Raw genomic sequence first — 72,089 nt, forward strand, 5'->3', positions numbered from 1 at the left:
TAGTTATCGGTGCAACAGAGGCCAGGGAAAACTGCCAATTCTTTAAACCGATGATGTTTAAATCAGGAAAACATTGGGTAACACACCAATTTTTGCATTTTCCAAATTCACCTAGGGCATTGTTAGGAAGGGATTTATCAGAGAAATTCAAAGCAGAAATTAAGTTTGAGAAAGAGGAACTATCTATTAATGTGACTCCATCAAAACAGGAAGAAGCTGCAGTTAACTTCATTGATAATATATTACCTAGCATTCCAGGTGAAGTAGAAGATGCCGTAATTCCTATCATGTGGGTGAGTAGAATACCTGGACAATCAAAGGCAGAAGAAATGGTCAAGATTCAACTGAAGCAGAGTCAGGCTGGTAAGATTGAAACAATATCCTATTAAAATAGAAGCAAAAAGAGGGCTTAGAACCTCTAGTATTTCGTGTATTTGGATTACTAGTAGAGCGTGAATCAAAACATAACACCCTTATACTGCCAGTAAAGAAAGCTAACGGGAAAGATAAGCAGTGTGTGCAATATTTAAGAGCAATTAATAAAATAGACATACATCCTATAGTGACAAACCCACATACCTTGTTAATGACATTGTATGAGAAATTGAGATGGTTTACAATAATTGATTTAAAAGAGACTTTTTTTTGTATTCCCTTGAGTTGAGAAAGCCAGGAATTATTCGCCTTTGAGCGGGAAAACCCTGAGACTGGCTGCAAGACAGCTGACTTGTACAGCATTCCCATGGGGTTTTAAAAACAGCACTACTATTTTTGGAAATCAATTAACAAAGAATTAGAACAATGGAGAAAGCCTAATTCAAAAGGGACACTGTTACGGTACATTTGATGATAGACTAATAGCAACAGAAACCCAAGAAGTATATGTCCAGATGATAAGTGACCTGTTGAATTTCCTTGGACTGAGCAGCTACTGAGTCTCAGAAGGAAAGTGAAAAATACCCAAATAGACTGTCCTACGTCTAGGATTTGAAATTTATCAAGGACACCAAAGCCTGAGCCAAGACAGAAAAGAAGCTATCTGCAAGCTCCCTGAATCCAGGTCTCTGCACCAGCTGTGTGCCTTTCTGGGAATGGTCAGATGGTGTCGCCTGTAGATTTCTGATTACAGACTGTTAGTGAAACCACTGTATTAACAGCGGAAAACTGCAGAGAAGAACACTTTGCAATGGGATGATACAAGCAGAGCAGCATTCAAGCAGCTCAAGACTTCTTTAATGAGAGCCCCTCCCTTTGGAATTAGCTGACATGACTAAGACTTTTGAACTGTTGTGAGACAAGGAGTAGCCATTGGAGTTCTGACACAATTTTTAGGGACCAAACGGAGAGCTGTCACTTATTTTTTCAAATAACAGGACACTACTGGCCGTGGTACGTTTGAGAGCAGTGGCTGCAATTCTGGTGTTGATTGCTAAAGCCCAGGAACTGGGGCAGGCTGCAGGGGTGACCTCATTGCAGCTTTCCAGTCCCTGAAGGGAGCAAAGAAACAGGAGGGGAATCAACTTTTTAGAAGATTAGATAATGGCAGGACAAGGGGGAATTAATTGAAGTTGAAGGAGGGAAGGTTTAGATTAGATATTCAGAGGAAGTTCTTTCCAGAGAGAGTGGTGAGGGGCTGGAACTGGCTGCCCAGAGAGGTGGTGGATGCCCCGTCCCTGTGGGTGTTCAAGGCCAGGTTGGATGGGGCCCTGGGGAACCTTGTGTAGATCCAGGCCTGGAGGTTGGTGGCCCTGCCTGTGGCAGGGGGTTGGAACTCTATGATCCTTGGGGTCCCTTCCAACCCAGACCATTCTATGATTCTATGAATTGGCTTTGGGTCAGAAAATAACTGTATATGCTCCCCATTCAGTACTGGCAGCACTGGAACAAAGCAGGGGACATTGTCTATCTCTGAGCCAAATGCTGAAGTATCAGGTCGTCTTGCTAGAGCACGGTGATGCGAACCTAAGAACAACTGCCATTGTTAACCCAGCTAGATTTTCCTCCTCTTTGACTCTGCAAACCATTGATGAAGTCTATTCCAGCAGAAAAGATTTTAAAGAACCACCACTACTGGATGCAGACTGGGACTTATATACTGATGGAAGCAGTTTCATGCTGAATAGAATAAGGAAATCAGGATACACAATTGTTACAGCAGATACCATTACAGAGGCAAAGGCATTTCCTACCAGTGTTTCTGCACAAAAGGCTGAACTTACAGCCTTAACCAGAACGTTGGAGTTAAGTCAAGGAAAGAAAGTAAACGCAGGGACAGATTCAATGTATGCTTTTAGCATGATACATGCCCATGGGGCTCTTTGGAAAGAAAGAGGACCTCTGACCTCTCAAGGAAGCAAAATAAAACATGCAGGCCAAATTCTGAAATTACTGGAAGACATCCAGTTACCTACACAAGTGACAGTTATGCATTTTAAAGCCCATCAGAAACGGGATGACGATGATACTGTTTGGGGAAATCAATTGGCTAACAAAGCAGCAAAAGAAATGACTAAAACTGAAATTCTAGCTTTGATTCCTGAAAAGGTTCCAAAAATATTAGACCAAACGCTGCACTGTGAAGAAAGTGATAGAAAATTTATCAGTGATTTGGGACCAAAGGAATAAAAAGACAGCTGGGCAATAACCCTTCAGAGGTAAATAATACTCATCCCTAGTCTAATGAGAGGTAGCTGCAAAGGTAGATGCAAAGCCACTCAACAGGGAACAAAGTCTGGCCAAACATTTAGCGAAGACCTTAATTAGAACACACATGACAAAGACAGTAAAATCAGTAGTTGAGAACTATGAGATCTGTAAAAGAAATAATCCTAACATAGGCAAAAGTAATCTTAGGAGTAATAAAAACAGGAATGACCCCAGGGGAGTACTGGCAAATGAACTTTCCTGAATTACCAAGAATGGGGGGTTATAAATATCTCCTAGTCTTGGTGGACACATTTATTGGATATCCAGAGGCCCACCCCTGATGTACCAATATGGCTCATGAATATGGTGTATCAGCAGGTATGTCTTCAGATAAGGGTTCCCATTTTGTTGCAGAGGTAGGAGAATATTTTGGGGAATTAAGTGGGATCTTCATACCTTTTACAGACCTCAAGCCAGTGGAAGAAGTAGAACGTATAATTCAGACCCTTAAATTACAATGGAGTAAGATAGGTCAAAAAGCTCTTTTAACTTGGCTACAAGTTTACCTATCACCTTAGTTAAGACTATAACCAGGAAAGAATTATGTGAGGCCATATGAATTAATGTATGGGCAACCTTATCAAGTGCCTCTTATTCCTGGAGATTTATTTCTACAGAGAAGCCAAGACCTTGGACAACACCTTCTGGCTTTGGTCAAGACTCAAAGTGGATGCAGTTGTCCTGCATCGTTAAAGTGAACTAGATGTTCCAGCACATTTGTTTCAACCAGGACACTGGATATATGTCAAGATGTGGAAAGATGAACCACTAAGAGCCAAGCAGCAAAGACCCTTCCAGGTCTTACTGAGTGCTTACACTGCCTTGAAGGTGGCTGAAAAGGGCCTTGAATACACTGTTCTAGATTTCAAAGAGCTACATCCCCATGGACAGTAGAGCAAAAGCCACCACTTACTCCACAGTTTACTAAGCACCTGAGTTGAAAGTAAGTTATTGTAAAGCCTTATGCTATAACCGTGACAATTTTCGTAGCCACGAATCAACTAGGACTCATTGGGACCAAACTCTACATCTGATACTAGTCTAGTACTTCACACAAGTACTTAACAAAACCGAGTGTTGGATTTGTACTCACCTCCCAGAAAAAATGCTGAAGGGTGGCCTTTGATAGGAGTCCCAATTTCTTTTAAAACAAATTGAAGCAATCTGTGGATAAATCCAAAATACACAGACTTGAGCAATGCTAACCTGCGAGCTCTACAAGTGATAACCCAAGCATTTCAGATGCTAAGTGTATAACTACCAATAAAACTACCACCTCTGGCAATACCACCATAGGCCATCATCCAAATTTGTGACTGGGCAATGCAGCTCCAGAAGGGGGACAAAATGGATATTGGAATGTCCCAAAAGGCAGAGGGTGGTACTGGTTACATGGAAATAAAGCAGGAAAAGCCTTACCCACCCCCCAGGGTGGACAGGACCATGCACCTTAGGACAAGGTGGATAGGTGAAAACTTCCCAGAGACAGACTAAGAGAACCAATAATGCTATAGCTGATAGACCTTATGCATTCCATAGTTTTGCTAGATTATTCCTTTCTTGGCTGTGAGTGAATCAGAAAAGACTATCAATATATCAGCAATAATAGCGAATATAGAGAACCCAACTGCTGATGACAAGCTCTGCACATTGAAGTAACAAGCTGGTCCCAAGTAGCAATGCAGTATAGAATGACTCTGGATTTAGTGTTGGCCTCTCAAGGAGGCGTTTGTACCATAATAAATACGACTTGTTGTGTATGTGCAGACCAGAGTTGCAGGAATGCCACAGACTTAGCCAAAATCTGAGAGCAGACAAGAGACCTACATTGAGTTACTAGAGACAACATCTCTTGGGGTTTTGAAAAATTATGGCCTAAACTTACCTCACGGCTACCAAATTAGATGTGGTTAAAGAATCGGTTTATGATGATATTAATAATCTGTGCTAGGGTCCTAGCAAGCATTATGAGTCACTGTTCTAGTAGTTGTACTCAATTATGATGTAGGATTAGATATGGGAAATTGATACAGAGTGAGACTTACAGAATACTGAGTTATCCCATAAGTCTCAAAGGAAGGATTTGTAAGTTTGCTCTGAAATTGTTGCTGCCCCTGCTGCATTTGCATCTCAGCCAGCTGCTGAAGCACTGCAGAGCAACACCTGGACACAGTATCCCTCTCACCTCCATCCTTCCTGCAGCCTGAGTGGCAACCCAAACTTCCCTCATTTCTTCCTAGAGCTGAGAACTTTCTTATGGCAAGGGACAGTGGGACTACATTTTACTTCACCAAGTCAGCATTTTTCTGCAAAAATTTTCCCTTAAAAAGGTCCCAGCTATTACTACAATTGTATTAAACCATGCAATCCAGACAAAGACAACTACTTTCCCCTGTGCTCCAAGCAAAACTGACTTTCTTGTGGTAGGCTCTGATCACACCCATAGTTTGAATGCCTGCCTGCCAGTATCCCATTTCACATTCCCCATTGCATACCTGCTTCTGCGTGCTCATGTAGCATAGCCACTGCTTGGTCACTGTCCTGTGGCCTACCACCACTGCTTCACTTCTGGAAAACTATAGCAGCTGTCTTCAAAATTCAGCTGAAATCAACTAGACATACATCCAAAACACTGGGTTGAAAGCCATTTTGGGATCAGAGCTACTGAGTTTGAATTAGTAGCTGGATCTGCATTGAGAAGTTGCTTCAAATGACTCTCCTTTCACCTTAGGAGGGGAAAAAAAAAAGTCTCTGTCAAGAATCAAAAGTCAGGAGGCTATTTACAGGGTTTCCATTTCAACTGTTGCTTGTGAAAGATCAATTAAATGTTTTGGTACTTTTTTTTCCAGGGAGCAAGACTGAGGGTCTGATTGTATAAACAAAGAATTCATTAAGAGTAATTATTTTCACCTGTTCTGTAGAGTACTGTATAGGCTATCAATCTAAAATCCAGGGAAGGAAATGGCTAATCCAGTTAAAAACTTAACAGTCTAACTAAAATACAAGTTGTTATTATTATTAGTCCACTTAGACTTATGTTTAATAATCCAGTTAAAGTTTATATAGACAAACTTCCTAGAACGTACTCTTTTTGTTTGCTTGTTTCTCTGGTGTTATATTCACTCTCTCAGTGTCCATCTGGGTTCTGAAGGCAACAGCACCAGTCATCATGCTGAAACACCAGAGGGGTAGGGCAGCTTATCAGCAGCACCCCAAGTTCTTTACTGGGAAGAGTTCACTGCTGCTGGGGTCTCTGTGAATTCTGTTTTCTTAGCATAGACAGTTCTCTCCTACTCACCTACCAGCTGAAAATAACAATAGAGTCTACCCCAGCCCCAACTACCACAAAAGATAAAAAAAAATAATTCGTTAAATTTATTACATCTATGTTGTCAGATATTTATATAAATATTATTTTACAGAGCAAAGTTAAGATATCACAAGGTTGGAAAAGACCTTTGAGATCATAGAGTCCAACTGTACCCATCCTCTACTAAACCATATCCCTGAGCACCTCATCTACTCATCTTTTAAATACATCCAGGGTCAGTGATCCAACCCCCTCCCTGGGCAGCCTGTTCCAAGCCCTGACACCCCTTTCGGTGAAGAATTTTTTCCTAGCATCTAATCTGACACTGCCCTGGTGCAGCTTGAGGCCATTCCCTCTGTCTTATCACCCACAGCTTGGCTGAAGAGACCATCACCCACCTCTCTACAATCTCCCTTCAGGTAATTGATGTACCATCTTTGATGCTGTTTACTAGCTACGAAGTTACAAAGACAATCCTGAAAAACTATAGATGGATGAAGGAGTTTAACTACTCCCCACGCAAAGTATTTGGGCAACTTTTTGCCCAACAACCCTTTCTGTTTATTTCTTCGCAAAAACTGCATTACAGATGATGCTGTGAAACATCCCACAAGGTGTCACTAGAGATGCATCAGCCAAAATCCTCCGTCCCCCACATTATCCAGGCAGAAGCGTGCTTACGTGTGCAGCACTTGTGGCCTATTAATCAGCGAGGCAATAATCAGAACAGAATCAAAGAATTACAAGGTTGGAAAAGACCTTTGAGATCGAGTCCAACCGTTCCTGTCCTATGCTAAACCATATCCCTAAGTACCTCATCTACCCGTCATTTAAACACATCCAGGGTCAGTGACTCAACCCCCTTCCTGGGCAGCCTGTTCCAGGCCCTGACAACTCTTTCAGTGAAGAACTTTTTCCTAACATCTAATCTGAACCTGCCCTGGTACAGCTTTGTGCCATTTCCCCTTGTCCTGTCACCTGGCTGAAGAGACCACCACCCACCTCTCTACAACCTCGTGTCAGGTAATTGTAGGCAATTCTTCTCCAAGCTAAACATACCCAGCTCCCTCAGCCACTCCTCATAGGATTTGGCTTCCAGCCCCAAATGAATGAAACAAGTACATACACAACAATGGGAAATGTAAGTCAGTTTTAGGCATTGCTTTGAATGAATTGGCCCAAAAACTTTGCAGCAGCTTGTATGTTTTACTCAGTGGTAATCAGCTGAAGATACACTGCCTCCTTTTCAAAGTCCTGTTTAGAAGAACAAAATTAACCATCAGCTATACCTCAGTTCCACACTAATGGATGTTTTGTCTCATTTTATTTTACCATACAGTTTTATACCCGTCTTTTACCAATCACACCTACCCCTGAAAGCCATACAGCTGTTTCGTAAATATCTGTTATCACGAGATATGATGGCACAGTGCTATCCTCATTCACAGTTATCACCTTAAGGCCCTTTCTAATGGACACCATACGAAATAAAGTATGAATTCAAAACTAGTGTTGAATACAATAGAATTATTCCCCTTTCCATCTCCTCATGGATTTCCCTTTCTTGAAAAACAAAAACATCACATCAAGAAAAGGGTTAGTGAACGTTTGAAAAACACCTTTGGCACAGAGCTCTCCAGTAGAAATTACATTTCAGTACCTAACCTTTCCTAGTCAATAAGAAGTCAGTATGACTTACAGCCTTAGCAGGTGACACACTTACAGAGTAGCAGTGGTGTATCACTGACCTAGCACTCACCTGCTCCAAAACCACTCAAGTACACCAGCTGTAGTGACTATACTGCTTATTGCCCAGCAGCCAGTGCACTGTACTGAATTGCTGCAGAAATTAGTTGACTCACCCCTGTCCATGTCAGCTTCCAAAGAATGCCCCTTTTGACGCAAGCAGCCGAGTCCCACGTGCCCATGCTGCAGTCTAGAGGAGCAACCAAGGTCAATTCATTTTTAGCTTTTAGGGACTCTCCCTTATTTCTTTGACAGGATCCCTTAAACGGTCACTTCTCACTTATTTCATTCTTCATGAGAAACAGGAAGACTGAAACAATCCATCAAATCTTTGCAAAAAAAATAGCAGGTGATGTAACAGCTAATGAACCTTACTGTCCATACATAATCCAGCCTGGATAAAGAACCTCTTAAACAAGAATTAAACTACAAAAGGGGGTCATCACAAAACCGTACTGAACTGCATATCTAAAATAAGAATTAGGGCTGTGGAGATTATTTAATAAAAAGTATAGTGCACATCTCATATTGGGTCTATTTGCCCAGTATACCATTAATACAAAACGCGACTATGGTCTCAGGTAGAGTCAAAGTGCTTTATCTGATTGATTTGTACATTATAACCATGATAGTGGTATTAACAGCCTATAACATGTCCAAAACCAATCCCCCAAGAAGCAGTTTTGATTTCCTAGAATAAGCAACTAATTCTGCATGGATGAGTAAAAATAAAACTATTTAGCATAAGGCTTTATGTATTTTATGCAAAAGGTAGTTTCTCAATAGCTCGGAGCCATCTGTCAGACAGAAACTAGCCAGATACCAACAACTGCAGCACAGTTTCTAGGAACAAAAGCTCTGGGAGCATTTGTGATCTCGAAGATCTATCAAAACCCAGGAAGTAATAAGCTAGCTGTTGCAAAAGCAGTGAAAGAAAAATGGCATTGGTCATAATCATTGACTGGAATGAGAACTGCGACAACCTGAAATAGCATTGCTTTCCAAGAAGATCTGACCCAAATTTCTACCATGACAAACTAATAGGACTACAGTTTCCTTTAGTGTTGGCTGTGTTTTAGATCCTCTTTACAGCTGGATGAATTCATTAATAGCTTTCTTGATATTTTTCTCTCTACTCTCAAAACTGCATGTTTACTTTGGCAAGGAAAACATACATGCTAAGAAAAAGTAATATTTCATTTATGCTTCTTCAAAAAGAACCAAAACCAGAACAAACCAAAACACCAGTGTTCTTGTTTTGCATGGGATTATCAATTATTTCCACTCAAAACACCTGATTAGTATAAATTTAATGAGTTCTTTTGCTTCTTCAAATTACTTTCCAAACAAAACACTTTTGTGTCTGTGTCCTTCAGTGTTCTTCCTCCCTCATCAGCAGAGTGGTTTTATTCCACTTCAGACTTCATAAAGACACCCAAACTCCTTCCTGAGCACAATGCACATTATGACAGACTTCCCACTTTTTCCTCATGGTTTTCTTTACCTTGGATACCTCCATTTACACTCTTAACACATTCTAATTTGTTGATTTGCCCTACTGTTTGTGGAGCATCACCCTATATCACTGAGGCAAGACTTGTATTTTCACAGCTGATCTCAATAAGATGCTCAATGTATTTCTCCACACAAGGATATTTTTTGCATTTTTAAACTTCAATGCCAATGTTCACTACTTTCTGAGATTTTAGAGACTTCTTTTGTGCATAACATGCTTTAATTACCCTGTTCTGGCAGGGGGGTTGGACTAGATGATCTTTTGAGGTCCCTTCCACTCCTAACGTTCTGTGATTCTGTGGAGACTAATAAGAGCAGATCACTCTTTGAGACCCTTTATGTTTCTAAGTTCACTATTTCAGAACTAACATTTCATCTTAGTGCTAATAAATAACTGCTTGTTCCCCACCCCAGCCTCCATTTCCCCTGTGGCTTCCCCCCACTATATAAACAGATTCAGGAAGCAGGATGCCTACAGATATGGGCTTTTTAGTACCCTCCAGAGAGTCTGTAAATGAGTTCTCTGAAAGATTTCAAACAGCCTTGACCTCTTTTTTGGTTTTGATCCATTGACTAATTTATATTTCAAGTGCTCAGTTTGAGAAACAAGACAGATCAACCTATGTATGGTATTTATTTGGGAAAACTGCTTTCAAAAGCAAAGAGCTTGAGGTTCAGATGTTCTTCTCAGGAAGGAAAAATTAAAATATCTTAGGTAAGACACAAAAAAGCCAATAAACCCAGTTTCTATTGGATTGTTTATACCATTGATCCTTGGTCAGCTCTAACTCCCTAGCTCAGGTTTTTGTCCTTCCAGCATTTCTGGCCATGGCTAAGCCCAAAGGATCTCATTCTGCACATTCCCTCATTATGAAATAAGTACTGGAGGTGACTTAAAAATTAAAACTTATGTTCACACTTAAGAAAAGGTTCAGCATTCAAGAAGCTTCCAGGGTGAGACTCCATTTCACGAGAAGTTCCCTGGACGATCCTGGAGCTTAGCAACATCAAGTGTGCTTGCTGTGCTAACACTGAAAGAACAGTACAGAGGGCAGAGCAGAGTGGAGATACCTTGGCTAGCCTCTGTGATCTGTGGCGACCTGGTGTACTATGGTATCAATAAGCTGCATTGTTTCTGCTCTGAATGAGAACTGAAGCAGAACTGAGTTAGTGATTCACTATTTTCCTGTCAAAATCTTGGTTTTTATGTCAATTTTTGCTCAGTATATTATCATTACAATACAAAAACACCCCTCCATCCCAAAAGCTACCTGCCTCCAAGGTGCAACCACCCCTCACTGAGCATGGGCTCTGAATTTCTATTAGCCTATACCTTTAAAAACAAAGTGACGTAAATTTACACCAATCACAACAGAAGATATGCATGACCAGTCACTCCTGATAGGCAAACATAGTATAAAAGTAGCCCAAATAGAGAGGCATGTTAGGAAAGATACCATTGCAATGAGTCAAGGAGATGCCATCTCAAACCATTGCTGACTTCTGGGACCAGTTGACAGACTGAACCTCTCTTCTCTCAACACAGCGATGCCTTGGGTGAGACTTGAACATTTAGCTAACCTAAGAAACCTAGAAATCTCTGTAGAGAATTATTTATGTATGTTGCTATATTGCTCAAATAGTTTTGAGCAGACCCATTCCCTTCCCTGCCTTTCTGTAGGGAAAAATGTCATTTTAAAGATCCAAGAGTAGATTTAATGTTTAAACTGAAAAAATTGTAGACGTGTAAGCTCTCAACTTCAGCATCCTCCAAACCAAATCATGGCTATAGCAGCCTCATTAGGAGTATCACAGAAAATATCACAAAAACCCCAAAGATGAAAATAAGGCAGTCCTTTAAGAAATTCCTTGTCACACACAGCTCTCACTGGGAACAGAAATAGGAGACCCGGTCTTTCTTAGCACTATCAGAATGAGCTGTGTAACCAAGGAGTTTCAAAGCACCATTGCACAAAGGAGAAAGAAAACCATAGAATCATAGAATGGTCTGGGTTGGAAGGGACCCCAAGGATCACAGAGTTCCAACCCCCTGCCACAGGCAGGACCACCAATCTCCAGGCCTGGATCTACACAAGGTTGCCCAGGGCCCCATCCAACCCAACCAACACTTGGGGCATCCACCACCTATCTAGGCAGCCCATTCCAGCTCCTCACCAGTCTCTCTTTAAAGAGCTTGCCCCAGTACCTAATCTAAACCTTCCCACCAACATTTCTATCCATGTTTCTTCATAATATTGATTCCAGGGAGAGATAAGGTCTATCAAACCCTATCAAATACATGCTTTCAAAAGCCTGTAGCATAACAATTTTCTTATGAGTAAGGTGACTGAAGAGCAAGCTCAAGATGGCTTTTCATGTGCAGGAATGGTGCCATCTACAGCCTGAGCAAGGCCACAACACAACTGGACACAGTTGCAGTAGGCTGAGATTTTTCAGGTGTTTGCCACAAATCTGCTCTTTAAAATTCAAGTCTAAGGATGCTGCTTTAATATGATATATTTTTATACTTTATCCATGGAGGTGCTATGTATTTCCTAGCTATTTGCTCTCAGGATGCACAGTCTTTAAGGCCTCTCAGCTACAGACCAAACAAAGCAATAGCTAAGTCAGGTGCTTAACAGATGTGCCTACGGAACCCATATGTTAGAGGCAAGAAGTGAAAAGCAGAACGTGACATTTCTGTTGTCACACACACACAACACACTATACAGAGTGTATTTTACAGACTCCCAGAAGAAAGTTACTGGATCTTTTTATAAGACATAGTTCAGCTGTCATCTGTACAATCAAGATGGACATTCACACTTGTTATTTGAAGCAAAGAAAATCAATTCTCCCAGTGCAGCTGGCACATCATGAGAAGCCCTACTTCCTTCCAACTAGAAATAAAGTCAGAGATATAATATGTAAACAGAAATACATCAGTAAATACCATTAGAAATAGAATGGAAATAGAAATACAGAAAATCAAATTAGTTAATAACAATGCATCCTATATGCAAGTTACCAGTAAGAGAGCATTAATCGGCACACAGAAGCTTGAGCTGATGCAAGTAACATTTCCTTCACATACTCAGTGGGCCAGATGGAAAGGCAGAAAACATCTCTTGTTTATGCCAACAATGTCAAGTGACGCTGATCGATTTTACTACAGGGGCCTTCACAACTCTACCAGTGCTGCCTGGCTTGGCCCACATCACCTCTCCTCACTCCCCATCTCACCACCTTCGCTGTCATTACAGCTGCAGTGAGGCCTGACGCCAAGTATCTGCCTGACAGCAGCACACACTCCTCTTAGCGGATCTCCAGCTCCTTTAATGCAGGAATATTAAATAACTGCAAATGCCTCAATAAATGCAAATTTTCTTACCATATGCAAGCCAGCCACAATGAGTACAGTGGGCAAGGTCTTCCCAAAGGTGCAGACAGCCTGAAATAAGGACTGCAAATGCAGTTCATGCATCTTATAGTTGGCCTTGAAATACAAATTCTAAAACACAGGACAGTTTCACTTCGCCACCAAAATTCATCACTTAGTTATTCCAATCTGTATAAAAAAGATGGGGGAGGGTATGTCAGTCACAGGCAACAAGGAATTGCTTCAAGAGAGCTGGTGAAAAAAGAGCAAGGACCAAGTGAAAAAACACAGTGATGATGAGGCATGAAAAAGGAGTGAGGCAAAAGGCATAATTTAAATCTCGACTTCCCACTAAGCGAAGTTGATTGTTAGGGAAGAGTGATCTAGCAATAGATAACTGCAACGTTCAGTGACTCTGTGAAAGCACAAGGTTCCCCAGGACGTCACTGGAATATCAAAAGGCAGAGTATAGAAAGCACCCCTCATACAAATTGAGAACTATAATTCAGCCTCTTCTCTGAGCAAATCCAGAGTCCAGTTAGCAGTTTTCTCACCCTTCACAGCATAATCTGGACATTTATCTAACCACAGTTACACTTCTTCCACCATCTGTCTTGAAATCAAATCTGTTTCACAACAGAAAGCATACAAACTCCAACCTGAGCAATATCCTTCCCAGTATTCATACCCCTAGCCTTTCATCACACCTCTGTTGAACACTTTACTTCAGACAGGGATATATAAAATATATCCCAGGAAATAGTAGTCATGAAAAACTGTTTTATATTGGAGTTATTGTTATTCGTAAACTCTACTTTTTGCTCCAAAAACAGCAGGAATTTTGGTCCTGGTTTCATCCCCCCTCAGGGTCTTAGTTGCCTGTGTATTGGTAAACAGGGGCATAATTTTGCAATCTGTCTTTTTGTAACAAGATTAATCTTCAGGCCTATTTCTCACTCTCTCAAACCTGACCTCTGGAGGAAACATTTCTTTCTTTTGATAAGCATGGTAATGAGGATTTAAGACAGTAAGTTCTTGGAGATATGACCAAAATAAAAAATATTAGTAATATGAAGAACTTCACAGTAGTATGACAAAGACCAGCTTTGCCAAATGGACTAAAAGCTTCAGGTCCCAAATGAGCACAGCCTAAAAACGTAAATTAAGAGGAAAAGTTATGTTAAAGAAAAATTTTAAAAATCCATTGACTTTTTTTCTTTTACAAATAGACATATTTTTTCCTAAAATGGTTGTGGCTATTCACTATGTGTGAATAGTGAACACTATTCAGTTGCCATTGTAACATCATCAGCAAATATCTGCCTGCAAAAAGACTGGCTTGAAGAACATAAAACACACCCATTCAAACCTTTCCCCCTCCAGTGGGATGGATATGTAAAGTCAATGTGCTTCTGCTTTATTTATTTAGTCAAAAATTCATCCTTCAGTGCTGGAAAACACAGTTCAGTCTTCTAGAATTTTTGCTTGACTAAGTATTGAAGAAGAAAGTTAAACAGTGCACCTGTGATACTACTGGAAAACTATGTCTGATCCTGTAACAACTGTATGTACACACATTAGAATATCTATCAGCATGGCATAAATACAAATGTCAAGGACACCTGTTTCATTCAGAAGGGAAAATGAAAGGGATGCACAAATCAACTACAAGTACGCTGAAAAAGCCTGAAATCCTACTCAAGTGTTACCCAGACATTACCAAGAGAAAAGCAGACATCTTGCCTTAAATTTTAAATTATTTAAGACCTTCCTTGAGGGCAGGGGGAAAAGATGGTCAGAGCAAGAAATCGAATGCAATTTAAGCTGTAAGTTTAAGAGGTAGGAAAAATCATCTCAAATCTGAAAAAAAACCCTCAATTTTATAAAGAGGCCGGAAAAGACATATTTACACTCACACATTTTGAATTCTGTACAAGAAGAAAGTTAAGCATCCAAAGGCATTTGTATTCTGGCAAATAAAGCAAACAAAGATATAGCTGTCAGGAAAGACTAATATTAATTCCATGATGCACTGTTAAAGCCTCCACTGAAGCACGGCACACGATTTAATCACGAATGTTTGGAAAAGATTAGGGATACAGGAGAGAAGGATGATAAGCAAGTGAGCAGTAAACTTACCTGATAAGAGACTCCTGAGAAACTTTGGTGCGATTAGTTTATAAAAAATGAGTGCAGCCATTGGAAAGAGAAAACATGAATTGAAAGCTAAAATGAGATTTCAAGCAGAAACTTTAAAAAAAAAAAAAGATGTTTTCCTGCAAGAAGAGTGCTGATCTAAAAAAGTATTTCAATGTAATCAACTACTACGTCATTTTGGGATAGGGTCCCTTTCATAAACTGTCCATATTCTACAAACAGCAACCGAACCCAGTGAGCTACACAGCTTATGTATATTCCCAAGCAAACCTCTTAGAGGCACCATGTAAGATTGTATCAGAAAACAGGGATGTAGTATTTAAAATACAATTGCTTCATGCTATCTTTCATTTAAATTTAATTTCCACTGTTAGCTTTGCACAAAGAGAAATGCACATTAATTCACACCAGTAAAAAATTCCAAGATATTCCATTTTTCAAAGTCATGTAACAATTTCCTAATAACTGGGAAAAAAAAAAAAACATACCACCCCAACAAGAACTGCTTGAACAGTGGTAGTACAAACAGATTTATATATGTAAAAGAAAAACCATTAACAGAACTAGGTATGAAATTAAATCTACAGGAGGCTAACTTGGATTAAACCAAACAAAAAGAATAGGTAATCAAAGAAAATACGGTGAAGTCACAGTGCAGTGGGACCAATAAAAGGATATGTAGCTGCTGGGGTTTATTTTGGATGAGAAAAGTTGTGGTCAGAGTGTATAAGAAAAAGGTTAAGGCTTTCTGAGCGTGAAAATGGTTCTTGAAATCAAGACAGACTCAGTCTTCAGCAGTTTAATTACATGCTTCTCATTACAGGTGCTAAATAAAAGGACATTGAAAAAAAACCAAAACACAAACCCTCCCAAAAACCTGGTGATGCTCCATGAGACAAGACACCTTCTGTTAATGGAAGAAATGGATGAACTGACACTGTGCTGACATGTAAGTTGTACCTGAAAGTGGTAGAGTTATAGATCAGCAATTATACAGGAATGAGTATGCAAAGGCTGAAAAAGCATAGACATACAGATGAATGATTTCTTCCTTTTGAAAGAGTGAAAGGACTTGTAGATGCACCTGGAGTTTTTACCTTCTTATTTAAATATGGGCACCCTTGCAAATGAGAGCAAAAAAAGAATTTTTGCTTTTTTAGTGGGATCATTTCAAGTTGGGGTTTTCTCATTTTTTCACCAGCAAGTGACATAAATGGATGATGTTTGGGGCAAAGGTTTTAGGATTGTTTTTGCAAGGAATGAGAAATAAGAAGTTTCTGCTTTGAGGGCAAGAAAAGAAAAGGGGGGGTAAATGTACAGGAGAGCTTTTCATAAGAGGCTTGGTATTCCACAGGAAGCTGATCAGTCAAAAAAATTCAAGAAACATTTCTCAAATCAGCAGACATCTTTCAAGTCTTGATTTGAGCTTTAAACATGCTACAAAGCAGAGATGTAACTTCTACAAGTTTGTACCTCTACTAAATTTCTAGAAGCCTTTTTTGAATCTATATTTTTTATATAGATTCAAAAACAATGCTGGCTTGTAGGATGGCACTTTTGCAGCAAAACAGATGCTAGCCCAACTTGACATGCAGGACTGTTGGTCTTTATTTCTAGGAGTGAAAGGAACCAGGTTTTACTACTTTTGATTGACCTTGCTTTTGTTGTACTCCTTTAGGCAGCTGAAAAAAATTTGGGGGGGTAAATTCTCATAATAAAAGAGTATTTTACTCTGGAACACAGCAGACTGCAATGCTCTTAATTTATTTCTACAGATATTCCTACAACACAGTTACAGATGGGTTGCTGAATCCAAGGTGAGCACCTATTTCACCATTAGTTCTGCTCAGTCTGAAGAAACGGACCAAGCTTCACTCCAACTCCACCAAGTCAGGAGTGCCTTAAATACTAATTTAATACAGGGTGATTTTTTAAATTATTTTTTAATGCAAGCATTAAAAAATGCTTGGAGGTTGGACCTGATGATCTCTCGAGGTCCCTTCCAAACCCTACAATTCTGTGATTCTGTGATCATACAGGTGTTTTTTTTTTTTAAGACATTCATGCCCCTATAAAATGAGATCTGGGTAAGGCAACTCTAGTCACTACAAGCCAAAACTTGCTACCTTTGACAAGACAAAGCTAAACCCCAAATTCCCAGAACAGGAAATAATAACTATGCAAGCAGCAGTAATCATAAACTGGTAAGCTATGTCCTTGTTTCAACTGAGAAAAAGTTCAAGTTTTTCCATAAAATGAAGTAAGGGCAAGGGACCTGCACAGGAGATCTAGTTTTTGGGAATAAAATGGCAAGATGGATGTCACCAGATCCCAATGGATGTGGATACACAGAACAGCTATGTCTCCTCCAACTAACAAAAAGAAAACACAAGCAATCTCAGGACCTGTGAGTGCATTGGAGAATGCATATTCTAAATTATGGTCTGATTGTAAGCCCTCTCTACCAAGTGACCTGGAAGAAAGATTTTAAATGAGGCCCTGAGCAAACACTCCATGCAGTATCCCTTGGGCCAATACAGACAAGACCAGATGTGAATAAAAACATGCTCTACAGTACAGGCAGGGATTAGAATGGCCCTACCTGGAGTCTCCGGCAGAAAGCACCAGGGGAGGGTAGAGGCCGACCCTTTTAGTTTTGAAGTCAGGGATACAGAGTATCTGAGGCCCGCTATACACCAAATAAAAATAGAGATCTCAAAAGCATATGAAGGGGTTCAAGCTGCTTCAGAAGAGACTGGTACTGAAGCACAGCTCCTCCTGGCACCCCCAACTGCTGGTGCTGGGCTGAATGTTCAATGGGAGGTTCCTTTCCTCTCTATCCTCCATGTAGCATCAGTTGCATGATGTAAGCGGGTTGCCTTGACCACACAGAATGCTCAAATAGGAAGCCTCAGTCACCCAGGAATTCTGGAAGTGATCATAGACTGCCCAGAAGACAAAGATTTCAGAATATCACTAGAAGAGGAGGTGAATGTGATGAAAAAGCCCCACAATATAATAAACTGCCAGAAAATGAGATGCAATAAGCCCAACATCCTGTAAAATCATGGGAAGGCATTGGAGTTTATATGGTTACCTTCCTGATGTGCTTTCTTAGTATATCTCTGCTGGCTTGGCAATCATGAGACACAGAGCAAGGCTGCATCCATTATTCCTTGAAACAGGCTGATATTCGATATTTAATTGCTATCTTCTAACTCTCAAAAAAAGTCTTCACCTCATGTCTCAATTCGAATTTGTCTTATCTCCATGAATTGCCATTAATATTTTAAGAAACAACCCCCCAAAATGTAATTGTTTCATTACATGGCTTCACATACTCGCAGCTCAACAACTTGTTCAGCAAAGCTAAGCAAAGGACCTTCATCTGTGCTTCATAACCAAGCCTCAGACCGATGAATCCTGGGCAAGAGTTTGCACTTACACTTACATGTGCATTTTCAACAGCTCATCGCTGCTTTGCTCCTATCAACAGCCTTCAAGCATTTGCCCACCCTTCTCTCCAACATACCCCAGGGCATGCTCCCTACTAAATCCTCACCACCACCACCTCCTCAAAACCAGACAATTTTCCATGGGTATTCTACCAGACCTCACCAGCTTCAGCAAGAGACAGGTATTATTTTTCTTAACTGAGAACCAGCAACTTGCAGATTTTTACACAGATTCATTCTGCAAAGCCTAGCCAGTACTCCTCAAAACACTGACCATAACCTAAAGTCTTAAACAGCTAAGCAATCATCTTTGGAGGTTGTATTTTATTGAGAATTTGGCTGAGGATGTTCTGAGTAGACACTGCTGGTTTGAGATATGCCATCTTCCCTGCTACAAGTTGTTATATTTGCTTAGGGAACAATCAAAGCCTACTTGAAAATGGAATTAAACTATGAAAATTTAAGTGGACATCTGGTCTGCAACTAAATGCCCCCTCACTCAATACCACAAATGTGTTATGAAAACATTGTCAGTGCTACAGGGGAAGTGCAAGCTGTTTAGTTGTTCATCACCTTCAGCTTATTTAATGCCTGCATAGCAGTGTGTTAGCCCATACCAGCATCGAGTCTCCTCAACAAAAGCACAGTTCCCTGTCTATTAATGACAAAGTATTACAGCCCACTAGTTTAAAGCCATACCTACAAATTAATCCATCTCATGTCCTCTGAAATTAATACCAACACCCCCTAAAAAGAACCAAACGTGTTGCCAGGACAATATCTCTCAGTATTTTCCCCCTTCCCTCCTCTGGCAAGGATCAGAACTCTGTAGCAGAGGCACTGTAACAGACAGTTAACTAAGAGGGTTCACTCCCTTCTACTCACTGTTTTCCTTGTTTATATTGATTTCAGTTGAGCAAGACCACACATCTAACACTTTTTCCTGGTCCATTCAAATTTCCAGATCGTTTGTTCAGTTCAATGCATCTCTTCAGGCTCCTGTCTTCATCCGTGTGCCAGTTCCTGGCATCACCTCATCATAACTTTAAGGCTTAGCCCCTTAAAGAGAAACTTATTTTATTCTCACCTGTAATGTGAGCAAAGTCAAAGAAATAAGTAATTTGTGACTAAGATATTAGCAAGAAACTTTGAGGAAGTGTTTTTCCTCAAAGAGCACAACAGGTTAGAAAAATGCTCTCAGTTTGGGGAAACAAGCACGGTTTCACCACTGAAATCATTAGCCAGAAGTTTTTCTGATCATATTCACCATGCAATTCTGTTCAGATAAGGTGGAAATAAGCAGGCAATCTGGGAGAACAGCAAGGCTGTTCTGTCCTCAGCACGGCTACTTGTCACTGGCTTGAAGTGCTCTGTTATAACCACACACTCAGAAACACATATGAGCTGCTCCCTGAAGCAGGCTACTAGCCATGACTGACAGCTGACATAATTCAACAGAACAATTTGTTTTGTTAGTTGAATCAAAGCTGAAGATCTGACATATTAAAAAAAAAGCCAACCATAGACAAAACCTAGGTTCTTTTTAAGTCAATAAAGTGTTTTCTATTCTCTGCAGCTAAGGCTTCTCACAAGGTTACCTGGCTTTGAAAAAAATATTCTGTCAAAAATGCACAAATAACATAGTTATTATTAAGGACAGTGTGAGAACTGTCTTTAGCAGTTTGTTTTATATTTAATCAAAGTGTAGCCACAAATATCTATGCTGAAACATTTACCACTTCTCTCCTACCAAGAGACTGGAAGAGCTTCTTTCCCCTCTTGCAACTTATTCTGTAAAGTCCTTTAAATCGTCTCTCTCAGGCTTACAGTAACAGCTGGCACCTGTAACGGGACTAGAATTTAATCACTAAAAAAGCACATATAAGCTTACATAAATCTTTCAACAGAGACTCAAAGAATGATGTTTACAGCAGATGCTCCCAGTGCAAAACCATAGCAGCACCAAAAAAATTTTAATGAAGAAATTAATACAATGCTACAACAGTTATTCATCAACATTACGTTTTGAGACAACAGAAGAAACAGATAAGACAAAATAAAAACATAAAATACTTGAAAGGTTTTGTTAAAATCTGTCATTTAAGTTAGAAATGCAAATAAATAAAGAGCTTAAACATTTTTTTCAGTTACAGAATCTGTCAAAACACAGTTATCAGCAAGATAAACTTTACAGCAGCTGAGGAAAACTATAATACTAGACACTACTAGCCCCTATTCTCCAGGGTAGAAAACTTAATGAAAGACCCTTGTCTACAAAGATGAAAGACAAGCTAAGTAAGAAACAGTCTTCAGAGGAAGTCATAGTTGCAATTGCAGGGAAAAATCGTTGCTGTTGCTCACAATATTATCCAAAGTCAATGCACAGGGTCACATCTGCATGGCTGTCTAAAGCAGAACCCGACTTCGCTCGTGTTGTTTTACCCAGACATAGGTCGCCAAAATTGTTATTTTGCCTAATAAATACGTGTACGTAGATAGGAGTGCTCTTAATTCCTGGCTGCCAGAGCAAGTCGGGAATCATCACCTACCATTGTATGGGGGTATATCAGATACAATATAAATAATACGTACGTAAATAAAGAATATGTCACAAAGTGGCATCAGAATACTTATCCAGTGGAAATCCAATGGATTAGATGACTTCCAATTCAAGGAAGTTTCCTACAAGGATAATTTGGATTAAATTTACATTTACAATGATGTGTAAAGTAGCAATGTAAAAGAATCTTAAAATGTTCTGCCAAGGGAGCACCAAGGTCCCTTAGGTGAGGTAAGAAATGACAGAAGACAGCACCAACATTTCACAGGCCAGCCTAAGGATCCAACCTAATCTCAGCCAGACTGGCAAATTATGTATTTCAGAGCGTCTTTTATGAGATTAGATCACAGTGTACCATTTCAGGTCACTGCTTTCCCCCCCTCCCACTCCCACATTTGCAAGCATCCTTTTGCAATTTTTCAGTTTGACATGTAGAGAGCAAAAATATTTTGAATTTATGTGGATTTCAGCCCCAGAAAAATTCATGCATGTCTTCAGAGAAGTGTCTGGTCAAATAACAGTGATATTCAATTGAAAGTCTTCCATAAAGCCCCAACAGGCTCCGAGTCCCGCCCTTATATCCCTCCAGAAAATGGCAATACCATACTTTCAAGCCATAAGTCAAGCATGACTAAGCTAAACTCAGTGCTTACTCTATAGACCACACTGCCAGCACCTGCACACTCTCACGCAGCACTTCCTCAAATTCTACGTTTTTCAGCAGAACGATGCAGTTTACAGGGCAGTATACTGGCATTTAAATTTGTACCTGTAAAAACAGCACATTAATTATGCATGCATTGTGAACTTCTAATATGCTTCCTGTTAACAAAATCTGAACATGCATGCAACATTTAAATCTCTGAAGAGTCAAATTCCAGGTGGACCTTTCACATGCAATTTTATTTAAAAAAATAAACCAATCTCAGTCTGCATTTTTCCTGAACTCTGAACTGAAGCTCCTCTGTCCACAGAGCTGCAGACAGCAGGTCTTACATTAGACCCACATCAGATTTCAAAGTTGTCGAAAAATGTGCGCACCCTCTCCATAGTTCCTGTCTGCTGGCATTCAGCCAAGTATGGTCCAGCAGCGTGCCAGCACCCAGACACAGAATAAACAGAGCAAGCGATAGTTGTTCAGTTTACCTAATGCAGAGGGCAAACAAGCCCTAAATCAGCTTAGGAAGAAAAACATGGTGGTTGGTTTTGTTTTTTCTGGATATCACGCAGTAATATCATTTGCCAAAGTTTTACTTTCCATCCTTATGAAACATACACAACATTTTCTCAACCAATATTCCAAAATTTATTGTATGCCGCAAAATATTATTCCCCTCATCTCAGCATGCAAAGTAGAAAACTATTTTAAATGGCTTATTCAGACTTATATAAAGAGAATTTTTTTTCCATTCTCAAAATATTTATGATGTTACTGTCCATTTCCTAATGCAGAATTCACAGTAAACTCAGAGCTGAATAAGGCAAGGTGCCTTTTCAAATTCCTTTTGGAAGCTGGCTGATCACAGAACTTGACTTCAATGTTGCCATCACTGAATGCCTCCCTCCTGGCTTCGTCTGAGTCAGTAGGATCTCTGTGAGAAACACTTGCCTTTTGCCGCCTCATGTTAATCCCCGAGTTCCCCAGTTGCCTGGTTGGAGACACGTTTTCTTTGGCAATGCAGAAGCAGATGGCAGACAGAAAGTTTTTCTTGAAGTTTTCATTCATGAAGGCGTACACAATAGGGTTGCAAATAGAATTGAAGAATCCTATAATCTGAACAATTGCAAAGATCATTTTGACTGTCACATCATCATATTCCTTTTCAAAATTACCTGGAAAGAAAAAAAAAGGAAATATGCTTTAAGCACAGAATGGCCTAACTGCCTACACTTTAGTCTATTTATTTATATCCAGTCCGGCATTAGAAGCTCTTGGTTAAAATCAACAAAAAGACTTTGCTGGAGGTTCTTCACACTAGCAACAGGGTTTTGTCATCAAGGAAAGACCAAGATCTACCACGCAGCTCTGCTTTGTGTATATTTATAAATAAGGATTTGATTTTTTTGGTTCATACATTTGAAAAAGCAATGTATGAACCAAAAAAATTGCCCAATGATCATTGGGCAGAAATGATCACTGCAAGACAAGGCTTCCAGTCTGTTAAGTATAGGCCTTATATGAGTTGTTCTTCTGGAACTGCATTTCATGTCCCTATCAAGTGGGTAAGTACTTTAACACCAAACCCTGTCTTCTCATTGACCATACACAGCTTCCTTCTCTGTGCTGACAGATCAGATCAGCTCATGGAGGTAAAAATGCATCTTCTTGGTCACATCTCTCACTCTTCAGTCATTGAAATCAGAGAGGACTGAATTCCCTGAATTCAAATACTCAGTGCTCAAACTCTGGATAAACACTACAGAAGTTTACATGGCAAGTAAATAAAAGGCCTTGGCACATGAAATAATTCCTGAAATTGGCAATGTAAAGAGAGCAAAGAGTTTGAGTTTAACATGGGACAAAGAATTTTAATATTTACAGTTTCTGCGTTTCTGATTCTACTGAGGCATAAGTATCATTTAGTTCACCCAACTGCCCACCAGACTACTGACTGATCTGCTACAACCTTGCATGTGATAGAAGACAAAGAGCTGCTGCCTCTGGCAAGTAGAGTACAGCAACTACTGAAAACTTCTGTTCCTACGCACAGCCTGCTGCATGGTCCCACATGCTGTCCTAGGAGATGGGAGATGAACAGTGCAATCAGGCAAACAGCAAAAACCAAATATAACAGGCACTGAGGGCATTTCCAAGCTAACATCCAGTCCAGAACACTGGAAAAGTTCAATTGGATTCATTGGGTATTATCACTATGATGTCCACCCAGTATTTGTATTTCCAATGCGTCTTCCTCATTAAAACCAGGGCAACTGAAGGGATACATATTTCATAGCAGTTTAACTCGAAGCAGTATGAAAACTTAGGTGGATGCAAATATAAGTCATCCCACATTAAATTAAAATTAAATTTGGATCAAAAAGTTACCTGTTCAAGAGGTTTTATACTTGGAAATAACCTTTACCTTCCAGCCAGGTACTTCTGACCTTTAAGCAAATGAGTGTAGCATGACAGAAAATTATTCTGGAGATATGCTCATGATCCTAGTAGTCCAGACTTGCTTTTTTGAGTCCTGTAAAGCCTAGCAAACTTCCTTTTTCAGGACTGGATTACATGCTGTACAGGTTGAGGATTAACACTATCCTTTCTAAATGCCTCACATTCTAAAGGAGCTGGTAGAGAGTTTGGGCTCCCTCCCACTCACCCTGCTACACAATTCAGTAGGATTTACAGCAAGCCAAAGATTTATCTTTTTTAAAATTTATTCACACAGCAGGGAAGAAGAGACCTGGCTGACACACAAGTGTGTTTCAGATAAGGTATCTCCCAAACACTTGCTTTTTTCCAAACCTACTCATTTTCCATGAGCACCTGAGACATATGTCACTCAGACTTCAGAGGAATTCATCTAGTTGGTTACGTATCTACTACAGGACAGCATTCCATGATTTATCAGCACAACATTACCCTTTGCCTGCAGAAGGTATAGCTGAATGCTGCAGCAATACTAGCTTTTCACATCCTGTAGTTCCATTATCAAAAGAAAATCCAAAAACAGACTTTATTGTATTAACCCGTGGCAGATACTCACTGTATTCTATCATCATGTGAATCACATGGAAAGGTGCCCAACAGACTGCAAAGAGAAACACCACTGTCACCATCATAACAATTGCTCGCTTCTTCTTCCTGAAATTGCATCAAGACATTCCACACTGAATCACTAAGAATTGACCGGCAGATAGACGAGTCTCTTCAAGTTAGATCTGTAAATATGTCCTGATGGTTGCAGATGGAAATAAAAACCTTGGGAGAATGCTCAATTCCCTTTGAAACAAAAAAATGCAGCATCATTAAAATACAATATGTCAATTAACACCTTTCACTTCCCTCTTTTGAGAAAGGAATACACTTCCCAGCTGCAGCAAGCAATCACATTAGCATATCCTGCAAGGCATTTTCACTCTTGTTCATGTAGATGCAATTCCAATAGTAAGAGATGGAGGGACAACATATGAAATTGCATTGATAGCTAAAAGTACAAGAGTCCCTTTCTACATCTGAGAGCACTGACCTGCAGCACCTGATTACGCAGAGAATTTGACAGAGTAAAAGAAACTACGCCTGCAACGTTCAACATTTGCTGGTAGGTGAAGTGCTAGAAACACTCTGCCTTCATTGTGGTATCTCACAAACTCAAGGTATGCATGTATTTATTGTCATCATCAAATTGATATAGAGTTCATATGACTACCTTTATAGATCCTAGATGGATCTCGCACTTCACTGGTAAATTACAGGACATTCTCCCACTGTGTGAAATAAACCCAAAGTTTACATGTCACCTTAATTCCTGCAAGATTGCACCCTCCTTTGGTTTTGACTTCCAAGGGTCTGCTTCTTCAGGCACTTTGTTAGACAAATACCTAAGGCATCACTTATCTTCAAGCTGCTTGTCAGTATTCTCCTTACAGTCGATGCTCAAGGTCATATTCCTCAATGACCAAAAATGTTAAGACATTTCTAGCGCATCAGGCAACAGGTCATTTTGCCAAATGAAAGGAAAACACATGAGGCAATATTAAAGGTGGCTCATACTTAGTGCTAAATAGTTAAGTTAATGATTACTGATTTTCATAACTTTTTGGGTAGGGCACTGCCATCTGGACAGTCTCACACAAACACATCTGAGAACACTCAAAACTCCTTGGAAGCTATATCCAGTTAAGCTATATGTGCTAATATGTTTAACTTATAATAGGATCATAAAGCACCATTCAATCTCAGAATTACAAAACAAAGTTTCCATAGAACATACAGATATAACATAGGAGCGTTTTGCCCAAGTCATCTTCTAACTCATGGCCTACATCTTTAAAAAACAAGTATTTCCCAATGTATAAGAAGAGATTTATCGAAAGGACTTCAAGGGGTGGCTACAGTATACTTTGCAGAAAGCAATCTGTTTAAGTTACCTTACATTAGGTATCTTAAGCAATTAAAAATCTAGCTAACTTAAAATCTGCTCTATGCTTACAGACTTCCCAACAGATAAGGAAAGGCAGAATTATTTCCTTTTTTTTTTTGGCACAAATTTTCAAGAACTGTCAAAAGGAAAAAGCTTTCTAGAATCAAAGTTCCAACTGTATTTTTGAGGCTTTTTTGTATGTTTTGTACAAACCTTGATATTTTAGACATTTCACTTCCATGAATGGTTTGCAGAACTGAAGCATCTCCCACTCGCTTCTTAATCCAGAGTTCATAGCCAATTTTAGTGTACAAAAAAAGCATCAACATCAGTGGAAGGAGGAAGAGTATAACAAGAATAAACGTTGTATATATCTTCTGATAAATCGGACTGGCCCATTCTTCCAAGCAACAAACATACACTTTTTCATATAGAAAGTCATATTTAACCTGTAACAAGTGTAAAGAAAACGAATCACTTTTATTATATAAAAGCCAAGCAAATTCAAATATCCCTTGCCCTTAATATAACCACCAAAATTCAGAGAGACCTTTCAAAGTGACTAAATTCTTCCAACCACTTCACATCCAGTGTTGGGTTGATCCCAACGAAGAGAGTTCAGGAGATGCTCCGATTTACACTCCTCCTCAAAAAAAATTAAACTACAATGGGCACTACATTTTAAACTCTGTGGAGTTCTTCCAAATCTCAGGGAACACTGTATCATCCTGGAACACTAATCTAAGCCCTACATTGTTGTGTGGCAGTGCACCCATAAGGCAAAAGGGAGCCACAGTACAATTTACAGATACAATTACTGCTCTTCAGCATAACTGGGGAGGGTAGACACAACTAGTCCGTGCTGCTAGTTCTTCTTCCAGTGCATGCATGTTCTAATCCTTAACTTTTCTCATGCTGGTACATAAAACAAGTACTCCTCTTAACCCACTCTAATTTCTTGGGAGTTTATTCAACTTCATTGCTAAAGGTACAAAAAGATCCGTAAAGATCCATTTCACCTAACATACCTCAAGCCGTTGCACATGCCACATAGGTGATCCAACAATAACTGCCAGCAACCAGACTATGCCTGTAAACAAATACATGTTTTAACGCTTTCTACAACAAGCAGTGTAAGTTTTGGTATGAACAGTTTAACAGCATCATTAAAAAGTCAGGTAAAACCGACAATTTAAACAAAGAACAAATTCACATCATTAACAGCATGCTCTTTTGTTATCAGTTTTCTTTCTCTTAAACTACCTTCATCTATTGGTATTTGAGTCTGAAGGCAACTTAATTTGCATGAGTAGCATTATGTGTTACAATGGAATGACCATTTACAGCTGTGACCTTTAATACTGTTTTAGCAGTTTCACCTGGCCAAAGCCAGTTACTTAGTCTAGGCTAAGTAAATCTTCAACTTCAGATTTTAAGTTTATCACAAGGGTTTTGGCTAGTAATTACTATACATACAGGCACTATCCTTGAGCTTTTTTATAAATATTACCATACTTATTAACTCTACCTCTGATTCAATGGCATATCAGTGCCTTCTGTTCTGTCATGCCATCTACAGCAGCTATGCTGAAGAGTATTTCCCTATACACACAATAGCTGGAGATGCCTATAATCTTACCAAGCATCGTGAAAGCTCTTTTATTGGTGTACTGCCATTTCATTTTTAGTGGATGCACAATTCCCTGGTGTCTTTCCACAGCAATGCAGGTCATTGTAAGAATTTCAGTTACAATAGCAGTTGATTGAACAAACGGTACCATCTTGCAAGCAAAGGCACCTGCAATAGTCAGAAAGCAAGGTATGCAACTGTTGCATTTCATGAAAAATTTATTAGATTTCATTACTGCAGCGTTATTGTGCAAAAAGAACAGGCTAATATTCTTAGGTTTATTTGAACAGCTAAACTGGTAAGTCACCTCTTTAAACTACTCATCAAATGCAGCTTTCAATAGTCATTCCTCCATTGTACACACTACATCTGCAAAACCAAGACTTCTAAGGACATGCTTGCTCTGTATCAGTCTGAGACTTAGTCCTGTTTCACTTTTGACAAACCTGTTTGTCAAATTCCACAATCTACTTTCAAGAATGCCAAGCTACAGGGGTATTTATTATCTTGGCAGATTACTCTCCCTTTTTATGAAGGCATTGAACAGCTTTATTTTCTTTGTTTCTTTTTAAACCACTTATAGTTCAAAAATCGTTGAGCAACCTGGTCTAGTAGGGGTTGGAACTAGATGATCTTTGAGGTTCCTTCACCCTAAACCAGTCTATGAATCTTTGATTTAAAACAATTTCAGATCCTAAAGAGGAAAATTAGTCAAAGTGTAACATGCCCACTTAAGACAAGTGAATTTCAAGTCAGTATTACTTAAATCTCACTCCTTATAACAAGATTAACATTGCAGGAAAAACAGACTCAACACAGGACAAAATGCATCTTGTTTATTACCCAATCAAAACAGAGAAGGATAATGAGAAATAAAACCCAATATTAAAACACTTCCCCCATCCCCTCCCTTCTTCCCAGGCTCAACTTTATTCCCAATTCTGTCCCTCCTCCTCCCTGAGCAGCACAGGGGAAGATGGGGAAGAGGTGTTTCAGTCAGTTAAAGAGTTGTCTCCATCGCTCCTTCCTTCTTTAGGGGAGGATTCCTCGCACTCTTCCCCCTGCATGTGGTCCCACCCACAGCACAGTCCTCCACAAACATCTCCAACGTAAGTCCTTTCCCACAGGGCTTCAGCACTTCACAAACTGCCCCAGCATGGCTTCCATGGGGTGCAGACCTTCAGGAACAGACTGCTCCAGCACAGTCCCCCACAGGGTCACAATTACCTCCAGCCAACCTGCTCCAGGACAGCCCCTCTCTCCAGGGGCTGCAGATCCTGCCAGGATCTTGCTCCAACACAAGCTTCCCACAGGGTCACAGCATCCTTCAGGTGTCTCTACCTGCTGCAGCATGGGGTCCTCCGCAGGCTGTAGATGGGATCTCTGTTCCCCATCATCTTCCACGGGCTGCACAGGGACAACCTGCTTCACCATGGTCTTCTCCACGGGCTGCAGGGGAATCTCTCCTCTGGTGCCTGGAGTGCCTCCTCATCCCTCCACCCCATTTCTTCACTGACCTGGGTGTCTGCAGAGTTTCTTGCACCTTCTCACTCCTTTCTCTGGAGGCAAAAAACAGCTGCTTGCAATTTTTTTTTCCTTTCTTAAATATGTTATCACTGAGGTGCTACCACCATCGCTGACTGGCTCAGCCTTGGTCAGCAGAGTGTCTATCCTTGAGCCAGCTGGTATTGGCTCTGTCAGACCTGGAGGAAGCTAATAGCAGAATCCACCCTTGCAGCCCTCCACCACCACTACCAAAACCTTGCCACACAAACCCACAACCACCCCAAACTGTAATAAACAGAAGAAGCAAGTAGCTTGTGAGATGGAAGAAAGCATTAGAAATATTTGTCTTTCAAAGGTGAGAAACAGAATATGCACTCTTCCTCAAACCTATGATGAAAAGTGATATAAGAAATATAAGATCTATTTGCTTCAAATAAATCTGATACATCAATTAGAACATTCACTGCCTACAGGTAACTGCTGAAAACAAGACTATCCTCCTGCACTTCAGTTACACTGCAACTCCCATCCGACAACTTCACAGCAGTCAGTAAATTACAACCATATAACAAATTACATTAGAAAATAGTAATTAAGTTTCCGTAAAGAAAAAACTTAACATACATATACAATATCCTCTTACTTATCAAAAAACAGTCTCCTACCTTGTAAAAGAGTGCTTTCTAATTAAACAGACACCTCACCCTTTAATGATTAATTGGAAAGATACAACCCCTTTCTAGAAAAATACTTATCAAGTGCTAATTCCAGACAACATTAAGATTTATATAAGATGGTGTTTCTTAGCTGCTGGTTTAAATCATTAATTACTGAAGCCACCTTCAGTGTCAAGTGAAAGAATTTAAGAGAAGCTCTTAAATCATTCACTTTTTTTCCAAGTTGGCCATCTTGTTTTATTATTACTAATTTTTTAATCTTAAAGCCCTACAAGTCTTTACATCACCGAAAATGAACAAAATCATTATTTGCTTCTTCTTTCCTCAAAGGGTGCAATAAAAGCAGGCAAAATACACCATTCCAGCAGGAATTGGCAGCTAAAGCTCACCAGACACAGCAGCCTCCCAACGCTGCACTCCCCAGTCCCAGTCACCCACTCTCAGAAGATAAGCCAGTCTACATGGACTACCCTGCTTCCCTATATATTTCTGTTAATTGACTCCAATTAGATTTACCCTCAGGCTTCACAATGATAGATCACTGGTAAATACAATATACAGGATTAAAAAGTGAGGACGACTTCAAAACAGAAATTCGTCTTCTATTGCCTGCTTACATGCACCCTATCCTTGAGTTAACCAGATACTTTCAGACCAAAAAACATTCCCCTCGCCCTTAAATCAGAATTGGGACATGATAAAAATCCAGGATTAATGCAATAACTGACTTTTGATTGAAAACAAGGTTTCGTCTAATTTACACGAGAAGTCTGGCTAGATCCTCACTTAAACTGAAGTTTAAATTATTGAGGATGACTCCAAACTTTGCGCAGGCAACAGTTACCTGGAGTCATTAATGCAGATTAAAAGAGCCAAACTTTAGACAGTCCCTGGGGAAAATGGTGCTAGTTTCTGCTTCTCAATGCACAACAAACAGCTAGACTTAATCCAGGACCTCAAGAAACCTAGGACATGTTTTGTACTATGTGGCACAAAACACATGACACCTACATAATGCGTCCCCATGCAAAGATAAACACAGCCCCAGCACATTAAGCTTTCCGACAAGATCACAGGACTGAAGCCTTCTTTTGTAAAACCAAGTACTGGGAAAACATTGGTCTATTTGACAGATTATTGTTCAATTTTGCTTCAGTTCTTTTGCAATCTATGAAATAGTTTTAGGCATCCTGTATGCCTAATATGAATAAATCAGAATCCAATTAGTATTTTTCCAAGACTTTCTAAAGGCTATTTAAAAATACTTTTTCAGCATTCTCATTTTTTCCCTGCTCATTTTCAACACACATCCCCCCGCATGGAAATATGTGACGAATCACAGAATCATTAAGGTTGGAAAAGACCTCCAAGATCATCTAGTCCAATCGTCCCCCTACCACCTATATTACTAACTAAACCACATCCCTAAGTACCTCATCCAACTTTTCCTTCAACACCCCAAGGGACAGTGACTCCACCACCTCCCTGGGCAACCCATCCTAATGACTAACCACTCTGAGAAGAAATTTCTCCTAATTTCTAACCTGAACCTCCCCTGGCACAACTGGCATCCATTCCCTCTCATCCTATCACTACTTATCTGTGAGAAGAGGCTGATTCCCAAGATCACCACAACCTCCTTTCAAGGAGTTAGAGAGAGCAATAAGGTCTCCCTTGAACTTCCTCTTCTCCAGGCTAAACGGTCCCAGTTCCCTCAGCTGGTCCTCCTATGACTTGTGTCCCAGTCTCTTCACCAGCTTCATTGCCCTTTTCTGGACACGTCCCAGGGCCTCGATGTCTTTCTCACAGTGAGGAGCCCAAAACTGAACCCAGCACTAGAGGTGTAGCCTCACCAGAGCTGAGTACAGGAGGATGATCACGTCCTTGGTCCTGCTGACTACGTTATTCCTGATGTAAGCCAGGATGCCATTGGCATTCTTGGCCACCTGGGCACACTGCTGGCTCATGTTCGGGTGAGTGAGTGTCAACCAACACACGCAGATCCTTTTCCTCTGTACAGCTTTCCAGCCACCCTGCCCCAAGCCTGTAGCGCTGCCTGGGGTTGTTATGACCAAACTACAGGACCCGACACTTCGCTATGTTTAACTTCATCCCATTGATTCAACCTGTCCAGGTCCCTCTGGAGGGCCTTCCTACCCTCTGCCAGGTCAACGCTTCCCCCCAACTTGGTGAGTAGTTTACCTAACATCTTAAATACGTATCACAATGTTTAACTTTCTACAAGGTAAAAGCTTGCAGAAAACATTTCCAACAGATTGTTGGTGAAGACAGCACTGCAGCATTTAATACTGACAGTTTCCAACTGGGAAAGAAAATTACTTGCAGATGAATACTGTGAATGAAAACAACTAATTGTTTGTCCATTCCAAGAAGCCAAGAGGTTCCCAGAAATATTCCTTATGCACTTCTGAAACCTGCATAGATTATTCAAGCAATGCTTTGTTTTCCCCGATAACACATTCAGAAGGCTGCAAATTTTTCCCCCCTCATTATCAGATGTTGTGCTATGATTTAGCCACTTCATCACCCATTTAAAAGATCCATTTTTCTATTATTAGGGTAACAAAGGCAAAAATCCCAAAACCGTTACCCGGTAAAAGTTAAATTGCTCCTTCCTCTGTTAAAATGTTGCTGACAAAGCCTTTGCAATAAAATTTTATCACAGTTTGTAAACCAGTTCTCTCCAGCTCCCTTGATACAAGCAAGGTCAGTTTTCCTCTATTTTGTAACTTCCAACCAAAAAACAAGTCAGTCATCCTACAGATAATATCCTTAAAGGTCTCTCATACTTGTGCAATGCATTGTTTTGTATCAATTCTTGGGTATTTTGCATCCTTAGTATACTGTGTCTCACACGTTACCTGTAGAGGATAAAGAATATTAAACATACACCTGTCCAGAAAAAGGCACGAGTGTAGCACCTGATAACAGGCTTGTGGTAATTCAAGTCTGTTAATGGTCAGCTACAGCAACGGAGATAAAATGGTATGGCATGACCTCATGCAATCAGACCCTGCGGCTCAAATAGGCTCTTGTTTCTTTACTAATGCACAACAGAGTCCACACCATTCCCTCTGTCCTGCAATTCCAATGTGTGAACTGCAGACCTTGAGCTATCTGACCAAGTTATTCCACCCTGTCCACACTCCTTCCCCCTTTGCTGCAAGGCTCATGTCCAGTTTCTCTGCATAAACAGAAGCACCACAGACTTCAGGCAAACTTGGATCAGCAGCTTATTTCAAAATGCAGCAATGTGTGAGTAAAACCAAATAGGAACATCCAAAGACACAGGATTGCTGTGCAGCACAGCGCTGGTATTAGGACACAAACCACTACAATAAACTACTGTCTGCAACTGTGGTACAAACAAGTAGTAACGCAGTTGGGATTTTTTTGGCAGGGATATAGGTTAAAGATCCAGATCTCTTCTCAAGAAAGAGACTCTCTAGGCAGGGAGCAAGACAGGACATGGCAAACACATTCCTGATTCACTCAATGCAAGGCAGGGAATGCTGTGTATTTCTACCAAGAAAAAGGATGTAACCACTACCTCACATGAAACACTAACCAATCGATCCACACCTTAAAACCTGCTTTATTTCTTTGCTCAATTATTTCAACAGCCAATATTTCAAATCAATCATCACGTTCAATATTTACACTACTTAATAAGATGCACAAGTTGCAGTAAGAAATTCCCTGTGTTGAATGTGTGAGTGAACCATGTTTCCTTTTGCCAGCATATGCCAATAAGTTTACACATACATTAAAAAACCCTACACTTATTATTTCCTTTACAGAGACATTCACTGTATAACCCTTTCTGAAACCATCTTCATACAGAATTTTAAGCAAATTCCACAAAACACACAACAACAGGGCATGGACAATGCAGGGTAAGACAAGACTTTACCAATACACACAAAACTAGGAAAATCACCCTACTCTTACGGAAGCAGGACAGTCTCGAGACACAACCCCCCCTCACGCTGCAGGAAACAAATGAGGAGTGTTCTTGTGCCCCTGACCTGATGTAGAGCAAGTCTAGACAATTTAAATTGGAAAGTTAGGAGGGAAAAAAAAAAAAAAAAGCTTAAAACTGGAGATTCAAATAACTGGATGTCTCATGTCCAGCTTTACTGTCTAGTATTAACCCTAACAGCATGTCAGCAGTTGGAGAGCATTTAAAAACCCTTCGGTATCAAAGAATTTTCCAGAAGCAAGTTGAGATTCAAGTTTCTAATGTCTCGCTGCAGAACTTAGAGGTATCCGAGAAATCCAGACACAAAAGACATGGTGATTTCCATTGCCAAGATGTAGTTTCCATCCCTCAGGAAGGAATGCTTATGCATTCTCCTACAGGAAAGCTGTAAGTAATATTAACACACTGCTTGACCCAAGAAGTTTGCTAAAGAACAGAAAGCACCCCAAGTACTCCAGTAGGTATTAAATGCCACTTGGTTTTTAACCAAACCTTTAGAGAAAAGGAAAGCACCATATCAAGGAGCATCCACTATGACAACAATGTACAGAAGAACCATCCCTCTCCTGAGTGGCTGCTAGAGGCCACACAAAATAGGCGGGGGAACCTAAAATGCTGCCATGTTCAAGCCATGTCTTCAGATGACTCACTGTTCTCTGAACAACAGGAAAAGCCACCCTCCGACACCTGTCTTAAGAATACATATGCCAACTGATAAGATGTGAAATTCACAAGGAAGAGCCTGTACTGCTAGGTCTATTTTCACGTAATGTTTTTGACTTCATCTTTTGTCGGACTACTATATTATAAAACATTAAATGTTACTCTCCAGGCAGTTCTGCAATGATAACGTCATTACTCAGCTAACTAAGCAGTGCCAGAAAATAAAGTGTCTCTTGTAATATTTGGCCCAGAGAAAAAAAAAAAGCCCCAAAATTATTTTTAACAGCACTGCCATCAGTGTGCCATCAGACCACTACTGCTGCTATGATCATGAGAGCAAATCCTCAACTGCTTCAGTTCCCACCAAGACTAACTTTGCTGTATGCACCAATCCACCCCTTAGTCCAATTCCCATTTTATCTTCCTCTTACTCATAAATATGATCCCAGTCATCATTTATGCCAGAACCACAACTCTCATTCTATTGCACAGCACAGAGGAATGTCTTGCAGGACAGCCATTTCAGTTGTAAAATATAAATTCAGAAATAAAATAATATCATGTCACTGTTAAGAGTCTCACAGCTATATAGATAGAGACCAATTCACCCACTTATGGTGAAGATGGTGCTGCTCCCAGATGCTATGTAGAGCTAGCAGGTCTGTGTTAATGCTGCATAATCACCAGGCCAAGTGAGCCACACAGTAGTTTTCTTGAAATTGCAGTTGCTAAATTGTGGGTGAAGAGCACCCACTGGAAAAAGTCACACCAGTGCTTTAGTTTTTCCTGTCTCCATCGGGAGTGCTGATAAGTGTAATACCCTGAAATTAAGAAAACTCCAGTTTCTAAAGAATTCTGACAAACCCTGTCTATTAGAGGGTCCACTTTACCATCCATAATTTGAATTACTTTACCTCACATTCTCCTTGGAGTCCTAACACAAACTACACACACCTGGAACACTTTGAGGTGTGAGTTTCACCCTTTGCTTTAGTGAGACCGAAGTGGTAGGTAGTCCCTTCTGATATAATCCCATAACGTCTTAAAGTGTAACAGCTACTCTGAAACTGTAACTGTTACTATGTTTGTATGTTCTGCCTCTACAATCTATAAAACGTTTGCAGTTTTCCCCTCACTTCTCATTCTGCTGTGGGTTTCTGAAGGGGAAAAGAGAAAGAAACACAAACACACATATACAAGCATGGAAATAAAGAACCAGTTCCAAATGGAAATCAAGTACAAAACTTACTCAGTGTCTCAGTTCACATCAACTAGTACAGATGCTTGTTTTAGTTAAATCAAGATATAAAGTGACCAAATGCTCAGAAACCCAAAGATATTTCTAGCATCAAGCTTCTCAGGGTGCACCACTTTTTCCACTGGGAATATGTAACATAATTAAGTCACCTTTTTCTTAAAGGAATTGGTGCTTGCACTATTCTGAAATGTGTCATTAAGACAGATGAGAAGAAGCCTTTTCAGACTACAAAAACAAAAGGCAAAAGGAAAATTAAACTCACAAAGCTAGCAAGGAAAAGACCAACTGCAATCACCATGCTTCACAGTGTAAGCCTCCGGAATCAGACACCCTTGGGATACCATCAGTTTACATCTCATTTGTTTTTGTGAATTTTACTTTGCACACAGCCAACAGTGTAGGGTAACACCCATTAATTATGTTACTTATTATGTCCTCCCAGTACTGTGCTAGCTAAAGCTAGTTATCTTACCAGGACCATAAAGGCTGATAAAAAGCCAACAGAACCTATGAAGCTACTTCTACTGAAGGTGCTGTAGTACAGCAGAGAGGGTAGGAAAAAAAAAGTACAGTAAATGACACAGAACAGTAAACAGTATCTAGTTACTATCTGAAAGTATTTGTTGCAACCTTTTACATTCACTATTTCTAGATTTTTCTCAAGCACAGTCAGCAACAGAAGATAAATTAAAACATACTTTCCACATATAGTTCCACGTGCCCACACCATGATCTGCTGTAATTCAGCTCAGGCGGCAGCTTCACCCTACCCAACTTTTAGTTGATTCTGGTCAGACATACAGTCAAGCTGACAAACCAGGGCATCCCTTAGCAGTGAGAATCACAACTCTTTAGGAAAGCTACTCAATTCAGTCTTTTCCACTTTATGTGAGATCTCTTGATGCCACCAGTAACTTTCTGCTGTATTCTTCTTCAAGCAGGAGAACCTGAGTCAAAATGAAGGCATCGCAGTATAGCTCTCAATCTATTCCACTATTTTTATTTACACACCCTTATTAGTTTGGGGATTCACATCTGTACTGTCTTAGAACAGCAGTTACCTCCCCCAAAGACAGCTCATAAGAAAATAAAGCAGTTGTGCTTACTACCAGTAGCCCTGGAGTTTTGCATTCATCACTTCTCCCAAAAAGTTCCTGCTTTTCAGACAGAAGTAAAGCACTCTTCACTTTGAGTTACCCATCCTAATGCTTCTCAGATCTCCTCTCACCTGCCAATACCCATCCGTCATTCTAGTCTGTGGGATGTGCTGGAATTAAATCTCCCTGTTCCGAAGGTAACCTTTGCTGTCTCCTAACAATAGAAGCACAGGAAGCTTTGGAAATTGAAACATAACTATGTCAATTTACAAACATTCTTTCTGTTTATATTGAAATATCCTGAAAAATATTCCAACTTGTGGTTGTACAAGATGTTGTCTGCTACTAGCTGTAAAACCATCCTTTTTGTTGTCCCACTTAGGGCTGTCAAACACTGGTTTCAGACCAAGAAAAGGAAGATAAATACCACTTACAGCGTTGCTTCATCTTTGTCTTTTTGATACTTTGATACTTTGGAACTGGGATGCACAAAAAAAGGAAAAAAAATAGTAATTCTTTCTGGGCATCAGGGAGGCCTTGCCTGAAGGTCCTTCACATCAACAGGAGCACAGTAAAACTCCCAAGATATAAACATATCTTGAAAGTAATTCATCGTTTCAACATAAATCCTTCACGTTCTCTCTGTTCCCTATTTCTCCGAGGATGCATTTTTTTGCCTCACGAGAGGTTAAGGAGGTCTGACTCCGAGTCAGATGCTGTCTGAGTAGCTTAAACTGAATAAAGACCGAATGGTATCTCATTTGCCAGACAGATTTCATTAGTAAGAGGGGGAAAACAAAGTGCCGCAAGACTACCCTCATCAGTACCGCACAGCATGTAGTTTCTCTCACACACGCACACCACAGCTTTTAGGGAACACAAGCGTGAAAGCGCTTCAGGGTTTAACACAACCGGAGGGACCGCGGTAGCCGTTATTTACCGCGGGAAAGCAGCCGAGAGCGGGCTAAGGCTCCTTAACTACGCGCACGACGATAGCGCCCAGTCCCGCGGGGAAAAAAGCTCCGGACGCAACCAGCCGCCTCAATGAGTTTTACTGGGAGAGTTTAAGCCCCGCACGACAGCCAAAAGCTCCGCGGGGGTGCGCGGAAGTAACGCGGCCCGGCGGGAGGGCGACAGCCCCCTCACAGCGGGGCGGCCGTGCCCTTCCTCCTCAGCGGATAACCGGCCCAAACGGCCGCGGGACGCGTCGCACCCCTCGCCTCACAGACGGCGGGAAGGAGAAGGGTCCCTCACAGAGAAAGGGAGAGAGAAGGAGGGGTCTCAGCGGCGGCGCTGGCCACAAGCGCTGCCTCCTCCCGCCCTTCCCCTCTACACCTCGGCGTCCGCCCTCTCCCCACCTCCCTTCAGCGGCCACCGAGCCCGGCACGGCCCGGGACTGCCTGCGCCGGCACCCACCGCCGAACCAGTTGGAGGAGATGTTCTGCAGCATGGTGAAGGGAACGCAGAAGAAGGCGATGAGGAGGTCGCTGAGCGCCAGGGAGCAGATGAAGATGTTGGTGACGGTTCTCATGGCTTTGCTGCGGGTCACCACGTAGAGCACTAGGCAGTTACCGAAGAGCGCCAGAGCGAAGATGAGCACGCAGATGAGGACGAAGGCCACCTTGGTGCGCCCCGGCAGCTCCGGGATGTACACCAGCGGCTGCAGCCCGTAGAAGGTGATGAACTGTTCCCGAGTCACGTTGTTGTCCCGCAGGAGCTGCGCGAACTGCTCCGGAGTGATGTTCAGGGACCGCATGGCGCCGTACCCCTCACTCCCTTTCCCTCAGCGCCGCCGCCCGCGCCCTTCCATCGCCAGACCGGCGCCCCTCCGGAGCGCTGCCGGAGCGCGGGGCAGAGCAGCCGGCGCTGGACCGCACCTGGCGCTGGAAAGAGGGCGGAGACCCGGGAGCAGCCCGCGGGGGGGATGGGGCGATGGCTGCGCGGCCAGCCCCGCCCGGCGGCAAACTTCGAGGGGGCGGCACCGCCCGCCGGCAGCCGCACCCCGCGGAGGTCAGTCAGCGCGCCACGCGAATCCCACCGGCCGCTGAGGAGCCGTTAAGCCGGAGCTCTTTGGCCCCGAGCAGCGCCCGTCCCGGGAGCTTCCCGCCATCCCCGTCAGAACCCGCGGGGCAGCTAGTGACCGCCCCCGGCCGGTGTCTCTCCTCGGCTCGAAGCGCCCAAGGCGGAAGCTGAAGCTCCCAGAGAAGCCTTTTCTCACGTTTGGAACAGGCCGAGAGAGAAAGGAGGGAGGCGGCCGCCTGCGCGGGAGAACACCCGTCGCCTCTGCCCCAACGCCGCTCCCGCCCTCACCCCATAGCGAGCCAGCGCTCAGACAGAAAAGTAATGTTTCAGACTTTCGGCCACTGAGCTTGCAGACATCCCGGGAGGCTCCTGGAGACTCCTTTCCCAGGGAGATAGGTGTTCACCAGCACTGCAGCCGTGCCCGATGGAGATGTCTTGTCAGAATCCCACCCTACTCACCTAGTGCCTAGGCTGCCTAGGTAAGGTGATGCAGGCTGCTAGGGTGGGCTAGCGAACTGGCTGCAGCCGTAGGTGAGAAAACACTGCTGCAGATTGAATGTGAGTAGCCAAGGGGGTTAAGGTCTGAAGGAGAGGTCAAGTTGAAAACTGGCATCAATTTATCTTCCAACCGGTTTTAAATTGCCTAGTATCACATTCTCACTAGCGCAGGTATGCCCCCTTTGTATGATAATAGATTTGATAGCAACGACCTGGGTTTGCTCTCACATAATAAATTATCAAAAATTAATAAGGCAATAACAATACAGGAAGCGGTTCTGGCAGCACTCCCACCTCCCCACAGTGGTGGATGTTTCATCACCTGGGAGAATGCGGCAGAATTAGATCTTGTACAGAAATGGTCAGCCTTGCCCTGGGTATATGTTCTTAACCTGAACCAGGGAAGTATAAAGCATAATAAAGAAACTCTAGCAAAAGCTGTATACTTACTAGGTTTTACATTGCTGACTTGCCAAGGAAAATTGGAGAGGGAAGAGTTCATTGCTAAGTCATCCTCAGCAAAATGAATGTTCTTAACAAGAGCAAAGATATTTTGTGTCATCTTTGAAAGAAAATATTTGTGTTCACTGGAAATAAGCGGAGGCGCGTTCCCACGTTTGCGCTGCTATGTATGTATGCTAATCTGCACAAGTTAGTCCTCCAAATGCTGGGAATCCTCTTAAGACATAGCCCCATGGCAAAAAATAAAGATTCTCTGTATTATTCCAGTGTGAAAGGGCCTGTCACCCTTCCTTGGTGCAGTACTGCCCCGTGTTTTCCTCCTGACACTAATGTAATCAGGCTCCCTCTCTGGCAGGCTTTCTAAGCCTTGTTCTGGAAGGCAAATGCTCATCAGAATAGCTTAGTTGCTGGCACTCAGACAGTCCATTTTCACCTTCTCTTAGGCCTGCCTTGTTGACTAGAAAAGCTTTCTCTTTTACTCCTACATTACCTATGTTCCATAACATAGACAGGCTTCTTTTGGTTTTAATTTTCCCAGCACCTTCCCTTGGGCAATATACCAGCTGTAGCCTAAACCCACCTTCATGTACTCTGTTCATGCATCTTTTCCTATACCTCTTCTTTTCCCTCTTCCCCACCCCCTATACCCCCATCACCACCTTATGTTAAGAACAGAAACCTCATGTAGAAGCTCTTCTGTTAAACAAACCACATGCATTTCAGCAGATTTCATTCTTACTAGAGATAAAGAAGGGCCAAATGTGGAGAAGGCCACTTTTTGCCATGGTGGACTGCAGCGTTGTGTTACTCATCGCAAAAGCATCCAAGCGTATCAGAAACTTAACAAGCAGGAATAAACTCTCACCTAAATACTGCACATAATCAGGGTTTATGGTTAACATGGACATTTGTTTTTCATCTATCCTTCTTTTATTGCTATGATTGCTCATTACAAGTAATCAAACAGCATTAAAAATGAAACACATCTGAAGGGTTTATCTACGTAATATAAGCAAGTTCTGAAGCTGTAGGCTATGGGAGCGTGCCGTTACATCTGCTGCAGATTTATCTGCAGTTTGTATGCAAAGCAAGGCATGATGCAGGTAATTTTACAGGTAAGATTTGTCTTGAATATTTGCCCACATGGAGAAGGTAAATGTAGGATTTACAGAAACTTTTGTTCTCTGTAAGCATTATTGATTGTCTTGGCTGAAGCAGTAACCGCATGGACATCATACAAGTGATACAGCAAATCACTAGTAATCGTATTACCCTGCTCCTTGACCTGAATAAAATTATATTTGAAGTAAAAATAGTTGAGTTACAAAAGGTGACTTTCATCTGAAACCTGCTGAGATTATTGAAATGGCTTCTTTGCTTCCCTGGGCTAAAAATGACTAGTAGGTAGGGAAAAGTATTGCTTACTTTTCAGGGCAGGCAGCTATAGAGTTGTGCCTTATCCTGCATCCCGTGGCCACGGCCAGCTCCTGCTGCTTCCTGCAGCCCACAGAGCAAAGCAATATCTGGCTGTTCTGGCTCTGCCCACTGTCATTCAGCTCTTCAGTAACATCACCTGTCATGTAAATGTGTTTTCTCTACAACTGGAAAGAGATGGGGTGTGTGTGTAAAAGGGCCTTGGTTCTTAACTGAAGAGGTATCAAATGGGTTCCTTATCCCTTAATTCAGCTTCTTTCTTTGTAGATTTGAGTAACTTGACCTGCCAAAATATATATACTTACATACACCCCCCCTTGTATTCACCTGCATGACTCTTTCAGTTTTTAATGATGTTTTTCCATATCTTTTATACTCTACCTCCAACTCCACTTCTGTTTCCCTTCAAGTCTGGAGTTTTGATATTTACATCGCTGGGACACAGGTCATGCCATTACATAGTCTTTGTAATACCTAGCATCAATCCATGTTCTAAAGGTGAGAAGCTGTAGTATGCTGTAAAATAAAGACAGTTATTAGCCTGTGAACACCTTTACAGATAACAAGAAGTAACAGGAGACTTTTCTGTTCCTCCAATTACTATTTGTGAAACCGATGTGTTTACAAATATAATGCAGGGTTTGAAAAACCCCAAATATTCTGACAAATAATTGACTGTGCAGAAACAGGGCATTTTTCATTATTCTTAACTGAAAAAATTAAGCCTCCTACTAATTAAATGGCTAGAAATATTTCAGGTTTCTATCTAGAACCCCAAGGAAGCAACCTCACCACTTGAACACAGATCAAGTCTTGGGTTTGCCAGTAATTTTACTTTGTCTTCAAAGAAACTACATCTTATTTTGTCACAAACATACAGGCTGATGAGCATGAAAAGTGGTGAAATATGAGTTGTACCAGATTGCACTCTGTCAAAAACACTCATTCTTCATGCCACCATATGCTAATTTTTTTTTTTTTTGCCTAGATGATTCATCAGTATGACACTTCCTTCTCATTCAAAAAGGACAGTGAATTTTCTGCAGATTGAAAAGTACTGCCAGCCAGTTCATGCACAGGTGGTAACCTTTTGTCTTACAAAGCTACCAGAAGCTATAATTGCACTCTGTTTCCCTTAAAGAGCCAGCAACGAGATCTGGCTATACTGCTGTGGGAAAAAAAGCCAATAACAAAGCACATGTGTAAGTAGTTGTAAGTTTTGTAAACTGAGGGTGAAGTTTGTTAAAAACTGTGAACTGCAAACTGTTGTAGTTCTGTGTGGCTGGGTTCTGTTGGAGAAGGGGGGCTGCAGGGGTGGCTTCTGCAAGAAGCAGTCAGAAGCTCTCTGCAGGCCACACAGAGCAAACACCAGCCGGAGTCATTGCTGACCAAGGCCGAGCCCACCAGTGATGGTCACAGCACCTCTGGGAATCACGGTTAGGAGAAAACAAATGCAAGTAGTAGCTTTTTGCCCCCAGAGAAGGGAATGAGAAGATGTAAGGAACTGTACAAGCAGCAAGGCCAGGGAAGGGGGGGTGAGGTGGGGTTGAGAGAAAAATGGCACTGCAGCCTGTGAAGAAGACCATGGTGGAGCAGCTGTCCCGCTGCAGCCCATGGATGATGACGGGGAGCAGAAAGCCCACCTGCAGCCCATGGAGGACCCTAGGCTGGAGAGGGTGGAGACACCTGAAGGAGGCTGTGACCCTGTGGGAAGCCAGTGTTGGAGCAATCTCCTGGCAGAGAAACCCACAGTCTGTGGAGAGACTGATCCGCACCAGAGCAGGTTTGCTGGGGGACTTGTGACTCTGTGGGGGACCAGGCTGGAGCAGTCTGGGCCTAAAGGCCAGCACCCCATGGAAGGCAGCCACGCTGAAGCAGTTGGTGAGGAGCTGAAGCCCCAACAGAAAGGACTCACGTTGGAGAAGTTCATGGAGGACTGTGTCCCCTGGGTGGGACCCCATGGTGCAGCAGTGGAAGAGTGTGAGGAATGACCCCCACACACACTCTGGCCAAGAAGGAAAACAGCTTGTGAGGAACCAACCAAAACACTATTCCCCCAGTCTGTGCCACAATGTGGGGAAGAAGGGAGCAAAATCATGGCTAAAGTGAAGTCTGCTGAGAAGGGAGGGGTGGGGGGAGGTGCTTTAAGATCTGGCCGCACTGCTCATTAACTGACTCTGGTGTCACTGGCTGTGCAGGGCAGGGTCATCACTTAGAGAGTTTCTTTCCTTTATTCTGTGCTGAGTCTGTTCTGCTCGTGGCACTGATTGTGAAATGATCTCTCCCTGGCCTTATCTCTACTACTCAGCCTCTCAATATATTTCTCCTCTTTTCCACTGAAAAGGGGAGGGATAGAGCTGCTTTGGTGGGTGCCTGGCCTCCAGCCAAGGCCGAACCACCACACGCACATTTTGACCATTTGGTCTGGAAGGGACTGTAAATACCATCAAATTCCAACTCCCCTGCGATGGGCAGGGACCCTCCACTGTAACAGGTTACATTGTAGTTCTAAATCAAAAATTTTAAACCAAACTTTTTTTCCTTCCAAGTCTCTACTCATATTGTCTAAATCAGCCAAAAGAAATAGATGACAGAACTAGTAGCAGAAGGAGCCCCTTTCCTCCTCCTCCTTTGCTCCCTTGACATTTCCAAGCACTTTGAAAGAGATACTTCCTTTCAGAACCATGTCACAAGCTTTTAAACAGCTGCTGTGGCTAATGACTAGTAAACCTTATTAGCCTTCAATTCCTTGGTAGATATATGTTGGTGATGCACTTACCTCTAATCCATATTACTACCACAGCTTTTAGGATCACATCATTCCTTCAAAAGAATGGAACAGCTTGTCATCATTAGGTAATTTTAAGTTAAGTCAAAAATAAAGTGGCTATTAAAATTGCCAAGACAGCCTCTGAAACAATTTTAGTTAGACTGTTTGCTGTTTATTGAGAACATGTTTGGGGAGAGCATTGGAGGTAAATCCTCATCTTGAGCTTTATATGGCTTTTATACATTCAGCAAACAAACTGTAAAGTCTCATAGATAAGGGGAAACTAATTGCACTAGAATCTTAGTTGGTAACTAAGGATACAGCTCAAGGTTTGTCTTTACATTGTATAGCTGTTCCTGGCTGTTGTCTGATCTCCTTTGTGCATGTTTTACTTTCCATCATTTGTGATGACAGGCAGCTTCTACCAAACAATATTTATTAAAGAAAGCATCAATATCTAACAGAGTTGCACACGGTTGCAAAGTATTTTGGAGTAAACAGAAAATAAATTACATTAACCTAGTGTGTGGGCTAACTCCAAAATATTTGGTCACATACTGCATGACCCTGCTGATAAACACTGCTAGCTGGAAATCTTTATTCCTGTGGAGCCTTGCATCTCCATGGATGGGTTCATTCTAGAATTAGCGATTCCCCACTTAGTTTTATCACCCAGCCCCATCTGCCAGTGATATTAATGTACTATATGCATACAGATGTGTGAGAGAGACAGACCTTACAGCCCCAGAGAGTTTGCTAGTCATACCAAAACACAGTGATGAAAGGAGAACTACTACATGTGTGAGTCTCTCTGTTTAAGCTAGGGAAGCCCAACCTCACTAGTCCTCTCTCTGAAGAGGAACCATAGATCCACCAGTGTCTGTCATGGTGCTGTGCTACAGCCCATGTCTCCAGAGTGCAGGGTGCTCAATCAGGCAGCTGCTGTGCTTCTGGCACAACTCCCTGAACCAACTCCCTGAACATTCTGCTAAGGACTGCAGATACACCAACAATTCACCACGGAACCATGCAGTTTAACTCCTATACATCTTCAAGAATTAAAATGGAAACTAACTTTATGTCTTAGGAAAAAATTGCAGCCGACCCCAGTGCAGATTCTTATTCACCCAGTCCGAGACATTGCTAAGGCTGCTTTGACATTATTTGATTTACAGTTTCTATCCTCTGCACCATGTCCTGGCCCCTGAAATTGTACAGGTGGCCCAGGAATTGGTTCGTTGAGCAATAGCCTTTTAAAATCACCTTGAGAAACTGATCCCTCAAAAGAACTCATTTCTAATAGGTCCCAATGCATGTTGCACTTACCTCTGTTTATTACCCCGCTTTCTGACAACCTTCCCTCAGGCTCCTTCCCGGGTTTTCTTCCTACCGCAAATTAACACTTTTCTAGCAAAGTCTCTGCTGGACTAGAACTTACTCTTTTAGACACTTTGATTTCTCTTGCCATTCATCATCCAGAAATGGTCAGTGAGGAACCTGCAGAATCAAAAATAAGCTGCTGCAAACAGAATGCGCATAGAAAAGAATTTAAAAGTATTTGTCTCCTTCTACTCACCCTCATTTCCTTCCCTTCCCTATTCTCTCACTATGCAAGTGAAGTAAAAAAAAAAAAAAAAAAAAAGCAGTCAACAGAGCCAACTTTAAAAAATAGATATTTAATTTGTTCATATGTTGTTTGTTTTGGGATTTTTAGTTCAAGAGTGGGTTTAATCTAAGCAATTAAGTAGTGATTATGTAGATATGTGCAAGTAGCATTCATATACATGCCAAATGCTAAGACATATATTGGTTAGGTTCATCACACTGCAATGGTCTAGATAATTTGAAATGTTTCTATTTACAATCATTAATTTGATGTTGTCAAGTAGAGATTTGAACTGTTTGACCTATAATGACTACCTGATAAAATTTCAGTCACTTATTTTCAAGCATCAAACACACCTCAGGGAAAGTTCTTTCCTAAAAGATACAACACTGCAGTTCTTTGTGTCAAGTATTCATTTATATTAATGACACTAAATTGTCCTCTGAAAGAGAAATTTATCTTACAAAATGTACTTTATAAAATGAAATTATCTCATTACACTTATGTAAGCAAAATACTAGGATCCTACCTTCCTGCCAAGTGAAAACTTTCTGATATACCAACCATCTTTTCAAAAACTTAGTGGAAACTAGGTCCATTTTCTTGTGCTTTGCATTGGTATGAGGTATCACTAGGTAAACACAGTTTGATAACAGACATGAAGGAGAAAGAGTTCGTGAGAACTCTAAACATGCCAGAGGTCAAGTCCCAAAAACAACCTCCACAGTACTGGTCAGGCACATACCTATCCTCAACAGGCATCCCCCGATACGATGCACATAAATGCCATGTATGTATTTTCTCTCCCTCAGCACTTGTCCCTGTTTCTGTTAAGTATCAGCAAAGCTAGTGGAAGCAATACCAAACACAGTTCATAGAGCTCAGCCTACAGAAATCATCTCATACAACTACAATTACTGGAAATTGCCACCCGTATGTAGCCCCTCCAATGAATTTGCTTTCTCCAGGGGAACCATTTGGCAACAGCCAACTGCAAACAGAAATATTTCCATTGTTTCCTCCGGGAGAGGGTGGGACAATACTCTCTATAATTCAATAATTTCCAGAAAGGGACAAGAGTCCCATTCTGGATATGGGAGGACTCAATAGATGAGAAGGAACTTCAGATACAAGAGACCATTTTTGTTATTTCCATCACCATTTGGTGACCTGATTAATGTCTATAAATATGCAAGGGGTGAGAGCCAGGAGGACGGAGCCAGGATCTTCTCAGTGATGGGCAGTGACAAGACAAGGGGCAACGAGTGCAAGCTGGAGCAGAGGAAGTTCCATGTGAATGTAAGGAGGAACTTTGTCACTGTGAGGGTGACAGAGCACTGTCACAGGCTGCCCAGAGAGGTTGTGGAGTCTCCTTCTCTGGAGACATTCAAACCCTGCCTGGATGCGTTCCTGTGCGATTTAGTCTGAGTGATCCTGCTCTGGCAGGGGAGTTGGACTAGATGATCTTTCAAGGTTCCTTCCAATTCCTAATGTTCTGTGATTCTGTGATTACTTCTCACTTTGGCTCAAGCCAACAGCTTCTGTCTTCCAGGAAGCCACACTGCATTACTTAGACCCAGCTCACCAAAAGAGCTTGAGATCTGCTGCAGGGTTCAGTAGCTGGCAGATTATTCTGCCTTTTGTACTCTGACACTGTGCCTCGTAACCAAATGCCACGTCACACTGACAGTGGACTGTAGGAGACATGCCACCCATGCCCATCCATTGGTAGGCAACAATTTTGCTGTTCTTGGGAGGAGTTCAGCACAGTTCACTTTGGTGAATTGCAATGAATAAGTATCTTGCTTCAGGACAGTGGATTTCATGCTTTATAACTGCTACATCTTGTAGAATAGCTTTTGCTTTCTGAAAAGATACTAGAAAAAATAGTTAATGTATGTTCTGACTTTTTAAAAGCTGGAAAGGCTGGACATTCCATACTCTGGAGCGAAGCAGTTGAATGAGTCCTTTTTTACCCTCATCTTTCAAAAAAACTTAAAAATCATAATGCCTGCTGTACCAAATGCCAACAGTAGCAGTTGAAAAGAAGATAGCATGCGCACTTCTATTTGATCCAGCATTTTCAATCCTTTAGAAGTCCTTTTACAAGTAAAGGATTTGCAAATGAAAAACTAACAAGTTCAAGTGCAAGACAGCATTGCTGAGAAATTGCTTGGGGGAAAAAGCTAATGTATAGACTAAGAAACCTTGGAAAGATAGACTGCACCAGAAATAACTAGGGAAGATCAAAATAAAAAGTGTTAACAACATTTGGTAGTATTGCTCAGCCCCATAGTTGCCTTTCACAAAACAACTTTCAGAGCAAATCTGCAGATAGAGTGGGATGAAGGCTGCCCACCTGGAGATAAAACATTTCTTATCCTTTCTGATTAAATTAAAATTAGATTCTCGAGGGTTTTTTTCAAATAAGAGTCTTCCTACTGTGATTAATCTGCAGTTTCTCTGAGAAGGTAATTAAAACAATCACAATTCTATGAAAGCCAGGGACTAGATTTGCTAAAATGATGATGATTTAACAAGTCACAGTGAAAGGCAGATACACCACTGCTTACAGAAATCTCAGGAAATTACTAATCCTCCCTTTTTTTGTTCTGGGTGGTTGCTACTTAGCTATGATTTGAAGAGCAGCTGGCTCAGTCCCTCTAAACTCCAGAAGCTTTTATTACATCAGACCACATTCTGTCCCCTAGGTAGTTTGATCTGATTGGCAGCTGATTTCTAATTTAAAGAAGATCACAGTATTTCAGAAAGAGGAAAAAAACCCCAGTGTATCAAATCCCCTGTAGACCACTCTAAACAGTCCACATAGTACTGAAGTAGGGATAAATCACGGGCCCCTTAATATAGCCAAGCACAGGCAATTCAGGGCTTGTGACTGACTGACAGGTTCTTGGACTATAACCCGTGTGTCTTTTAAGCATTCGTCAATACTGGTGACTGGTGACTCTGCTACGAGGCTATTACACCATGATTTAGTTAGGTGTGATTAATTTCACCTAACCCTTATTAATCTAAATAAGATCAGCTTCCTCTCGATGAGTCATTTCTTTCTTTCAATTAGAATATTAAATCATTATTGTTTCTTTTTAATGCTTTGAATAACTCTGGCTAGAAAAGGTACCACAGTGTGGTACCAAGAGGCTCGTGCTAGCACACTTCTTCTGTTCTTATTCATCTTACCAACTGTTGTCCCCAAAATAAAATTTACAGAAGCTCTAGCTGCAAAAACACAGATTTCAAAGTACAGGCAGATTCCAGGGTATAATCCTTATGAATAAATTGTTTTAGGGGATTTAACTGAATGCATATTAAGATCACCAGGATCAACAGTATATAGAAGCAATTTAATTTTGTGCTTTTAAGGGTTTGGGAGTTGTTTTTGACCTGGCTACAGATGATGATTGTTTCCGTGACAGGTTGGCTAATTTACTTTCAGTTAATGAATCTCCATGGATCAAATGTTACTTGTGTTACAGCACATAATGTCAGCACACACATGTCATTGCTAGACAATGAAATAAGAACCAACGTTTTTCTGAACACATTCTGCAAGCCTGCACCTTAATCTGTAGAATAGAGATTAATCTCCAAAGGAGGTTTTGTGAACATCCTAAAGGTTATGAATCAAGGGGGCAGAAAAGGAAAGGCTGTCTAGACGTGAAAAAGAGCGCGCTACCTGTTGCTGCCTCCTTTAGGTAGCAGGTATAGTGAAGGAATACCTATAATTTGCCACAGAGTCACATCAGCCTAAAGGGTTGGTCAGTGGGCTGGCAAAAGCAGTGGCAAGAATGAGACTGAAGGGAAAGAACAGGAGTGGGAAGAGATGGGGGCTCAATTTCATAGTCCACACAGGCAAAAAAGAGAAATTATTTCCCCCTTCAAGTACCACCTCAGCACTAGGTTGTATTTTGCTTTTGAACAATAGGTTAAAAGTGGATCCAGTTCCAAAAGAAATAAAAATATATCATTAAATAATCAAATGCCATAACAAGCTAGAAAAATAAAGGCAACAGGAAGATTTTGCAGGTACCTAAGCTATCCATAAGAGAAGGCAGATTTGCAGAAGCAGATAGGTGTTCAGTTGCCATTGCTTTCAACTCTTGTGAAAGTCTGAAGGGACTTGAATCTTTGTATGCTGGTACAACATTCACTCTTCTAACATTTGGAAAACCTGTCCCCAAGAGCCTTGAGACACAAAAGCAACTTCCCCGGTGTAATCCTAGGATAAAAGTGGGGAAAAAAAGAAGTTCATGAAAAAGAAAGCAGAATTTTCTGGAACAAATCTGGGTATACAAAGTAAACACCATAAAATGAATCTACGTATTAGTTTTCTTCTGAATCTAACGGAGACAAGAAAAAATGAGCTATGAATCAAATAGTTGCCGTTAAATATTTCACAGCCATCTTTATATTCTACTCTGCTCATGTGAACTTTTTTATGGTACTTAGATAATTTTATACAAAAAAAATGTTCAGAAAATATTTAGCCTATTAAGGAATCAACTGCAGAGAACTTTGCATTTTTTCAAGGACTGTTTTGATAATGACTCCATGCACAGTTCCACTTCTTTATCTGGTAAATTAATTATTTAGCTGGTGTAGACAAAGACATTTTTCTAAAAATCCCAGTAAATCCGTAAGCCTCATGCCTGAACATGAGTGAGATGTTTCCTGAATCCTCAAATGTTAAATCCCTTGTGTATTGAGCACTTCATGCACCTCTCCACGGTAGTGCAGAGAGTTTTCTAGAAAAGCTGTATTTGTTTAACAGACTTAGACAAGCTTGTGTTTGACCCTTCATATTCCATGGGACAGAGAGGAGAAGGAAGATAAACAGAAAGATAGTTCTGCAAGTGCATGAACTGCAGCCCAGAAAAACGCATTATGTTAATTTTTCTCTCTAATTGTTTCTGCATTTTCATCCACAGTCAAGCAAATTAAATCTCTAATCAGTATTTTCAAGCATGCAACAAATATAAGAGCCTGTCTGACCACTCATCAATCCATTTTAATCAACAAAAATACACTGGATCATAGGTGGAGAACCACATCCTTTCTTGTGGCTGAAAAGAAATTCTTGTTATCTTTTGGGGGGCTACTTAAGGTCCATTTACTTAAATCCAGTTTTTTGACTTTTTTGGTACTAATTCACCCAGCAATGCCTTGGAGCAGGAACAAAAGGCACATGGAGTAGTATGACTTGCATTACCCCGACATACATCTTAGTTCAACTGGAGGATTTCAGATGCCCTCCTCAAATTCAGAAGAGGTTGGAGAGGAACAAAAAGCGAGGACACTGGCTGTCAACACCATTTCTGTCTTTGACGCGCCACCTCCATACAGGAACAACAGCCCAACCACCCCATATCTCATAGTGCCGAGAGCAACCCCATCCATTGTCATCAGCTAGAGGTTAGTGAGTCCCAAGGAGCACGGTGGTGCCACAAGCTCCAGGCACCTCAGGAGCCATGGCCAGAAGGATGCAGCCAAGTGTGCCACTGAACCAAGGTGCAGTCAGGTACCGCAGACAAGGACAGGGGAGAGCTGCACAGGGACTTGGGGGTACCATGCACAACTGTGGGATTCTAAGTCACATCCAGCTCAGAGGAAGACTAGCATTCTGTTATCAAGCTTGAAGATCATCATCCTTCTCAAACTGAATTTGAAGTTTGATCAAACTGTCTGCCCATTTTGGGGAGCCACAAGCAAGCCAGCTACCACTCAAAAGACACACGGTCATGTTCACATAGCACCAAGTCTAAGATGTGACCTCTTGCTATGCAGTTTGAATGCAGCTCCACTGCTTTCCTAGCAGAGCTGGTTTTCAGCCTGAGCTTGCTCAAAGCTACACAAAAGAAACCTGTAGGATGATGCCAGGAGATGAGTGTTGCAGAGCCCCCTTGAAATCTTCCCCCTGGTTCTGAAGGTATTGGGGCCACAGATGAGGTGAGTGTATAACTTCTCCTCAGCAAATCCCTAGAAAGGTTTTCTTAAGGCTTGAGGCTTCCCATTTCTCCCATATCCGGAACAAACTGCTGGCTGCAGTCCCAGATGTAACATCAGTGAACAAAGATTAGTTTTAACACAAACCCCTTCTTTATGTTAGAAAGCAGCAGTTAATGGCAGGCACATCCCCCATGCGAGTGCTTGTGAAGCCTCTGGAATGCAATATGGCACAGCCCACAGACTCTGTCATCAGCTGACATTCAAATGCTTGACAACAGAGTGCAGTGAAGTGTTATGGAGGGGGAAGCTGAGGTATGAAGAGATATGATTTGCTAAAGGTAATTCCGTAAACAAAACCGGGCATGGGACTCGGGCATTATGCCAGTGGTTTTTCTGCTACTAAACTACAGCTCCCCCCTGCCATGGGAAATCCATCACACAGGTTTTCTTTTCTTCCCATCAGCTCTGGCCTTAGATAAAGTGTGTGCCATTAAACAACATGTGCATCCAACATGGGGTAAGAGAGTTTACATCTAAACCAGCTCCTTGTTCTCTCAAAACCACTCAGTGAAGTGTCTTGCCCTGTACAGCTGTGCTGAGGACACTGGGCCAGGGTGGATCACGCCAGGAGGAAGGTCTGGACAATATGGAGAAAAGGAGAGGAAAGAGCCAGGGAAAAGGGGCTGCATGGCACCTCCTAAGTAGGAAGTGCTGCTTTGCCTTTTGTGAGCTGCTAGGTTATAGCAGGTGAGCCCTGGGGAAAACTGCAAGTCCCACACCCAAACACCTCATCCCTCGGATATGAGGGCTTGGCAGAAGACAGGCAAGCCTACACGTTCCTTGTATCGGTCTGTGCAGTGCAGTGGCCGGTCTGGGTATTTCTAATAAGCTGATAGCAAAGCAAGCACTAGCAGAGCCTTTCTAGAGGAGCCTTGTGCCAGTGAATTTAGTGTCTCCAAGCAACCACACTGTGCAGATGCACTGGGTGGCCCTTCAGCCCCATTGTTTAGAAACAAGTGGATGTTTTGCATGGGAACAGTCTTCTGTACCCCAGCAGCAGCTCAGAGTAACCTTGTCCCAGAAAGGGCCTGAAATAACTACAAAGGGAAGAATTGATTGCTCTTTTCAAGCAGCTGAAGAACATAAACAGCAGAGAACAAGAAAAACATTTAAGCTGGAAAACTCAGCTGGGACAAAACCAGATGTCAGGACAAATTTTAGTTTAAGAATAAGGAAAACCCAACATTTTACAAAACCTTGGTGCTGCCTCAGCCTATGCTATGCCGATATGTTGAGCACAGGATGCAGTTCTGATTTCCCTCAGCTTCAAAACAATCGAGCCAAACTGGAAAAGGCGCAGAGAAGGATGACCGGTGATACCAAGTTCTCTCGTGTCCAAAACTCTTCATCTTGGGAAGGCATGGTTAAAGAACGGGGACCAAGAATAGAAGTCTAAAAGTAGAATGCTAAAAGTAGAATCCACAGAAGCTGGCGGAGCATAGTTGTCTCTAAAAAAACCCACCAAAAAAACAATCCTCCCCCCCAAAGAAAACCCAAAATTAAGCAAACACTGAACAGAATGAAAAACAGGGCACAAAGTGAAACTAGAGGAGTTATCAGGTTCAAAAAAGCAGAGATCTTCCTCCATGTTATGTGGTTTCCAAAAGTTACCAGAGCAATAAGGAAAGAAAAAAAAATTGACAGCACGTTCATTTACTGCCTGATGTGTTTATTGCTGTAGTAGAAAAGTCAGCCGAGGAAGTACTGGTGTAGGATACTTGCCCCACGTTAACGTGCTTACCTAAGCCTCTCTCAGATACAGTGGATGGATTTTTTGTCTGCCACCCTGTAGTTTTAAAACCTCTTATGAGTCAGGTTCCTGAACAATTTCCCAACAAGAGCAGAGAATGCAAAGCCTTTAGAAGTAGACAGATGAGTTTCTGTACATTCATGATGTAGAAGATATACTATTGCAGACATGCTGCAACATCGAGATCATTAGGTCGCATTTGCTTCCAGTCCTGTGCTCTCGTATCTTCCAATTTACTCTACCTGAATCGACAGGGATATTACTCCTTTGCCTGTAACTGTGAGTCCCGCAACACCCGGCTACAGTTCCATTATTTATATGGCTTGCCCTTTTACCGAAGAATTTGCCTGGCTGTATTTTCTATTTTCAAGCTGACAATGGGATAAAATATTAAAACCACAATTCTGAGATGACAAACACTCTTTAGTTTTCTAGGTTGTCGCTAAGTCCACCGTGTTGAAATATTAAAGCCTCAAGAAAAAAAAAAAGAACTTGACCCACATCAGAAAAGAGAGGTGGTCATTAGTCACACCGTGCCTCAGCATCCTCCACTCTGGCAAGCTGCCAAATCCCACTTATTCGGCTTTTCATTCATTGCTCACTCCACGTTCCAGGCTGACAACACTTTACAAGCTTTGGAAATTGCTCTCCCATGATTTTTATCCACAGAAAAGTAAACATCAACCCAAACTAGGAATTAGAAAAAAATTTCCACTTCCTGTGTGAGCCCCTAAGTAAGTAACTAAATAAATAAACAAGCCTTAAGACATAGTAAGTTACATTTAACTGGGAGGAGTCTGTAGTTCCCACATGGATCAGCTGCCACTTCCATCCCAGAGCCTGGCATCGGTGGAGGTGCCATCACTGTGGAAATGGCTTCTGACCTGCTAGTGAAAAACAGAGAGGGAAGATAGATTAACTGGATAAACCGAGGCCTGAGAAAGGCCAGAGAAAAAGCAGGGTGCCTGTAGTAATCTGTTACCCCATGCAGCTGAGTTGATGCAAAGCTGAGAGAGCACGGGATAGATGAGTGGACAGTGTGGGTTGAGAATTGGCTGTTGGACCGGGCTCAGAGGGTTGTGATCAGTGGAGCAGAATCTGACTGGAGACCTGTGACCAGCGGTGTTCCCCAGGGCTCAGTGTTGGGTCCAGTCCTGTTTAATATCTTCATCGACGACCTTGATGAGGGAATAGCATCCACCCTCAGCAAGTACCTGATGATACAAAGCTGGGAGGATTGGCTGACACGCAGGATCACTGCGCTGCCATCCAGCGAGACCTGGACAGGCTGGAGAGCTGGGCAGGGAGAAACCAGATGAGGTTCAACAAAAGCAAGTGTAGAGTCTTGCACCTGGGAAGGAATTACCCTGTGTATCAGTACAGGCTGGGGGATGACCTGCTGGAGAGGAGCTCTGTGGAGAAGGACCTGAGGGTCCTGGTTGATGACAGGTTGGTCATGAGCCAGCAGTGTGCACTGGGGGCTAAGAGAGCCAAAGGGATCCTGGGGTGCATCAGGGGGAGTGTGGCCAGCAGGTCAAAGGAGGTGATCCTCCCCCTCTACTCTACCCTGGTCAGGCCCCACCTGGAGTATTGTGTCCAGTTCCGGGCTCCCTGGTATAAAAAAGACAGGGATCTCCTGGAGAGAGTCCAGAGAAGGGCTCCAAAGATGATTAAGGGCCTGGAGCATCTCCCCTATGGGGAAAGGCTGAGTGAGCTGGGACTGTTCAGCCTAGATAAAAGAAGACTAAGCGGGGGACCTTATTAATGTTTATAAATATATTAAGTATGGGATGCAGGGGGAAATCCCCAGCCCCTTTTCAGTAGTCTGTGGAGACAGGACAAGGGGCAGTGGCCTCAAGTTGGAGCACAGGAAGTTCTGCACCAACATGTGGAAGAACTTTTTCCCAGTGAGGGTGACAGAGCCCTGGGACAGGCTGCCCAGGGGGATGTGGAGTCTCCATCTCTGGAGATATCCAAGCCCTGTCTGGACACCATTCTGTGCAATATGAGCTAGGAAGCCTGCTTTGTAAGGGGGGTTGGACCTGATTATCTCTGGAGGTCCCTTCCAACCCCTATGATTCTATGATGTCCGCTGTGCAGTCCAAGGCCCAGGCGGAGTGCAAGTCAGAGGACCCATTTATGGGTCAGTGTTCACAGGTGGTAGAAACCTGCTTCACCGTGTGCTGGCGGGACAGGGTGGGATGGAAGAACAGGGGATAGAGAAGAGAGGGAGCAGGAGGTGGTTGCTGGACATGGAAGTACCATTTTGAATTATCACTGATTTTATGTGATACAGCCGAACTTTGCTAACATCCAGGATGAAAATGTCATTGTCTAGTTGCTCTGTCTTGGATATTCTCAAATTATTGACAGGCAGGCTGTCTCAGTGCACAACTGACAAGTATTTTTAACCTGTGTTAGTTTCTCCTTATCAGGAAAATGTGAGTGGCTGCTTTTGAAAAAACAACTGCAACTTCAATCCTTTTTCCTTAAAACATTGTCTACCTAAAATTACATTTGAAATTACTACATTTTTAAACCTCACCTTACAAGCTGTAGAATTGCATGTTTAGCACCAGCATTGTGAGGAAGGACACCCACTGAATGAGGCAAGTCACTGACTGAGGAATGAAGTTTTTCGGCCGATGTCGAAGTTAACCACACTGAATCGATCCTAAAGACTAAACTTCATTGCAAATCAGCTTACCATGACAGTTATCAGTCAGCGCTGGTCTGCCTTTCTTTGAAAAACAATTAAGGAGGAAGCAAAAGGAAAGTAATTTCAGTTATAAAAACATGGTTGCTCTCTTGTGACTTTAAATAACACTAGTTTATATCAGGCCTCCTTATTTATTCTTATCTTTTTACCTTTGGCAAAGTATCATTGAAGACTATTTCTTATCATTATGCAAAATAATAAAATGTATTTTCATGAAGACTTTATTATGGGCTTTTTTAAATTCAGAGGCAAAATAGCTACCATGACAATCAGACACTTAGCATTTAATTCTTGACATTAGAGACCTTAAAAGCACTGTCAGGTTTTAAGATTTCATTTGAGAAGGACATATCCATCTTTTCTTAGCTTTACAAACTCTGCTACCTCCAAAGATTACCCTTCCTTACCAGGCATACTGCTGCTGAAGAGCCCTGCAGAAAACTTTTAACTAACAGGGGAGGGGAGGCAGTTTCTTGCCATCTCTCAAGGTTTCACTTGACTGGAACTCTTTTTCATGCAATATGGTTCACTGGAAGCATTGTTAGAGACACAAGCTGAAATGTGTCCTGGATTTTTCTTAGCTTTTAGCTAAGAAATGTTACAGGAGAAAGCAGTCCCTGTTTGGTCTGCTCCTGGTCCACATTAGTTTCCCAGCTTAAACTAGCTGCTCACTTTCAAGCAGGTGTTTGAAAAGAGCTATCAGCATCACTCTCACCCAATGTTTTGCTGGCTATTTGCGGGAAAGATACGTCACATCTGTCATTTGTCAGTTCTGTCCTTATTTAAAGCCATGACTCATTTAGCTGAGGTATAAAACATAAACAAACAGCTTGTCTAGCAGCTCGTGGTAGCTTGGCTGGGTATCCCCTAAATCACCCAAGTTTTGCTTTGTTCTCACCACAGCACAGCTTTCAACTCTCTGGGAATGAGAAAGCCCTAAGCACCTTCCAGAAGATCTGTAGCCCTTTGGGAATCTGGCCTACGTAAGTAGCAGAAGAGCAATTGTTTTTCTATTACCCTTTTCCAGGCCTCTCGCCTGCAGTCCGCGGTGCACATGCTGAGCCTTCCTTGTTGCATGGGCTGCTCCATGGGAATGCTGGTGTAACACCAGAGGAAAGTACACCTGCAACTTGACCGAGCTCCTAAGAAACGCTGTGAGGTAATTCAAACTGTGAGAGCAGGTGACAGACAAAGCAAACACCTCCGAGAAAACAGATGCTGTCACAGGCTGAGTGTGCTAGTATCAATAACCTGCTCTAGTTAGCTGGCACGTGGGAGCTACTGTGTGTATACCACATCCCCTCAAGATTTTCTTTTAGCTAGGTCCATTCCACACGAGCCTTTTCCATGTGTGGAATGTAGCATGTGCTTTCAGAGAAATTGTAGCACTTCACATTTAAAATATTTGTGAAACAAGGTAAATCACTTTTGAAAACGGGTGCATTTTGTTAGCTTGGTGGAAGGAAACTGCTTGCCACCATTCATCTGTCGGCTCTTATCAATCTATTTACGCTGCAACTACAGGAAATACCTTCAAGCTTTAAAGTCTGTCATAACCCCATGTTGTAGATACAAATGCCATCACTTACTGATGAAACTGAATCTCATGGCAATACTGAATAAATGCATCCTTAGTCACTCTGATTCAAATGACATTTACTTACACGTGACTCTCAAAAAAACACCTTGAGAATAAACAGTAGGACGACCAAATCAGCTCTGTTTTTTCCTGTGTTTACCTCATACACCGAGAATTCTCTGGTTTGCTTTTAGCAAACCCACCTAACTATGTGCCAAACAGTGATTTCATTTAGTCAAACCTTGACGATGCAACTGGGATTTTTCACCGATTCCAGTGTGCCAAAAATTGCAGCTCAAAAAGAATGTACCTGTGTAGCAGCTTTTTCCCAAATTAGCAGTTATTTCAGTCATCTTGTTTATTATTCCAGAAATAATGATTATGATCTTGTAAAATTGCCCATGGTACACAATCTGTACTTACTGCTAGTATATTTTTAGTAAATAGTTTGAGCAGCAAACAGTGAATATTCTTCCCAAGACTGAGATTTGAAAAACTTCTGTATATGCTATCTTTTTATTGCAGTTCATTAGTAATTTTTAATACCAGACTAATTTCATTCTCAGTCCAAGTATTTACAAGGACTGTAGGTAACACTTAGTGATAGGACTGATCAATTTTAACTGTGTTTTCCAACCACCTTTGGAAATATCATCCGATTTGTTTCAGAGGTTCATGGTGAATTTGTTGAATGAAAACACACTTAGAAAGGACATCCAGTTTTAAATGGAATTCGCAGTCAAACTATATGCTATGACTCAACGTAGGTATTTTCAAATGCCGTATAACCATCACAACGTTGGCTTATCTTTCAAGCCAACCCAAGAATATTCAGGCACTTTTTCGGGTAAAAAAAGTAGCAGTGGTAAAGTTATGCACAAGTTTCCAATGCTTCTCTAAAATCTGCCTGAGCTACCATCCTGTATCTGGGGGTTTTGGAAAGAGAAGAAGACTTGGCAAACACTCAAGCTTGTAAACTACCCCACAGTGTTTCCATTTTATGCATCAAAAAAGATTTGGCAACGTTTATTGACAAGTAATCCAAGACAAGTTTGTTTTCAACTTTCAGGAGGTAGTTCAGGAAGCAATTGCTTAGACAGCAAACCTGGCATTAAGTATTGGATTTTGTTTCCCATGCCCTGCTTGCAGGGTTTACCATCCTCCCATCTGAAGCAGTGCAATGGCCTGTGGCTCCATAGTGTAAACCCTACCGCTGCAACGAGACGCTTCAGAAATAACCCATCACCTGCTACGTGGTGAGCCGCAGCACAGCGAATCAGATTACTAGACAGGAACCTGTCTTCTCTACCTTGTGAAATTACACCATCACACCCTTCGCTTACAGGACACAAAGCCATGGAGAAGGTTTGTAGCTTAAATTTGTTTCCATTGGAGTTTGCTTGGCCTCAGGCTAGTAATTTTGTTGAAGGCTAGGAACAAGATCCTAAACTAGCATTGGAAGCTGGCCAGGACATAATGCAGGACTGTGAATACAGCAGCAACATATGCTTGGAAGACTGAGTGTTCAAAGAGTCAGGCAGCCTTATTTGGTACCAGTGGACAATTGGCACCATTTTTGTCCAGAGTTGTAGGGATGGATGATTGTTGCCAGGTCCCAACTCAGAGCAGAAGGTATGGGAAGAATCAAGCTATTGGAACATATGTGGCTAGCCATAAATTCAACAGGAATTCAAGCAGTCTTGCCACTACAACCAGCAATCTTCAGTCAGCACTGGGAGATGGCAAAGAACAGTAAGAGCTTTGGTGTGTTTCTTAGTAGATGCACAGCAAATTAACAGAGCTTCTAACATCAACATTCATATATGTGCAGATGCCATTGCTGTTAGGAAATGGGGAAAACTTGGGGTTTAAGTATGAAATCTTTTCATTCCCATAACAACTTTCCTTCCAAACTTCAAATTGATATTTTTATTAAGAAAAGGCAGCTCAGAATAAATTTGAGAGTAGACACCTACATAACATTTGTCTCCAAAGACAATCACTCCCACTTTACCACCAGAAGTAACTTCAGAAGTTAAGAAGATAAGAACAGCGTTTGGCATGCCTTAAGGGGGTCACACAGGATGAGGGGACTTTACCAGTCCTGCAAGTCCCAGTAGCAGTCAAATTCTGAGGGCAACATGCCTTTTTTCCCCCTAACTTCTCAAACTTTTGTAAACAGCTAACAAAAATCAATCAATAATAGTGATTTTTGCAGACATTCCTGGGTTTGCTTTCAGTTGAAATTATTTTCTGAGAAAATGGGTTTCTTGTTCTGTTTACCAGATGTGCAGAACTTCTGTTATCCCAATAGCAACCGGCTGCTCAAACTGCTTCTTATTGTTATTCTGGCCTTTACTGGAAACTTGCTTTTCCACAGGGACCTCACATTTTTTTCAGGTGTGTGTGATCTGAACTTGTTCCCCTTAAAATTGGTTATAGGCATATATACATGGTGACCATCTTATTTTAAGGGCATTAAGCATTCAGAGCACAGTTGAACTTGTTTTATTATGTTTAAGTATGTTTTCTGCTTCATATTCTCAGTGAATTCGAAACAGATAATTCTGACTAAGCACAAAGAATATCGACCCTTAATTTCAGCACCTTGACACATGTTTTTGCAGAGGCAATTTAGAGGATACCTTGAAAACATTTTGCCCCCAGTTCCATTTTCATTAAGCCTTTCAGGTAAAAAAAAAAAAAAAGTATCCCTGTTGCATTCAGCAAACCTATTAGACATAAAAAGAAACATAAAAAGTGTTGGCCAGGGCACAATGATCATGGTACAATGGTCAAAAGATACCAGATTCCTGAAAACAGAAGCTGGGCTGCATGGAGTAGTTCAGTAATATATTATTGTAACAAGAGCAAAGGAAGTTTAGATAGTTTATGGTTTTTTAGAGAGAGATATTTTTTCATGGCTCAGTTAAAACAGTAGGTGAAAGACAGCTGAAGAATCATATAGAAACACCTTTTACAGAAGGTCATTAAAATCAAGTCTCAGGTCATCACATGGCAGTACTTTAAAAAACCCAGAATACATCTAACATGGGAATTTTCTGCTTTTAGGAGCCATGCATCAGGGACATTGCAATCTGAGGAACAGTTTTTCTTCAGGGGGTGCCTAGTGAAGCTTAAAAAAGGGAAAGGCCCTTGGAACTGTTTATATGATGGAGAGGAGTGAGAAACTTTGTACGACTCATCTGTGCTGCTCTGTACCATTGGTCAGAGGCAAAACATCTGTTGTAAAGGAACAGCTCTTGATATTGTAACATGGAAATTTCTCAGAGTTCCAGGAAGAGCTTTGAGCTGGCAGCTCCTCAGAAATATGTGGCACAAATGTCCCCCTTGGGAGTCGAAACCAATGAAAATAAACTGCAGAGTAAAAGCTGACTTCTGACCTCTCAAACCCCACCTTGAGCCCAAGGACACCTAACTTCTACCATTTAACAAGGCAAGAGGCTATCAGAGTTTTTCTTCTTAACCCGTTTCACAGAACTTTCAGCAAATCTGCCACGTACGGCCTCTTTCACCTGGTGAGATGATGCTGGCCATTCACTCCAATGCCTTTTCATCGACACAGCTTCCCTTGGGTCGCTTCCTGCCATTTTCCTCTGAGCCGTTAGGACCACCACTCCTTGCCCTGTGAAAGAAGAAAGAGGGAACACTTGTTCTGTTGACATGTACGGTTCATACCAGCGTCAAAGAAATAGGCTGTTAGGTCAAAGCACTGCATTCATTATATTTGAACAAACCTGACTTACCTGTCGTGCTAGTGGACACTCGCTCCTACCAAGCAGATGGCCATCCCACCGTCACTCCAGTTGATCAGGTCTCGGGATAAGTATGAGAAGAAAATCCGCCTCTTGCTTACATTGGATTCTGCTGAGGTTTTACTGTCCTGCGTCATTTGATAGAAAGCTCTATCCCAAACACTTTAACACTTGACACAGCCAGCAGAAGCCGATTGGGAAACAACTGTGCTGTGCAAACTTCTTCAGAATATTGCAAGTGTAATATCTCTAATAAGCTCTTGTAATATGACTTGTTAAATCAAGGTAAACATCAAGATTTCTTCTGTTTATCCAGCATGACTATAACTACATCATTACAAACCATTGGAAATATAAAATTGCTTTGGCCTCAGATGGCTGGAGTCAAACTTCCATCTATATTTATGAACATACACATCAGTGAAACCAGGGACAAAACATGTTTTAGCTTGTCAGGCTTGGACTAGGTGTGACACTTGGCAAGCGGCGTACAGAATCGACTCTAACTGCTCCGCTGCTGCTACCTACAAAGGCAATACAAAAGCTATCTCGAGTTCCACACCTCATAATACAATGCTCAAATGAAACACATAACAGTGACCTGTTCATTTGCATAATGTCTGCTGGCTACAGCTTACAAGGACATCATAGACAACATCAAAGTTGATATACGGTTCAGTCCAGAGCATTATTGAATGCTGTGAGTTCATTATAATCTTAGCTTTGTCGGGCCTTGCTCATGAGTTTTTCCAAAAAGTAAGAAGCAAGCACATTAGCACTGCAGGCCCCCTTGGACTTCAGTCCACCTTTACTTATTCCCATGTTAAGAAATGCTTTGTAAATTATGGTCTAGGCTAACATGAACGAAAAAACCCATGTAAATCCGAACATTTCTAAAACACACGAAGGCCTCGAGACTCATCCTTTCCCTACCAACCACTTCAGCCCTACACGTGCATTTGTTCCTTTTGCTTTTGTCCTTCTTGTCTTATTAGTAAAGGGGAGATTCACCCTTATGCTTACTTCCAGCTACAGGCTTCCAAAAACCACAGCTGACTGAAAGAAAACACACCACAGGTTATAAAACCATCCCTGCTTTGTCTCTTCACAGCAATTACGTGGTTGGAAAAAGTACTGGGGAAAGTCCAAGGTTCTCTCAAAGACAGGTTTCCATCTGGTTAGATATTACTTTGCAATTAGTTTCAAGGTTGTGAATGGTATTTTAGTTCTGAATGGCATTTTCACCCTCAAGAGTTTCCAGGAACTTTTAACAGCTCTTGAAGGTGCTTTGGCGACAGCAATGCTGCACTACTTCTAGCCTCTGAAAGAGAAGAGCTGCTTTGAGATGTCCAGAGCATGCCCAGGAGGTGAAAGCAATATAAATTTAAAATAGATGTAAAACTTCCAACCTTGTTAAGCACGATGGAACCTGAATAAAGCTTTTAAACACTGAAAAAACAAGAAAAAAAGATGCAATCTCTTCTTAAAAGTTGTACAAGTGCCACAGCTCTCCAGTCCTATTTCACCCTGCAGACTACCACAGCGCCCAAGCCTGTTCAACCACTGATTGGGTACCAGCATTGGTACCAACACCACGAATGGCTTCTCCCCACCTCTAATCCTCTCCTCCCAGTCTCTCTGCTGTCTTGCAGATCTCTTCTGGGTTTATTGTATAGAGTCTTCTGAGTCTTTTTTTGCTAACCTTACTAGGCATCCCCAAAACACATTTAAAGGGCCTTAATCCACCACAGACCTAATTCTATGGAAGGCTTTTCCACTATTATTATAACTCAAATACACCTGCATTTTTTCCAGCTACCTCTTCTGTAGAAAACCTTAGAAGTCTTTAGGAAAAGAGAGAGCAGCTGGAATGGAGGCTGAGAAAGGAGAGTAAAAAAAAAAAGGAAAAAGAGATGAAAGCGTTGTGAGCATCAAAGTAAAGGAAATCGTAGAATCACAAAATCCTTTAGGTTAGAAAAGACTTTTAAGATCATCATGTCCAGCCATCACCTAACACTGTACTACTTTCAGGTAGTTGTAGAGATCAATAAGGTCTCTGTTCAGCAACCTTTTCTCCAGCCTAAACAACCCCAGCTCCCTCAGCCACTCCTCATCAGACCTGTGCTCCAGACCCTTCACCAGCTTCACTGCTCTTCCTTAGCCATAGAGAACAGGGAGTAAACAAAAGGAAACGGGAAGAAAGAACATGAGTAATTCAACTCTGTTGTGCAAAAATAAAATAAAGTTTCCACCAAATTAAAAAGGGGGGGCAGGGAAACAACACCACTTGTTCCTTAAAGTGGAAGATGAATTACAAATTTAATTTCATTAAAAAGCTTTTAAGAGGGAATGCTAGCTCTACTCTTGGAGGCCATTATTCTTAAAGCTTAGAAATACATCTTATTTATGGGTGTTTAATGGAGCCCTCATGCTATTTCAAGCTCTTGGTTCCTTTAAATATTCAACTACAGTTATTCATCATACGTAAAGGAGTTGTACAGCGTTACCAAGGTATAGAAGAAAATTAACAGCTGCTGCAAATTATGAGATCCAGCAGCACATGCAACTTCAGAAAAAACTCACAGGAACATTTGTTTCTAATTGCTTTCCCCCACTAATTGCCACCTGCATTGTGCAACTCACACTTACTAATGAGTGATATTTCTACAACATCGGGGGTGCCATTGTATGAGTGAGACAAGCTGGCTCACAAAAAGTTGTCAGCAGGTCTAGGTGAGGTGTGGACTGCTCCTTTCACAAGAATTACCTGAGTCAAGTGGCTTACAGTGTGTGGTGGTTTGGCCCTGGCTGGAGGCCAGACACCCATCAAAGCCGCTCCCTTTTCTGCAGAAAAGGGGAGAAAATAGATGATGAGATGCTGAGGAGTGAGATAAGGCCAGGGAGAGATCATTCTGCAATCAGTGTCATGGGCAGAACAGACTCAGCACAGAATAAAGGAAGGAAACTCTCTAATTGATGACCCTGCCCTGCACAGCCAGTGACACCAGAGTCAGGTAATGATCTGCCACCAGATCTTAAAGCACCTCCCCCCACCCCTCCCTTCTCAGCAGACCTCTTTAGCCATGATTTCACTCCCTTTTTCCCCCGCATTGTGGCACAGGGGCAGGGACTGGGAGAATGGGGGTTTCAGTGAGTTTCTCATGATATGTTTTCCTTCTTAGCTGGGGTGGGGGGGCATTCCTCACACCCTTACCGTGCTGCACCTTGGGGTCCCACCCACGGGAGACAGTCCTTCATGAACTTCTCCAGCGTGACTCCTTTCCCATGGGGCTTCAGCTCTTCCCCAGCTGCTGCAGTGTGGGTCACTAGTATGGGGCGCAGTCACAAATGACAGAATATCTTTCAGTCTCTCAGGCCCAGACTGCTCCCACCTGGTTACCCATGGAGTCACAAGCCCACCCCCATCCCAGCAAACCTGCTCCGGTGTGGATCTCTCTCTCACTCACGTTGAATCAGTACAGGCTGGGGGATGACCTGCTGGAAAAGGGCTCTGTGGAGAAGGACCTGGGGGTCCTGGTTGATGACAGGTTGGCCATGAGCCAGCAGTGTGCACTGGGGGCTAAGAGAGCCAATGGGATCCTGGGGTGCATCAGGAGGAGTGTAGCCAGCAGGTCAAAGGAGGTGATCCTCCCCCTCTACTCTGCCCTGGTCAGGCCCCACCTGGAGTATTGTGTCCAGTTCTGAGCTCCCTGGTATAAAAAAGACAGGGATCTCCTGGAGAGAGTCCAGAGAAGGGCTACGAAGATGATTAAGGGCCTGGAGCATCTCCCCTATGAGGAAAGGCTGAGTGACCTGGGGCTGTTCAGCCTAGAGAAAAGAAGACTAAGGGGGGACCTTATTAATGTTTATAAATATCTGAAGTATGGAAAGAAGGGGGAAATGGCCAGCCCCTTCTCAGTGGTCTGTGGAGACAGGACAAGGGGCAATGGCCTCAAGTTGGAGCACAGGAAGTTCTGCACCAACATGTGGAAGAACTTTTTCCCTGTGTGTGTGACAAAGCCATTGGACAGGCTGCCCAGGGGGGTGTGGAGTCTCCATCTCTGGAGATATTCAAGCCCCATCTGGACGCCTGCCTGTGCAATATGAGCTAGGGAGCCGTTTTGGCAGGGGGGTTGGACCCAATGATCTCTCGAGGTCCCTTCCAACCCATGGGATTCTATGATCTCTGTCTCTCTCCATGGGCTGCAAGTGCTGGCAGGGACTTGCTCCAACGTGGGTCACAGCATCTTCTGTGTGTCTCTACCTGCTCCAGCGTGGGGCCTCTCCATGGGCTGCAGGTGGTCTCAGCATTTTCCATGGATTATGGGGGGACACCTGCTCCACCATGGGTTTCTCCATGGGCTGCTGGGGCATCTTTCTCTCCGGCAGCTGGGGTGCCTCCTCCCCCCACTCACTGGCCATGGTGCCTGCATAGTTCCTTACATCTTCTCACTCCCTTCTTTGGGGGCAAAAAGCAGCTCCTTGCATTTGTTTTCTCCTAAATGTGATTCCCAGAGGCGCTGTGACCATCACTGATGGGCTCGGCCTTGGTCAGCAACGACTCCGGCCTTGAGCCAGATGATGTTTGATCTGTGGGGCCTGCAGAGAGCTTCTGTCTGCTTCTTGCAGAAGCCACCACTGCAGCCACCCTTCTCCAACAGAATCCAGCCACGCAGAAATACAACACAATGCTCAGCCATCACACTTGAGGTGGGGGGGTGGGGGCAGCTCCCGAATCCAGCTCAGCACTGCCATCCTCCACAGAGATCATAGGGGGTCTGGGGCTATGTGGACAGGCTCCAGGCTATGGACAAGTGTCCCTGGGGACTCCCCTTCACAAAGCCCAGGGACTTTATTGGGTATAATATGCCACAGTTATCAGAAGGCATCTTTTACACAGAGAACAAGACAATCATTCCCAAGGCAGTGGTAGTAGCAGGGAAATCCCTTAGCAACATGAGCCCTGACAGCCACATAAGAGAGCTGCTCCCCTGGCTTCAGAGACAGGTGGAAACCTGCGATAGCCCTGAGGGGCAAATTCATCTCCACGTCCAGCTCAACAATGCTCAAATGTCAGGCAGAGACCAGAAACAGGATCCTTTGTGCTGCCCTGAGGTTCTGGTGCGTAGGAGTCCCACAGCCCACTTCCAGCTAACACGGCCCACAACATGCCCGAGGAAGGCAGTAACACAGCTCTTGCATGGCACGCTGCTGAGGAAGGAAGCATCCCCAGCCATGACGGTGGAGCCATCACCATAATTTGTCCTAACGCAGAACCACAGTGACCAAGGTGAAGAGCCGGCAGACAGTGAAAACAGCTCCAGCTGCCAGGTGTAATCATCACTTTAAATTGCTGAACATCAGAACTTGACTCAGATCATGAATCCTAGTCTCAGTCTGCACCTGCCCTTTTTAGCAATTCTCCATTTCCAATTTTCTCAGAAAGCGTTGGGCTTTGCAAGTAAAACAGGAGCACTAACACCAGTGGTACCCTTCACCCAAACAAGAGGACAGCTCCAAACACACGTGAGTTGAAATGGCAGGCATGGAACTCGACAGTTATTTACTGCATCATCAGGTGAGCGTGTCTTAAGCAGTGCAGGTTGTGCACCAACCCCTACTGAAACCATCCCAATTAATGACATCCGTAAGCTCAGCCATGACTGCCTGGTGGCTGTCCTGCAGACCGCCTCCAAACTGTTTTCCCAAGCTAGGCTGGAAACACTCTGCTAACAACCCTAGCCCAGCACAAGGCAGGATTTGTCTTATACCTAGACTGACAGCACCATCTACAAGCATGATGGCGAGCGTTTTCTCTTGTCAAACTGGTTTCCTGGGCTAAGAGGCTGTCACTCTGCACACCAGTTTACACTTTTTGCCTCTGGCCACACTCAGAGCTGCCCCCCTTTCCTGTGCTGCTGTGGTGATGCAGGACATGGATTATACAATTCCCTGGCAACCTGCTCTTAATATTTCCTTCCTGGCTGTTGTGTTTAAATGAGCCCAAGCGTCACACATACTCACTCCCAGCCTTCGGCAGCTACAAGGTTACCCAGATTATCTTAATTTCCTTTACTGAGGGCTAAGGTAATTCAGTTACCTTGTATTTGCCTTCAGCAACAGGCACACGCAGTTACCACAACACTTCGCTCTCCCGTTTACTTCCAGACTATGACATCTTTACCTTAAAATAAAAAGATCCTCTGAGATGTCTCACACTGGGAAAATGGTTTCCATATATTTAAGCTTTTCATACTTTAAAACACAGGCCAGTTTACGTAAACAACCCATGTATAATTTATACAGCCCACTTGCGTATAAACTAGAGATCCTATTGCTTTCTCGGGGCAGCTACCAGAAAAACAAGAGCCCAAGTTTACACAAGCTGGAAAGTACTTATTTCTCCTTTTGCCAGAATGAATTCCCTCACACCATTATTTTTAAGAAGGACAATGATGTTTTTTCTGCCGTGATCACAGAATTGCAGGGGTTGGTAGGGACCTCCAGAGATCACCGAGTCCAACCCCTCTGCCAAAGCAGATGCCCTAGGACAGGTCACACAGGTAGCAAGAAAACTTTAAATATTCACCCTTCTGTGATTTTAGAAACTTCTCCACCTTTGGAGTCCATGTAAAGAAACCCACCTCCCACTGCTTTTAAAATAAGGCATTGTTTGTAAAATACAGTTAGTTCCCAGACCTAGGAAGCAGTATCCCTTTCATATATTGATTGATGCTGGCCATAAGAATACATGATTCCGATTAGTTGCTCAGCTTCAGCAAAGACAACTACATACATCACAAAGCAGGGAAGCTCACCAGGAGCACGCAGTGCTGGAGAAAATACAAGGCCCTTTTTCGCCTCTGTGCAGCACTCAGAGTGCTTTGAGGGGAGGTGCAGCCCAGCAGGCCATTTCTCTCCCAATTACCTACTGCCTGGGCTGGAAGGATGCTCAGCACAGATCTTGAGCAGGAGAAGAGTTTATCAGCAGGAGCACAGACCACACCCCCCTCACCTGAAATAATCCAGTGTGGTTACTTTCCAGAAACACCTCCAGCCTCCAGCCCAGGTTCTCAGAAAAGGCGGAACACTTGATCCTGGGCAGCTCTGGAAAGGAAAGGCTTCACTGGAATTCTTTGTGATTCTGCTGGGGCAAATCAGTGGTTTTGCTGGCACTGGCTGGCAGAGTTTATTTATTGCTACTTTTGTCTTCACACTACTGAGCAGCAATCGTGAATCTAATTACTGCCAAAATGGCTCTCAGGGCTTGTGCACAGGTGTTTTGCTTAATATTAAATCTAAATAAAAACACACACTAGCAGGGACCAGTTAATGACGAGTTGTGACACAAACGCTCTCAAGGAGAAAAGCCCCGGCTTTCAGCCACACACACACACACACACACCTCCCCGCCCAGCCCCTTGCTATTCAGTTCCTCGGGCTGTAGCACTGTGCAAATCAGCAATTACTATCACAGCGTTTATACAGAACAGCTTTCACAGCTGCCAAGCAAGGTACTCAAGCAGGGCTTCCCCTCCCTGCCACTGCTGGCAACAAAGACCTACTTGATTTGTGAAGCTTCATCTCAACAGGACAGCTTCGCTCATTGTCTTCAACTCACGTTCCCAGTGACACCTGTATAGTCCCACAGATGCAGCTGTCAGAGATTAATAAATAACTCCACTACAAAAGTGCAAGAAGAAGGAATTGAAAGCAAGCCAGAACTCTTCAAGAAGCAATATAAAATGCATTTGCTACTCCACAAGGCACAATTTTTTGGTAAATACACAGTGGTACACGGTGACTGAGAATGGGCCCTTTCAAATGCGCCACAGCGTTTCCCAGCAGCACCACTGGCATTAAAGCCTTTCATGGACACTGACTCCAAACCTGGGCAGCAAAGAGCACAGCTGTGCTGGGTACAAAATACTATCCTGCAGATGATGTTGACACTCACTGTTCTTCATTCCTTCTGCTTCATGAAACAGCTCTTTAACCTTTCTTTTAGATAAAACCATCTCAAACAATAATTGCCAAGGATAGCAATTTCACTTTTCAGCCAGTGAGCAGGCACGGGGCAGTGATGTACTTCAGCCTGTTTATGAATATCAAGAAAAGAAGGTGTCTGCTCCTTCTCTCAGAGAATAAGCTTCTCCTGAACTAAGTACCAAACCAAATCCTTTAGATATTTTTTTTCCTAGAACAGTATTGAAAATCAACAATGAGGGAGAGGGAAAAAACCCAGGATCACTTTAACCACGCCATGACTTACTTGTGATTCCCAATACACTCAAGGTTAAAAAAAAATTAAAAAGCTTATTTTTAAAAGAGAAAAACTGGGGAACAAGATGCTGAGAACATCCTTCAAGTTCTATGAGTTCTTAAACACACCTTTTTAGGGATAGGCTATGGTTGAGTTAGTTGCTTCTTTTTTATTATTAAATCAACAGAACAACGAGTAAGGAATAAGAATACAGATTAGGACAGCAGTTATAACAGTGAGCATGTCTTACCTGACTAGAAAAGCTACAGAAATGCCTTATTTTAGCTGATGCTGATTCATTATGAAATATTCTTTTCTAATGCAGTTAGATATTTCCTCCATTTATCCTAATTCTTTCAGTGGTGTCAGTCACGTTTGTATTGTTACTGCACCACAGGCACAACAGGCGGTACTGGGTATAGCCAAGGCAGGCAACAATGGGAGAAAGGTCGGGGGGACTCGGGGAAATATGGCCCCCAGGGTTTGAAATGAGGTGCTTCTCAAAGAAAGGTGATAGGAGACCTCCTCTTCTCCTGTTAGCTTGGCACTGCTGAAGTTAGTGACTTGCAGCAGGGGGAGAAATCAAGGCCAAGACTCCAAAACGATCAATAGCAATGATGATGCTCAGCCTATCAGTGAGGAAAATGCAGGCTCTCTTCAGCATGTCTCTGTCTGAAGGACTGTAATTTCTCCTCTTCATCTGCTTCAGACCTTCCTGTCCAAATGAGTAGTTGGAGTGCTGTAGGGTATTTGCAGACAAGTGGGAAGATGAAAACGGTGCAACTGGCAATGGGATTTGTTCCCATAATATTTAGTTCCAGCATCAAATGGAAAAATATTTAAAGAAGATACCGTCATCAGTCTGAAAGTGCGAAGACTGGCAACACAAACCCAGTGAGAAGATCAAGATGTTTTCCAGGAAAGCAGGAAAAGCCAACAAATTCCTAATTCCAACCAGGGCAGGAGGTAATGCTGGGGTTTTTTTAATGTTTCAAATCCCTATTTTTAAAGGATTAGAACCAAACTTATTCCAAATCCTCTTCCAAAGGAAATTAGAAACCAGTTGAGTGTTCCATCCTAAAATAAAAAGCACCCAGAAGAACGAATGCTGACTAGCAGACATGTGTATTTGGAGTTCCTCAGTTGCCTGGGTTTGAAATCTTTAACTAAAAACTTCTTGACAGTTTCACATTCATCATTTCAGGCTTTCACTTTTTATCCAAGAGCATCTTGAAAAAGTCTTTCATGATACTGCACTACATCTGCCTTGTTCAGTATCGATAACAGAAGATTTGGAGACAGAGGAGGCAATTTTCTACCCATTTTAGAACTTCAGAAGAAGTTTCAATTAGATTTGATTCTAAAAATGATTCAAAATTAAAGTTGTGGCTGGAGAGAGACTCAAGTTTGCTTCTTAACTGAGTCTGAAACCATTTCCTTCATGAAAGCGTCACCTTTTATGAAGAAACAGATTTTAAATTAGATTCTGCAAGTACAGAACAAGGGGATGTTAGTAATTCTCTGTGAGGAACCATGAAAGAGAACCTGAAGGCATTCTACAGAGCACTGGGGGAAAAGATAGCTCGGGACTTTGGAAGTCCTGTGTACGGCTTAGAGCAGTGGCAGTAGCAGAAAAAGAATGGGTGAACTTTACTGTGATTCTGATGAAACAGGACTAGACAGGGTGACTCAAGAGCATGGTGATGGAGATGGAAGTTGTCCTCACATGCAGAAGTTCAGCTTACCTTCTGACACATGTGTTTAAAGATGAAGGTTTTACTTAAGAGAAATTGAGTCTGGTCTTGAGGAGTCAAATACTCATAAGCAATTTTACCACTGACTTGCAGAAGAAAGCCGAAGTGAACCCTTTCATTCTCAGCTTATTCCTGTCCCTGGGTAGCTGACCTCCTCACCTACTCCAAGTTACTTGTTTTTAACTAACTTTTCAAGCTTCAGGGCAGAACAGAAGGTCTTGACAATGATTGCCTTCCTTCTCTTTTGTGTTTAGAGAGCTCTGGGTCCAAGCAAATTTAGGATCAAGAAACAGGCTGATTTGATACAGCCTACTTCCCACCAATTACAAAACTACTCCCTACCTGGTCTCTTTATCTTCATGGCTAAATGAGCAGATGCTTGGCAGAAACATTTACTTGCGGAGGAGATGTTCTCATACATGAGACAAACTGGTCTGAGATTCACCATACTTTAAGGTAATTTGGGTTGGTTCCTGCCATTTTTCCCTTCCAAGCCTTGTCTTGGCCTCAACTCTCTGTTTCTTCAGCAACAGAGGTGCATGCTTTTCAGTTCACTCCCTTCCCCCCCCCCACCCCCCCACCCCCCCCCCCCCCCCCCAACCCAGGGGAATCCAATTCGGAAAGAAACGTCAACTCCTGATCTTTCACCTTCCAGGGCACAAACTAGAGGGCTTGGGCCA

General features: G+C 42.2%; 1 protein-coding gene across 1 annotated transcript; it reads right to left on the reverse strand.

The window, feature by feature from the left end:
• Nucleotides 1-22,257: 22,257 nt before the first annotated feature.
• QRFPR (pyroglutamylated RFamide peptide receptor) lies at nucleotides 22,258-38,505 on the reverse strand (the record flags this gene model as incomplete). Its single annotated transcript, XM_084264007.1, has 6 exons — nucleotides 22,258-22,661; nucleotides 24,539-24,636; nucleotides 26,129-26,364; nucleotides 26,944-27,005; nucleotides 27,555-27,713; nucleotides 38,166-38,505. 6 exons carry the CDS (start codon nucleotides 38,503-38,505, stop codon nucleotides 22,258-22,260), a joined length of 1,299 nt encoding a protein of 432 aa, XP_084120133.1.
• Between the last annotated feature and the right edge of the window lie 33,584 nt (nucleotides 38,506-72,089).

The sequence above is a fragment of the Gallinula chloropus genome (genome assembly GCF_964237585.1).
Source record: "Gallinula chloropus genome assembly, chromosome: 4".
Lineage (NCBI taxonomy): Eukaryota > Metazoa > Chordata > Aves > Gruiformes > Rallidae > Gallinula > Gallinula chloropus.